General features: G+C 39.8%; 3 protein-coding genes, 2 non-coding genes and 1 pseudogene across 6 annotated transcripts; 2 read left to right on the top strand and 4 right to left on the bottom strand.

Annotated features, from left to right (window-relative positions):
- Positions 1 to 4,645: 4,645 nt before the first annotated feature.
- Positions 4,646 to 8,054, bottom strand: LOC141610941 (sirohydrochlorin ferrochelatase, chloroplastic-like). Of its 2 annotated transcripts, none has more exons than XM_074429257.1 (7): positions 7,784 to 8,054; positions 6,555 to 6,647; positions 6,245 to 6,462; positions 6,060 to 6,121; positions 5,632 to 5,742; positions 5,434 to 5,526; positions 4,646 to 4,977 (listed from the first exon to the last, which is right to left on the bottom strand). In XM_074429257.1, the coding sequence occupies exons 2-7, from the start codon at positions 6,599 to 6,601 to the stop codon at positions 4,858 to 4,860; spliced, it is 651 nt and encodes a 216-aa protein (XP_074285358.1). In that variant the 5' UTR covers positions 6,602 to 6,647; positions 7,784 to 8,054; the 3' UTR covers positions 4,646 to 4,857. The 2 variants fall into 2 exon arrangements, with proteins under 2 accessions (XP_074285358.1, XP_074285357.1); XM_074429256.1 differs by having other exon boundaries at positions 6,245 to 6,477; positions 7,784 to 8,052.
- Positions 8,055 to 8,877: 823 nt separating this feature from the next.
- On the bottom strand, positions 8,878 to 8,951 carry TRNAV-AAC (transfer RNA valine (anticodon AAC)). The gene has a single exon. It is a non-coding gene; the product is annotated as a tRNA-Val (tRNA).
- A 35,815-nt stretch (positions 8,952 to 44,766) lies between these two features.
- On the top strand, positions 44,767 to 45,870 carry LOC141612865 (F-box/kelch-repeat protein At3g23880-like). Its single transcript, XM_074431615.1, has one exon. The coding sequence runs from the start codon at positions 44,767 to 44,769 to the stop codon at positions 45,868 to 45,870; it is 1,104 nt and encodes a 367-aa protein (XP_074287716.1).
- Positions 45,871 to 46,625: 755 nt separating this feature from the next.
- Positions 46,626 to 47,831, bottom strand: LOC141612683 (1-aminocyclopropane-1-carboxylate oxidase homolog 1-like; annotated as a pseudogene).
- Positions 47,832 to 47,885: 54 nt separating this feature from the next.
- On the bottom strand, positions 47,886 to 47,959 carry TRNAV-AAC (transfer RNA valine (anticodon AAC)). The gene has a single exon. It is a non-coding gene; the product is annotated as a tRNA-Val (tRNA).
- Positions 47,960 to 55,798: 7,839 nt separating this feature from the next.
- Positions 55,799 to 57,046, top strand: LOC141612864 (F-box/FBD/LRR-repeat protein At5g22660-like). Its single transcript, XM_074431614.1, has one exon. It carries the CDS (start codon positions 55,799 to 55,801, stop codon positions 57,044 to 57,046), a length of 1,248 nt encoding a protein of 415 aa, XP_074287715.1.
- The last annotated feature ends 15,043 nt before the right edge of the window (positions 57,047 to 72,089 follow it).

The following is a 72,089-nucleotide window of genomic DNA, read 5'->3' as shown; positions in this document are numbered from 1 at the left end:
GAGAATCAAATACGCCTTCGAGATTGTCAACTATGTGAGAAATGAAGTTAAATCAAAGCATGTTTTTTGGTCGAGGAGCTAGTTCAAAAAGTCTCCAAGTGATTTATTATACGAATTTTTCTTATAGACCGTAACTATGTATGTTATTTTTTAAGATAATAACTATTTCATGTTCGAGGTACAAGATTGGAATAACATGACTGTATTTTTTGGGCATATTCTAAAATTTCAAGTTTTGTATGATACAATTTGAGCTTTCTTTTCGAGCTCCGTAACAAAGGTTTCGAGCTTCGTAAGAAATGTTTTGAGCTCTGTAATTTTATACGCTAAAATTGCAATAAACAATAACTATATACAAATTTCCTAAAGAAAGGTTTCGAGCTTCGTAAGTAAGGTTTCGAACTCTGTAATTTTATACGTTAAAAATTGCAATAAACCATGACCATGTACAAATTTTTGCAAGAAAGGTTTCGAGCTCCATATGTAACTATTAGAGCTACAAAAAAAAGGTTTCGAGCTCTGTAATTTTATACGCTAAATTGAAATTAACATGACTACGTACAAATTTTTGTAATAAAGGTTTCGAGCTACGTATGTAACTATTCGAACTACTTAAGAAAGATGTCGAGCTCTGTAATTTTATACACTAGATTGCATAAACCATGTCTACTTTTCGAGCTCCGCAAGACCGCAAGAAAGAATTTGAGCTGCGTAAGAAAGATTTCGAGCTCGGTAATTTAATATGCTAGATTGCAATAAACCATGACTATGACGCATCTTTTAAATCTCATCATAAATACAACCATAAACTAATAGAATTTGTGTCCATATGAAACAAACACACTGAATTAAACGACTACAACTACTACTAAATAAGTTTCAACAAAGCTAAATTACAAGTTTAAAAAAACTATAAATGATAAATCCTACGACGACATCAGAATATCGTGAAGATCGACGTGGCTATTACCATGATTATTAGTAGGAGGCACAACTCCAGCTCTATCCCCCCTTTCTCTGCACGAGTCTTAGCGGCTTTGAATAAGCTTCATAAGCATCAGCGTTTGAATCAAATATACGCCCAATCAATTCCGATTGCTCAGCTTCAACACAAGAAAAAGAACTTTTGGCACCTGAAAAAATATATCAATGACGTATTACATTTAGATTAAATTACCGTTCAACGTCTAACGATATTAACAAATTATGATTTAATGAGCTATCATATAAATTTTCCGAGCTAAGTTAATAATGTATTATACGCAAAACATCTCGAGCAATACAAGTAACTTACTAAGCTATTCAATAAAAGTATTGAGTAAACAAACAATTATTGACTATTACCTTTACGAGGATATATAGCTTCATGTTGTTTCTCCGAATCCTTTGATATTAACTTCAATAATACTATTTCCATTGAAGTATCAATTTCCTTAAAAGTCTCACTGGCCATTGGTGATGATAAATTTATTGTTTCATCTACCAAAATACATTCGTCCACAACTGATTCTTGAGGATACAAGATGCAAAAAAAAAAATGAGAATTACTAGTATCTTATACAACGTATAATGCCAAAACTATGAAACCAATTGCAAAAACTACCGACCCACTGAGTTATCATGTAAATTTGCCGAGCAAATGTAAAATCATCATGTATATCAAACAGTCATGAGCAATACTAGTAACCTATTGACCTATCATGTAATTTTCCCGAACAAAATTAAAATTTTAATATATATCAAACAAACAGAGCAAAACTCACAACTTATACGAGCTATTCAACTAACTTATCGAGCCGAACATATATTCAAAGTCGAAAAATTAACGAGCTATTCAACAGACTTATCGAGCTAGTTTAGCCTTGTAAAATTGACGCAAATCGTATCTTCTATTAGATACCATTGCAAAAATTCATGGATTTAATAACGAAAATTCTAAGTTTCAGTACAAATATATTGACGTAACACATAAAACTAACGATTATTACCTTGATAAGGAGATTTCTCATCTAGTTGTCTTTCCAAATTCATTGATACTTGATTAAAAGCAACAATTTCCATTGACATTCCAAATTCCTTAGAAACTCCGTTCTCTATTGTTGGCGATAAATTTGAATCATCCACCGTAAAAGCCTCATCATCTATAGATTGTAACTCTTGTATAGATCTTTGATTTGATTAAAGATTGTGAATTACTATAGATGAAAAAATAATATTGATGGAATAGATAATTGAGTAATTGCATACTTGAAATTAATTAGAAAAATATGGAGAGAAAGAGAGAGGAGAAAATTTTGGACTGCGTTGAATATTCAGTAGCAAAAATTTTGATTTAGTTTTACATAAATTAGGAAAATAAAAGGGATATTCTACATGGTACCCCTACAGTATTTAAAACATACATGGTACCCCTAATTGTTGCATGGTACCCCTACAGTATTTAAAACATACATGGTACCCCTAATTGTTGTTATTATCACTAAGTGTATCCCTAAACTTTATTTTCCGTCAATTAAACTTAGTTTTAGGCGTTAAGTGATTACTTGGACGCGTAAGCAAGCCTGGCATTTATCATCCCATGACATAAGGACTCTATTAGGCTCAATATCCATCTTTGGACATGATAATTTGGCAAGGATTCAATAAATTTTCCGTCAAAAACTTTTTAGCCCATATATATCAATAAATATTAGGATCGAGATGGATATTGAGCCCGATAGAGTCCTTATGTCATGGGATAATAAATGACAAGTTTGGTTACGCGCCCAAGTCATTACCTAACGCATAAAACTGAGTTTAATTGAGGGAAGATAAAATTTAGGGGTACACTTAGGGATAATGACAACAATTAGGGGTACCATGTATGTTTTAAAAAGTGTAGGGGTACTATGTAGAAAGTCGGAAAATTGAGGGATACCATGTAGAATATCCCAAAATAAAAATTAGGGATGGAAAAGACTAAACTAGCCTTGGTTGTATATTAACACTATACCACAGGAGGTATAGTCTATTAACTATTTATTTAAGTGTGCAGAGGATACTTCACGTTGTCAAATCGAACTCTTAGAAGGATATAAGCTAGACGGAGACCCGGGACACCTAAAAATTTTTCACAAAAAATAAGTAATTTTGTGAACTAACTTTTAAGTTTTATTTTTTAAAGATTTATATTTTCGACCTTTAAAAAGCAAATTGGGAGTTTGATGTGCATTGGAGGGAGTATATTACCCGGATAATTATTATGTCAAAATTATTCACCAAAACTATTTATTTGTCTGTTTTCTTGCTATTTGACTGCACTGTTTTCAATAAGCTACTTTGACCACGTTTTTGGTGCATCTCCCCTACTACTAAGAGAATAAAAATTCTCTTAGTTTTCCCGCCTAAATAAAATAAGAGCTCTTTTAGTAGATCCTCGTGCTACAGCACGATATTTTTTAGTTTTGTTTTATAAAGAGACATTCTTATTAAATTAATTGCATAAATTAACTGTACCTTTAATGTTATAATGTATTAATATAATCTTAGTAAGAAGTAGAAAATGAAATTTTATTACCATTAAAAGACACTTTAAGTTAACTTATTTTTGTCTTAAACCATTTTTACTTTGTATATCATTGCATGAAACTAATTTATGACATTAAATTACAATTAAGTGATGTAAAAATGTAAAATCTAATTAAAATGCGTATAAACCTTATAACAAAAACAGGTAAATACAGTATACCACGCACTTAAAAAGACGATTTACAAATAATTATACTAATATTTTTTTATTTTTAATTAAAAAAAATACAAAAAAAATTGTTACGTCTTTTAAAATATACACCATATTTAGAGTGTAACTGATGATAGATAATATAAGAAATAGATTTACGCAACTTTAGGGTGTAAGTGATGACAATAATTATGTTAAAGATTACATAAGAAGCAGGTTTGCGTAATTTTAGAGGTAACTGATGAACAATAATATCTATGGAAATAGAAATGATTGCATAGTAAATTATGAATTTTAATGAAAAAGTTATAAATATGAATTTTAATTAAAAGATTAGAGTTTAATTATAAGAATGTATTAATTGAAAAGATAATAATGTAATAATTTTTTTTTACTTGTTACCTTATTTAGTTAGATGTCTTTTGGAGGGAAACTAAGAGAATTTTTAGTAGATAGGGGAGATTATCTCTACAATAGTGATTCCCAACCTAAGTTAATTACCCGTTGCAACGCACGGGCGTTCAACCTAGTTCTTTTAGTAGATAGGGAATTGGTAGTGGTCCCATAATATAAACTCAAAAAGGTTTGTATTTGTAATTTTGTTTACTACTCCGTGCTATGTAGGGGTTTGTTATTAGAGAGGTTTGTAAATTGGGTAATGTTTCATTTGACAAATCTCTAAAGAGGTTCATCTATTACTAGTTTCCTAAGTCTTTCTGGGATGAATAAACTCTTACTAATGATTCCAAACTCAAATCAATGCATTGATCAACAAAGTTTGTCCCTCAGTCCCCCTCTTCTGCAAGTTCCAGAAACAAGCTGGTGCTTATAAAGAGTGTTTAGAAATGTGCACAAGAGCACATTATAAGGATTAAGGAAGACAAAATTCCAAAACCTTAGGAAGTTCTGGAAATCATGGAGATCTTGGTCATAAAAACACTGCAAAACTAATGGAGGTTCTGAGTCTGATAGCCAGAATTATAGTAACTTTGTTTTACTCTAGTGATTAGATATAATCACAATTCACAAGTACAATCAAAAACAGTAGTGAAGCCGTGACCACGTGTTGTCCCGACTTTAAAATAAAAACTAGGCTGATCACAATTGGCAGCTATGAAATTGAATGCAAAACTCTAGGTTTAGGTTTTGGAGTCCTGGACTTTGATTTTACATTTGCCTGTTCCTGCACATACTGCACACTCGTCCACTTTCCCGTCAACATGGCTTAAGCAGTAATCAATTCTGTCCTTCATAACATCCTGCAACATCAGAAAACAAACCCGAGTAAAAACAACATTCCTTCTTATAATCCATCTTATCATTCTGTTAGTGTTTGCATCATATGTTACTATGTTAGGTAACATTCCTTCTTATAATCCATCTTATCATTCTGTTAGTGTTTCCATCTCATCATTCTGTTAGTGTTTGCATCGAGGATGAATACAAATACCTTGCTCGTACTAGAAAATTAAAATTGAACATATACCTACATCACTTGCTTTGAAGCATCCTTTCGTTTTCAAAATTTTAAGTTCAAGGAACGTGAATGTGTGAAGCTAAAAGAAATATATGTTGATAAATCCAGCTGCCAAATTAATTTTGTTCCCTTCCTATTTTCCAAGAAAAAAAAACAGGCTACGTAGGCGGTAGGGAGACAGAATGTAAGCATCAAATACAATGCAGTTGCAAAAAATGAAAGAAGATGAAGGACATACAACAAGTAACTCGTGAAGACCCAAAGGTGCTGTGACAAGATAAGGAATACCAGGATACTCGGAGGCAGCGGCTTCTGCTAGTAGAGGAATATCCTATTCACACCCATGAAAGAATTAGGACAAGCATTCATTTGGAACCTCCCTAACTCCTACAACCCCAGCTGTAGTGCAGTCTAGAGGGAACACTGATCGTCTTACCTGATTCCAATGACGTCCAGGAAAGAGAAAGAATGGGCTTATAATCACACGACTTGCCCCTTGTTGGACACATGAACCAAAGGCATCTCTGATAGACGGTTCTGCCAATTCCTAGAAAACAGTAAGGATAAAATGACATTAGAATTGGAATAAAGAATCAGTGAAGAATTGGTGTTCTACAAAAGTAACTTCATGTCTAGATATTAACTGACAACTACTCCAATTCTATTTCAAGCCATTCACCATATAATATGGTGTATTAACCCGCAGTACCCATAGACCATAATGCCTATTCTTTGGGCGAGAGGGCCAAAGTGCCAAACCACAAATCAGGGGATGGAACACCATAGTCAGTAATACAATGCATGAAGATACATCTTGCTGTGAAAAACTTGTACCAAATTTGTTCCAAGTAACGAAGCGATTACCATATGAGCAGGCTCAACAATTGGGTATCCGGTTTTATTTTTGAACATCATCACGAACTCATCTGCAATACACTACCACGATCACACTAACATACAGAAACACAAAAACAATCAACATTTACAACTAGACTGGTCAAGAAATCATTTGTGAAGGAAAGTAAAAAGGTGGTCCTAAAAGAAATTACTCAACAAGACATTAGACTCTTGGCGGCGAGATCCATGATCTACGATGACTACACCATCTTTATAAGCCACACCAACAGCCCCCTCATGAAGGCTAGTATCACTCATTACACAGCGTACACTTTTTGACGAGCAACTGTGCTGGATATCTTTTCTTAATCTGACAAATCCAGGTGCAGCTTCTATTGGTCTGCCTCTGGCTGATTTTGTCGATGTCAAGCTAACCGCCACACCACTTAAAAAATAAATACGAATGATCAACCACCATTTAAGAAAAATAAAACAAAGTGAAAGAGTTTGAGGCTCAGGTACCTCTTAGGGTTAGTAAGTTGATAACTGTATAATAACTTTATTGACATCTGAGCTCTTTGAAGCCTTGATACTCCCACTCATCAATTGAGAAGCCTAGCAAGATAAAAATGAAGGATCAATAGAGGCGAAATATAATAAAATGACTAAAAGGCAACCAAAGTCAATAACTAATTGTGAAAATAAGAAAAAGAAAGTAATGTTTGTCACATTTTCATTATAATGGAGGACCATATGTGATACTAAACCTTGATACTATTCTTTTTACATGTTTGATGTTGATAATTGGAAAATACAAGTTCAAATGTCAAGAAAGAGCACACAACAATACGGCAAATGCTGCAAATTCATCTCAAAATTTAGTGTCCTTCCGTAATGTCACCATATACGATTTGAACGAGGGCACTGGAGTAGCTAGGATGGTTTACTTTTGAGGTCTGAATTCAAGAAAAACCCTTCCATATGTCAAAACAACACACGTAGTCATGTTACTCATGTAAGGTAGGATGTAATTCCAGTTTCCAACTACGACGTAATCGATTAATTTAGAGTAGTGTTTTAAAACTCAGAAATGATTTTGTTTCCTTGAATCCATGTTTAGAAATTGCAATGTTGGGATTCAATTTTTCATCCAAATTCGTAAACTTGAATGGAAACCATTGGAATTCAACTAAGAATTTTAATTTCACAATAATTAGGCAGGGGGACCGGTACCCAATACCCATACCCACCAGCTGAAATTAATCACCGCCCAACGTGGATGAGAAATCTACCCCAGTGGGTACCGAATTACCCATTTCACCATTAAAACGCTTGATAAAAGCAATATACATGCTGAAAAACAAGGAATTTGAATGCCTCTAGCCAACATCTAAAATTTGGTCACTTACAAGGCCACAAAGTCGTAAAATGACAAAACAAATGACACATAATACTATAACAGCTAGCAACTAAATGTACTCAAACAAATGAAGTTACAGGCAGACAGTGAGTAGTGAGTAGTAGTAATTAGCATCAAAAATTAAAAAAATAAAGAACAAGGAATCAGGCAACAAGTAGACAACATGAACAACAATCAACAAGTTTCATGTTTGGTACTGGACACTGCCTCAAATATTGAACTTGGCAAACATCCTACTAAATTGGGGGTTATTAATTTAGGGTTTGAGAGTTGAGAAATTAAGTTGGGGGTTATTAATTTAGGGTATAAAGGTGAACCGGCGAGGTCATACCTGCGGTGAAAACGGCCGGACGATTCGACAACGGCGAGCTTATCTCCGGTAACAAACCAAAAGCAACCGTTAAAAGAGTTTGAGAAAGCTGCGGTAATGGCTTACGGCGGTGGACGTCGCGGCAAGGAGGGTGGTGGTGCCGTGGTGGTGACTGGTGAGCAGGTGAGGCTGGTGAGTTTGACGGACGATTTTAAGGAGGAAACGTCGTTCTAATTTTTGACGATTGAGAAATTTGAGATATGAATGGAAACAGGAAACCCGGGACCCCCGGGTCCCCCTCCATAGTAGCTACTCCAACTCTAATTCGCATGTTTGCTTTTTGCACGGGTATTAAGGAGCGGATTTCAGACAAGCCCTAAAAAGTACATAGGAAAAGAGAATGATGGCTTAAAAATGTTAAAAAAATACTCCCTCCAATTCACAATAAACCTCCCTATTTCCTTTTTCGGTTATTCACAATAACCTCCCTAATTCCTATTTTGGTAAGTGGTTGTGTGGTCCAATTTAATTGTATGGTGGGGTAGTGTATTTGTGTGGTCCAAATTTAATTATATGGTGGGGTAGTGTTTCTTTAATTTTTGTGCCAAAATGAAATGGGAGGTTTATTGTGAATTGGAGGGAGTATAAAGGTGGGGTTTTATGCTGGATTAATGTGGGGTATAGATGACATTTTTTGTAAATATGGAGTGTGAATAAGGATAGAATGGTCATTTTCTTGGTCTAAAAAGGAAACATGTAAAGTGGAGTTAAATGGACGAAAAAGAAATACATATAAAGTGGAGTTAAATGGAGGGAGTAGCAACTAAATGTGAAATTAAGTGTCAAATGAAGGTGGTATTTTTCACAAATAAGACAAATTGATCATCTCACAATTAAGACCCTAACAATTCATCATCTAGCAATCAACATTAAACACCTTAACAAATAATTGAACCAAAACTAGTTTTTTTAATATGTAAGGGTTTTGTATAGCTTAATTCTCAATATTAAGACTTTCAAGAGTGAAGTTCTCGCTATGGACTATAGACAATCGTTCTTGGGCGGATTGAGGAATGTGAAGCAAGGTAAAATAAAAAAAGCAAAATTGGAAAATATGGCTTCGCCTGGGCTCGAACCGGGGACCTTCAGTGTGTTAGACTAACCTGATAACCAACTACACCACGAAACCTTTTTGTTAATTAATGGCGCCTTAGATTATATTATCTCATCTAGGTAACTGTAGTTCCTGCTTCAGTTTAAGCATTTTTCTTGGGCTTTTCGATTCTTAGGTTCCTAATGTTCTTCCAACTTTTGTTTCCCCTTGCATGGCCTAAACATAGCCAGGAATTGATCCTAACGGGAAAAACGGATAACGATGTAAAAGAAACTTTAAAAAAGTTAAAATATCTTCACTAAAAACTTTGAAATTCTAACGACGACATGTCATATATTCGTCGCATTTTATTTTGCTTTGGTCGGTCTACTCCGAATTTAAAGAATGTCAAATTTAATTTCATTTGTTCGAGTATTGCCAATTTGGTTAGGGTTGCTCCACTTGCCTATTCTACTCCTTCAATCAAGGAGTCTGCTTGTATATTTTCCATAATTGCTTTAGTGTTCATGCACAATTGTACACTATATAAATACCGCACATTCATAGGTGAATTAGTGGCGTTTTCCCCTAACTAAATTACCTCTTGATGACTAATTGACGGAATTAAAGTGATTATGAATGTTGGTAGTTTAATCGTGCCCTAGGCTTTCCTTAATTGTTTAAGCCATTATTCGATTACTTATTACTTAGTTTAGTAGTCTTAGTTAATTTAGTTTAGTGGTTTAGCTTAATATTTCTTGATTCACGTAGCTAACTTTTAATTTAGGACAAAACTAATATTCAATCTTTGATCTTCTTGTGGTTCGGCCTCGACTACCCTTACTAGTTGAGAATTATTTTGATTGGGTACGACGACCTCTACCCATTATCAGCGTTCAATCAAATATGTTCGATAATTTGATCGGTCAAAGGCTCCATGCCACACTTAGATCCATGGTATTAAATATTGGTTAGTGATGGGGCATATTCTGCACCCGCTGACCGAGTCAACATATTGAGCAAGGTCAAAACCAAAAGACAGCAAGTCAACGTATTAGACAGCCTAACCGACGCAGCCTGTCGGCCTGTCACTTGGGTCTCGGCTAGGCAACTAGCCAGCCGGAAGGCATATCCGCGCACTCACATCCAGTCCCCTCGGCATGGAGTCAACCAGGCCAGCCGGCTTGCCATGGGTCCCTCGGCCGAGGGTAGAACAGTCTTTCCACCTGCTCTGCCACTTGGCCACTACGTGACAAAAGGTGAAAGTCTATAAATACTCCTCAATCCTCAATGAGAAAGATCCGAAATCAATCGAATAATCCGCAATTCATCTCACAATTCACTAATCTGGTATAAACTCCCTCATCTCTCTACAATATATTTCGCCAAGTAACACACAACTTAATCTCTTTAAGTTTACTGACTTGAGCGTCGGAGTGAGTACGCTCGGTACCAAGCCGAGCCCTCAGTTTGTTCATCTTTACAGGAGAGAGCGAAAGGAAGAGACAAGCAAACAACATCATTCTACAAGCTTACGTGGTCACAAAACACTGCTCCGAAATTACACCCGGAACAATTGGCGCCGTCTGTGGGGATCCAGAAACTAAAAGCTAGTCACCTCCCCTTAAAAAAAAAAAAACCAAAAAAACCACTCAAAGAGCTAAGAGGATGTCAAAACAACAAGAAGTAATTGTGAGTGACGAAACCGCATTCTACCAGGATGAAACGTTCCCTAATTATGAGATCGGGCAGTCCCCCACCGGCCGAGTGATTGAGTCGGTGAAGTACGGGATGCCAAGAGAGCCAGAAACACCGCTGCCCGCACGGCCAAAGTCATCACATGGGACATGTGGTCGATGCAGCCAAACTGAAGCTATTCCTGGACCTGATGGGTGGTACGCCGGTTACCCCTGTCACGGCGACAGGGGCGGCAGCGCCTCCACCGGCAACCAGGGCCCACAAAGTGACTCCGAACAACTTGACCGGAGTATTACAAGGAGCTGGGCATGCAAGGACGCCGGCGGTGCCCGTGGTGCTAGTGGCAGACCAAAGTCCTTCCCCCACTCGCGGGAGGACAGCGTCGCCGCGGCACCAACGAGGCCACCCCCGAAGAAATGAAGAAAGAAGTCCGACTCTCCAAAGTCGGACAACAAGAAGCCCTTCCCGCCACGGGGAGAGAAGCCGGACTAGGAATGCGAGGAGCCGATCGCCACGTGTCATTCGGCACGTGGTCAGACAGCCCCTCAATGCCTATGTCCTCGAAGTCCCGGTGCCAACCAAACTGAAGTTGCCGCCCATATCATACAAAGGGGATAGCGACCCGACCGACCATGCCGAGGCTTTCGAGTCGTACATGTAGGTGTGGGAGCAACCCGATGAGGTGTGGTGCCGAGTCTTCCCAACGACCCTGCTTGGGATGGCTCAGAGTTGGTACAAGGGGCTACCTAATGGTTCGGTATACTGTTATGCCGAACTAAGGGACAATTTCATAGCCCAGTACGCTTGCAACAAGCGAAGGGCCGTGGAGACATCGGATCTCCTGTCTATCCGACAGGGGGAGGACGAGTCCCTCCGGAGCTACGTTAAGAGATTCGACGCTAAGGTTCAGCAGATTCGTGAGCTGAACACCGAGCTGGCGGCCTTCGCACTGATGAAAGGCCTGCCGAAAGGCGAGTTCAAAAATGAGCTCATCAAGTGCGAGGACCTCAACCTAGACTCCGCCAGGAAGATGGCCGACCGAGCCATAAAGGTGGAGGACTATCACAAGACCTGGGTAGGCCACAACGAAGCTGGGCACCCAGAAAGGAGGAGCCACCGGGACAACGTAGATGAAGGACGCCGTGACATGAATAGGTCACGGCCTGAAAGATTCAACAGGAAACAGAACTCGGCGGGCGCCGGGGGGAGTTCGGGACCATACACCCCGAAGCGGTACAGCGGTCTCACCCCCCTGGTCAAATCACCGGCCGAGGTCTTCGCCCTAAGTAAGAACGAGGGGCAGAAATGGGCAAGGCCCCCCAAGGCGAGGGGGGACGGCGACCTTAGCCAGTTCTGCGACTACCACGGCCAACCCGACCATAAGACCGACAACTGTCGGCATCTGAAAAACGCCATCGAGGAGCTGATCCGAAAGGGGGCCCTCAGTAAGTATGTGGCTAGAGCCCCAGAAACAAGCTCCGACGGGGCGAACAGAAAATCAGTATTCCAGAGGATGGGAGTGATCCAGGTTGTCATCGGAGGAAACGAGAACGGTGGGTCAGCTAATGGGCACAAACGGCACCTGAATGAGCTTTACCAAGCCATCAACTTTGTGCCCACCACAGCGATCCCCGCTTCCACCGTCCCCGATATAACCATCGGAAGGAAGGACTACGAAGGAGTCGTTGCCCCGCACAGCGACCCACTGGTAGTCCACTTAGACATAGCCAACCACTTGGTCAAGAGGTGCCTAATTGATACAGGCGCCTACACGAACATCATGTTCAGAGAGTGCTTTCTCAATCTCGGTCTGAAGATTGAAGACCTGAGCCCCTGCACTAACCCACTGTACAACTTCTCTGGGGCCGGCCTGGTACCCCTGGGGTCAATCAGACTGCCGGTGATGTTCGGCCAAGCCGATGCGGCCAAAAATGTTCTATCTGAGTTTGTGGTGATCGACGGTTCGTCTGCCTACAATGTTCTTATAGGCCGTGTCACTTTGAGCGAGGCCGATGCTGTGATGTCCATCCGGGCCCTGACATTGATGTACGTCTCGGACCGGGGGGAGGCACACAAGCTCGTCTCAAAGGAAGAGAGAGACGAAGTCGTCAACATCCAGGTATCTGTCAGAGGGTGCAACATGCAATCCCTCAAAGTGGCAAAGAAGTCAGAGAAGGGGAAGAGCCCATCCTTACAACAGGAGGGTGATCCGATGCACACCAACGTCGGCATGGTCGAAGGAGCCCAGACCGAAGAAGTGGAAATTGACCCAGGGCGCACCGTAACTATCGGTGTCGGCCTGGAGCCAAAATTCAGAGCCGATCTCCTAGACCTGCTGAGGAAGAACAAAGATGTCTTCGCATACTCGGCAGCCGAGATGCCAGGCGTGAGCCGGGAGGTGATCGTTCACAAGCTGAACGTACTCTCCACCGCTCGCCCTGTCAAGCAGAAGATGAGGAACTCCTCAGCCGAGACAGACGAGGCCATCAAGGCTGAGGTAGATAAACTATTAGAGGCGGGCTTTATCATGCCTTGTACTTACCCTGAGTGGCTAGCAAATGTTGTAATGGTAAAGAAGTCATCAGGGGCGTGGAGGATGTGTGTTGATTTTACAGATCTTAATAAAGCATGCCCTAAAGATTGTTATCCCTTGCCTCGAATAGATAGTTTAATTGATGCAACGGAAGGCTACACTATGCTGAGCCTGCTAGACGCCTTTTCAGGGTACCATCAGGTATTCATGGCCGAGGAAGACATGCCTAAGTGCGCATTCATCACCATACACGGCACATACATGTATAAAATGATGCCGTTCGGTTTGAAAAACGCTGGCGCAACTTACACTAGGCTGGTGGACAAAGTGTTTCAAGATAAAAAAGGGCGAAACATCGAGGCTTACGTCGACGATGCTATTGTAAAAAGCAAGTCTGACAGCGAGCACTTGGCCGATTTGAGCGAAACATTTTGTTCACTAAGGAAATATAGAATGAAGCTCAACCCAAAGAAATGCAACTTCGGTGTCCGGGCCTGCAAGTTCCTCGGCGTACTTGTCAGTACCAGTGGAATTAATGCCAATCCGGAGAAAGTCCAAGTCATACTGGACCTACCGGAGCCGAGGAACCGAAAAGAGGTTATGACGCTGACCGGGAGAATGGCGGCTCTTGCCCGCTTCATCTCTCGGTCGACGGACAAGAGCACACCGTTCTTTCAAGTGCTGAAAGGGAATAAAAACTTCAGCTGGGGGGAGCAACAGAGCACAGCTTTCGGCAACGAAAGCTCACCTTCGACACTGCGACCCCGTCCGGCCGATCTTTGGGGAGACGCTATATCTATACTTAGCGGTTACCTCGGCCACGGTCAGTGCCGTAATTGTCAGGGAAGAGGATAAGCAGCAGCACCCAATTTACTTTATCAGCCATACACTGCTGGACGCCGAAAGGAATTACCCACTGATCGAGAAAGCAGCCCTCGCCGTCGTCGTTGCCGCAAGGAAGTTAAAACCCTACTTCGACGCACATCCCGTGACGGTCTTAACCGACCAGCCATTGGAGAAAGCCTTAGAAAAATTCGAAAAATCAGGCAGGCTTATCAAATGGGCAGTGAAGCTCTCCGGCTTCGGCATTCAGTACAAACCAAAGCCTTCGATAAAGGGGCAAGCACTTGCAGACTTCCTGGCCGAGTGCACTTATCAAGAAAAATTAAATCCCGGTGTGTGGGAAGTATATACCGACGGGTCCTCCACGGCGAATGCGGCTCGAAGCGGCATCCTTATCATCAACCCTAACGGGGACGAGTTTGAGTACGCCATGAAGTTTACCTTCTCGGCCTCAAATAACGAATCCGAATATGAGGTGGTGATAACTGGAGTCGAGTTAGCTAGAGCTGCCGGGGCGGAACATGTTGTGTTGAAGACAGATTCACTCTTAGTGGCTAATCAAATCAGAGGAGAGTATGAGACTCGAGACGATGGGATAATAAGATATCTGGAGAGGGTAAAAGCTGACACCTCAAAATTGAAATCTTTCCAGATACAGTGCATTCCCAGGTCTGAGAACAACCGAGCCGACGCTCTCTCAAAACTTGCCAGTTCAAGCATCAAGAATGTCAGTCGAACCGTGCTGGTGGATATCAGGAATGCTAAAAGCATCACTGAGACCGTTGGCATGGTGGGCGACATCGAAGCCGAGACGACGTGGATGACTCCGATAATGAAATTCAAACTTACAAATGAGTTGCCGGAGGACCGCAGTTTCTCGCAGAAGATAAGAAGGATCGCCGCAAGGTACTCAGTGTTCGAAGGAGAGTTGTACAGAAGGTCCGTAATAAGACCACTCTTGAAATGTGTCGGCCCAGCCGACGCGGAGCTCATACTGACAGAGATTCACGAAGGCATCTGTGGACACCACATGGGGGCAAGAACGCTAGCCCACAAAGCTCTCCGAGCCGGCTACTTCTGGCCTACCATGCTTGAGGATTCCAGAGCAAAGACCAAGAAGTGCAAGAATTGTCAGATGCATGCTCCGGTGATACACGCTCCTTCCCGAGACCTGCAACCGGTGCTTAGTCCCCTTCCTTTTGCACAGTGGGGGATGGATTTACTAGGACCATTTCCGACGGCCTCCGGAGGAAGAAAGTACCTAATTGTCGCCGTTGACTACTTCACCAAATGGGTCGAGGCTGTCGCGGTACCTGCTAAGACCACGGCGGCCGTAAGAAAGGTGATTTGGGAGAACGTTATAACTCGTTTTGGGCTACCCCAAGTCATTGTATTTGACCACGGCCGAGAGTTTTGGAGCGACGTGGTAATGAATTGGTTGGAGGAACTTGGTATCAAGTTTGCATACTCCTCCGTCTGCCACCCTCAGAGCAACAGGCAGGCGGAAGCAGCTAATAAAACAATCCTGAACGGACTAAAAAAGAAGGTTGAAGATCTAAAGGGAAGATGGGCTGATGAACTACCCGGCGTCCTGTGGTCACTTCGAACCACGGAGAAAGAAGCAACGGGGTACAGTCCATTCCACCTAGTCTATGGGTCTGAGGCCGTCCTGCCAATTGAAGCAACGGTGCCGACAATCAGAACGCAAACTTTTGACCCAGTCGAAAATGAGGAAGGCCTAAGAGCCTCCCTAGACCTGGTCGAAGAAAGTCGAGACACGGCACGGCTCAACTTGGCAGTTTATCAAAGCCGGATGAGAAGAACATACAACCGTAGGGTCCACAAAAGGGACTTAAGAGTATGAGATCTAGTCCTAAGAAAGTCGGCCGCCACAAACAAGGGAAACATCCATGGTAAAATGACGGCCAACTGGGAAGGACCCTACAAGGTGGTTGAAGAAATGAGGCCGGGGACATACCGGCTGACAGACATGGAGGGTGTTCCTTTGATGAGCCACTGGAACACAGACAACTTAAGGAAATATTTTGTATAGCGGCGGAGGTGTCCGAGACCGTTGTGGGCACCCCAACGCGTAATTATACCTTATGAAGAATAATCCAAGTTTTCCATCAAAATACTTGTCCATAGCCATGCCAAAGAAGACGCCACGGCCAAAGCCGGGCAGTCACTACAAGTGCAGTTGATACTCGCGAAAGCGACCAACATGCTTAGGAACGTATAAGTACAGTTGAGACGCAAATCTAGCCGCCTCGGCCAACCGAAGGCCCGACAGAGGAAGCGATCAATATGTCTACAGATACGAACGCTGTCGCGCCGTAACCTCGATTGCCTCGGCCAAAGCCGGGAGTGACGGGGACACAACGACCGATACGCTAATAGGAACGTATAAGTACAGTTGAGACGCAAATATAGCCGCCTCGGCCAACCGAAGGCCCGGCAGAGGAAGCGATCAATATGTCTACAGATACGAACGCTGTCGAGCCGTAACCTTGTTTTACCTCGGTCAAAGCCGGGGGCGACGGGGACACAACGACCGATACGCTAAACATGTTCACAACGACGGTTGGGAAGCGCAAATCTGACCGCCTCGGGTGGTGGAGCAAGCGACCGACATGCCAACATGTTAATAAACGTTTAAGTACAGTTGAGACGCGCCTTCTAACTGCCTCGGCTAAGCCGGAAGTAAAAACGAAATAAGCGCTCAATATGTTGAAACGAAAGAAGACAACTTTATTAAGGCAAGATAAACAAACTTTATTGAAAAATGTTTACAGGATGAGGCAAAACAAAGTCGACGGCCGTCCCCATAGGGATAGCCTTAACACAACCTACCAAAGTTTTACAAAAAACAAAAAAGTACAACAAAAGGTTACAGACATAAGATTTGAAGCGCCAAAAGGATGGCAGGGAGGAAAGGCTCAATAGTTGGCCCCCGAACAGCTGAAGCTATCTGAAGGGCCGGGTGAATCTGGTGACGACCGCCCGTCTCCCTATGCCTGTTTTTGCTCGCCACCGGCAGCAGTAGCAGCATCACCATCAGTGGGCGGCCCAGAAGCCGACTTGGCAGCTTCACCTGCCTTCGCCCTCTCAGCTTCCTCCCTGGCCGCCTTCACCTTTTCGGCATGGGCCGCCTTGGCCGCAGCCTCCTCAGCGGCCTTCTTCGCCTCTGCCTCCTCCGCAGCCTTTGCCTCCGCAGCAGCCGCCTTCTCATCAAGAAGCCGGTCAAATTTTTCCCACGGGAAGGAGCCTTCAGGAAAGAGCTCTTTAATTACATCCCTGGTAGCATCCTCAGCCTGGTCCCGGTACTGAGCACACATGTTAGGGATGATGACAGTTTGGAGCGTCTCAATGTCCTTCTCCCTCGGAGCAAAGACAGCCTTTGTGTTCTTATGCTCCTTCACCTCGGTGCCGTGCAGGTCCTTCCATCTCCCCCTCTGCTCAACCATGAGCTTGTAGCCGCCATCAAGGTTGTCCTTCTCCTCCCGCAGCTTAGCGGCCTCAGCCAACGCAGCCTCAACCTTGGCTCTCTCGGCTAGGACCGCCTTTTCAGCGTCCTCCCTAAGCTTTCGCTCAGCGAGGAGGTCCTTCTTGGCGGCCTGGGAATCCTCCCTCGACCTCTCGGCCTCCTTCTTAGCAGCGGCAAGATCGAGCCTAAGCCGTTCGAGCGCAGGAGCTGCCTCGGCCATGAGCTTTTCTTGCTCCATAATGTGAGCGCCGGCTATTTCAGTCCACTTGGCCAGCTTCCTGGACAACCTTCCACCCTCCGCCACAATCTGAGCAGGGGAAACCTTCAGGGATGAGGAGTCGACGGTGACATTTTGATTGCCCGTCTGCACAGGCCGCTTCCCCATTTGCCGATCAGTAAGAACGACAGCCGGCGACGGTTGATCTACAAAAAATTCAGACAAAGCATCCATGTCAACATTCATTGACATGTCAGAGAGCCTGTCATCAGGAATGCCTAAAGAACCGGCTAAATCCGAGCCGTGGGTTAGATCCGTACCAGTCTTGACCTTCTTGGATAGAGGGCCGGCTGAGTCCTTCTTTTCCCCGGCCTCGGTAACAGCGGCAGCAGGCACTGTTTCTTTTCTCTTCTTTGAAGGAGGAGGACCCTCCACAACGGTCACCTCCTCTTCAACATCGACGACGACCACCTGCTCCTTTTGGACCACGGGGATCGAAGACTGGGCCGGAGTTGACGCCGTCGCCGCCGTAGACGTTGTCTTTGATCTCCGGCGCGGCACGTTACCGGCAATCTGCGCCTGAGCCGCCGTCACATCCAGTGCCTTCAACTGCTGATCCATAAGTTCGTTTGGGGCCGGTCTGCGATCACGTGGCAAGGCCTTAGGATGCAGCTCGACAACTTTCCCGTCCTCGTCAAGTCCCAACCTCTTGAGGATCTCCACAGACAGATCCGGGCCAAATCGGTCTGCAAAAGAAGCGAAGCAGGAGTTAGGCAAAAGGAAATAAACAAAGTTCAAATACAGAAACATAAAAAGCAAAGATGGGCCTCATACCGACCCCACTCACCCTGGCTGAGGGCCGGTATGAGGCCGACGTGGCAGAGCAGCTCATCCTGAAGAATGATCTGCGTCGGGGGCATCCATCCCTTCGGCGTGCCATCCTTCTCAGCCTCAAACAGCTGCATTGCCCGCTTCTCATCCTCATTAAGATAGACCTTCGAGGCGTCCATCTTAAGCTTACTCCGGGAGACGTATCTATCATGCTCCCCCTTACTCTCGAACCGCAAATTGACGCGACTTTGGAAGGACCGGGGCAGTGGATAATCCTCCGGCACCTCGACGTATACCCACCGCCCCTTCCAGTCCTTGCAAGATGTCAACTTCGAAACGGTAACATAACCCGCCTCGGTCTGTATGCTGTACCACCCCGTGCCACCGAGGGTAGACGGCCGAAGATGATGAAGCCGGCGGAACAAGTTAACCGTTGGGGCCTCCCCCTTAAAAAGACAGAGCCACACAAAGCCAATTATAGTCCTAATGGCCAACGGATGCAGTTGAGCCACGGCGACATTCATGGCTTTAATGATGGCCGCAACGTATGCATTCAGAGGAAACCGGAGCCCATACTCCAGGTGTCTGATGTACACGCCGATACAGCCCTTAGGAGAGCAACAGACCGCCTGACCCTCCTCAGGGATAACAATTTTATACCCCCTGCCGAAGGAGTAATGGTCTTCAAAAGATCAGGACCGGAACAACTAGCGAACTTATTCGTCCAAGCACGATCAGGACTGATCGAGCAGGCGTCGCCGTGATCCAAGAGCTGCGGCCTCTCTACGGCAGAAGGGGTCGCCTCCTCGTCATCATCATCATCAATACCCTCCAAAAATTGTTCATCAATTTCAGGAGAAGGCGACTTAGGACCCCCAAACCCTATCGGGGTGACGACCAGTGGCTCCTCTTCGTAAGGATGCGACGGTTCGCCCCCCGGCGCAGAGGTACTGGGTCCAGCATCAACAGAAGACATGACAACAATTACTTAACAAATAAAAGTTGAAAAATTTGTTTGATTACCTTGGAAGGAAATGTTACACCGAGTAACGCTTCGAGAAATTAGAGAGAGAAAGAAACTCTTCGAAAAAACTAGAGAGAAGAAATTTTTTGAGAAAATGAAGTTTTGCGGTCAAAATGAGGGGCACACTGCTCTATTTATAGAGCAAAGCCCATGAAACGTCCACCAATCAATGCCAAGCCACGTGTCAAGCATGCAGCCATGGAATGTCAATCGACAAACAGTTACAAATCTTCTTAGACACGCTCCTTGGTATTACTTGCTAACGGCCAGCTGATCAACCAAGCTTGGCAGCATCGGCCGGGGGCAATCAAAAGCACGCGGCCCTCAACCTTGGTCTCGGCCAGCGCCTTTTTCTTTTCCACATTTGATGTCCATTACACATCCATGTGGAGGGGGGATATGGTACGGCCTGAACAGAACCAAGCCGGAGAAGAAGTTCAACTTGCGCAGAATACGCTCAACACTCATCGAAGGTCCATACCACGGCATAGACTACGCTGGGGGCAAATTGATGGGGCATATTCTGCACCCGCTGACCGAGTCAACATATTGAGCAAGGTCAAAACCAAAAGACAGCAAGTCAACGTATTAGACAGCCTAACCGACGCAGCCTGTCGGCCTGTCACTTGGGTCTCGGCTAGGCAACTAGCCAGCCGGGAGGCATATCCTGTGGGGTAATATCCGTATAAGACCCTCTAAATTTAGGACTATAACGTAAATTTAACATGTGAAATATGGTCATAAACGAAATACAATATAGAAACGACAAAGATAAAGAATCAACCTCGGGTCCTTCGTAGTGCGGCGTAAAGAACAGAAATCAACAGAGATTTCCTCCTAATCGTTGCACCCAAGACCGTCTGAGACTATGCCCTTGTGCTAGAAATGCTCTCTAATTGACTTGCAATATCGAGAGAGCTATTGTGAGGTTTTACCGATGTGAGATCTAGGTTTCAGAGAGAAATGATCTCCAAAACCCTAGTTTTCTGTAAAATGAAATTGTCTCGGTCAAAAGGAGAGGGAGCCTCTCCTTTTGTTGTCTCGGTCCGCGGGTCATGAGAGGAGGGAGTGGGCTTTCCACTTTCTCCTCATTTAACTCGTGATCCGACTGATCCGACTCGTCTCGCTAAAATGTATATGACGCGGTTTTTATTATGAATCGTCATCGGTTATCGGCTATTAAAACATCAACTAATAATACGGGTTAGTTGAATTATTAATACATGTCCGACAAAGACGATATTGTATAATTTATTCAATATACATTAATTAAATATAATCGTTTATATTTAATTTACGAATTAACTGTTTAATTCGCCTTAGCCCATTTTATTTAATCCGTATTAAATATAATATCTCAACATCACATTTTGACTAATTACTAGTCAAATAACTCGGACTAACTGGTTAGTCAAAATTGGCATCTACATGACTGTATTTTCATACTGTCACATCTCTCAAACGTATCCTATAGGTGTGACTTTTAGGGACCAGTTGATCACCGCCATCTGTATGACAATAACGTCAAACTTATCTAGCAAGCCAACCGTTATTGATAAACGTGGATCAACTGATAATAATACCAAAAGTATGCCCTTTGATCCTTTTAGAGATTTATAAGTCCTTGCACTAACTGTTAAGGACACCAACCCCAACAAGCTCCCACTTGTCCGTACAAGTGTATGTGCAATGACGTTATCCGCACTAACTGGAGGACACAGCTCCAACAAACTCCCACTTGTCCGTACAAGTGTATGTGCGATAACCGATTCTCATATTCATTTAAAATTTCTCCCACTCAATGTAAAACAATTTGCAGATCCGGATCCGCAAAGGTCGTATTTTACAATCGATCTGTATCAAGAGTGGTTTCCCCGACTAGAGAGTAACTTAACTGATAAAACGAATCCGTATCCGAGCATGGCCATGCATTTCGATTCTGACTCCTCGAGTGGCCCTGAGAAATATCGAGTACCTGATAAAGGCTGAATATTTCCTTCAACTCGACTCCGTCCGATCTAAGCACAACATGAAATGACCCAGAAAAAATCTACTTGGCCCCCTGTTACGGATGACCGTGAGAAAGAAACCAAAGTCACCCAAAATCTGCCTTAGTCTCAAGAGACAGTCGATAGTCAAAAAAATCGACTCTTAGGATCACCATGGAGGTCCTATCCACGACCGGGCACCGAATGTTGTAAAACATTTAGGACTCCACGTCGATGTCACAATTGTGTCCTACGAAATATCCGTATAAATCGCCTCTGTGATTGGTCAGTCAACCGGTTGACTTATGGCTCGTTGAACCCACCATCAACCAACGTCACAAAATAATTGCCAGAGTTATCAGCTCATGTGGGCAATTAAGGACTGAAAAAATATAATGTTCGTTCAGTTCACTTTGTGGTGTTCAAAAATTGTCGCACAATACCACATGAAAAACAAAATATATAAATATCAAAACGATGATGTCGTATAGAGTACAAAAGGGAATGAATCTAATCCATAAAAGAGTACTACAACTTAGGAACACGTTTAATTCCCATGGAATTAACGTGCCCTTCATGCTTATCTTGTCGTAATGGTTTAGTGAGAGGATCTGCTATGTTATCATCAGTAGCAATCTTTTCTATCACTACTTCCTTTTGCTCCACGTAATCTCGGATTAGATGAGCTTTCCGTTGTACATGTCTAGACTTGTTGCTAGACTTTGGCTCCTTAGCTTGGAAGATGGCACCACTATTGTCACAATAGATGGTTATCGGGTCATTCGAACTAGGCACTACGGATAGTCCATGTAAGAATTGACGCATCCATATCGCTTCCTTTGTAGCTTCGCACGCGGCATAGTACTCGGACTCGGTCGTAGAATCTGCTTTGTAACATTTGTTTGGAACTCTTCCAAATGATCGCAGCGCCATTAAGAGTAAAAACGAATCCAGACTGAGATTTCGAGTCATCTCGATCCGTTTGGAAGCTAGCATCTGCGTAACCGGTTGCGCATAGCTTTTGAGGGCCTCCATAAGTCAATGCCCAATCTTTAGTCCTCCGTAGGTACTTAAGAATGTTCTTGACACCACCAATGTGATTCACCCGGATGTTTGTTGGAATCGACTTGTCATACTCAATGCATATGCCACGTCGGGACGTGTGCATATCATGGCATACATGATTGATCCTATAGCCGAAGCATAAGGAATCCGTGCCATGCGCTCTTTCTCTTCCGGTGTCTCTGGTGCCTGAGACTTGCTCAAATGCACCCCTGGAGCCATAGGAAGAAACCCCTTCTTGGAGTTAGTCATGCTGAATCTCTCTAGGACTTTGTCTATGTAAGACTCCTGACTGAGAGATAACATCCGACGTGACCTATCTCGATAGATACGGATGCCCAGAATTCTTTGTGCCTCACCCAGATCTTTCATCTGGAAATGGTTTTTCAACCATACTTTCACCGAAGTTAAGAGAGGTATGTCATTCCCAATCAGGAGTATGTCGTCAACATACAATATCAGGAAAACAATCTTGCTCCCACTCGACTTGATATATAGACATGGTTCCTCGACCGATCGAGTGAATCCATTTTCTTTTATCACTTGGTCGAAGCGGTGATTCCAACTCCTTGATGCTTGCTTAAGTCCATAAATGGAACGCTTAAGCTTGCACACTTTCTTAGGATGTTCTGGATCGATGAAACCTTCAGGTTGTACCATGTACAACTCTTCCTCCAAAAAGCCGTTTAAGAAGGCGGTTTTCACGTCCATTTGCCAAATTTCATAGTCATGAAAAGCGGCAATCGCTAAGATAATCCGAATGGAACGCAGCATGACTACGGGTGCAAAAATCTCATCGTAGTGCAAACCTGGCACTTGGGTGAAACCTTTAGCAACTAGTCGTGCTTTGTAGATATCTTGTTGACCTTCCACAGAATGCTTTATCTTGTAAAGCCATTTGCATTGAAGGGGACGAACCTTAGCAGGTAAGTCAACAAGATCCCACACGTTGTTCTCATACATGGAGTCCATCTCGGATTGCATGGCCTCAAGCCATAGCTTTGAGTCAGAACTAGTCATGGCACCTTTATAGGTTGCGGGTTCACTACTCGTTAAGAGTAGAATGTCATCTATGTCATGTTCCTCGACCATACCAATGTATCTGTCCGGAGGAATAGAGACTCTACCCGACCTCCTAGGTTCCTCAGGAAGGTTAACCGCAGCCGGGATTGAAGGAATAGGTTCCTCCAATAGTTGCTCGGTACTTGGTTCTGGAATCTCCGACAGTTCGAAGGTTCTATCACTCTTTGCATTCTCGAGAAATTCCTTCTCTAAGAATGTCGCACTAGCCGCAACAAAAACACGTTGTTCGGTTGGCGAATAGAAGTAATGACCAAGGGTTCCTTTAGGATAACCTATAAAGTATGTCTTGACCGATCGCGGGCCGAGCTTATCCTCGTGTCTCCACTTGACATAAGCCTCGCAGCCCCAAACCCGTATAAAGGACAAGTTAGGGACCGTTCCCTTCCATAGTTCATATGGAGTCTTGTCAACAGCTTTAGACGGACTTCGGTTAAGTATTAGAGCAGCTGACAGAAGAGCATAACCCCATAATGAATCAGGTAATATCGTGTGACTCATCATGGATCGAACCATATCAAGTAGTGTTCGATTTCTCCGTTCGGACACACCATTCAGCTGAGATGTTCCAGGTGGAGTTAACTGTAGGGCAATCCCACAGTCCTTTAGGTGTTGATCAAACTCGTGAGAAAGATACTCGCCACCACGATCTGAACGTAGTGTTTTAATCTTTCTACCTAATAGGTTCTGTACCCTATTCTGGTATTATTTGAATTTCTCAAAGGATTCACTTTTATGTTTCATTAAGTAGACATAGCCATATCTACTTAAATCATCCGTGAAAGTGATGAAATACCTATAGCCTTCTCGTGCGGTGATTGACATAGGACCACATACATCCATGTGTATGAGTCCTAATAGGTCAGCAGCGCGCATTCCAACACCTTTGAAGGAAATCCGAGTCATCTTACCGATGAGACATGATTCACACGTGCCATATGATTGAAAATCAAAGGCCGAGATAGCTCCATTCTTGATGAGCTGTTTTACGCGTTTCTCATTAATGTGTCCCATACGGCAGTGCCATAGATACGTTTGATCTTTGTCACCAACCTTTAGCCTTTTATTCATTACGTGTAATATTTCGGTGGTCTGATCTAAAACATAAATTCCATTCATGGAGACTGCCTTGCCGTAAATCATATCGTGTAATGAGAAAATGCAAGTATTATTCTCTATTACAAATGAAAAACCAAGTTTATCAAGTGCGTAAACCGAAATAATGTTTTTAGAAAGACTGGGTACATAATAGCCGTTATATAAAAATAACTCAAATCCGCTAGGAAGCTGGATCACATATGTTCCCCTTGAGACGGCAGCCACTCGTGCTCCATTCCCGACACGCAGGTCCACCTCACCCTTTACGAGGGGTTCGATGTTTCGGAGCCCCTGCACATGATTACACAGATGAGAACCACAACCAGTATCAAGTACCCAAGTTCCGTAACTTGCGTGGTTAATCTCAATCATATGAATAAAAGTAGAAGAAGAAGAAGACATACCAACAAAGTTTAACACGACCTGCCTTTAAGTCCTCATGATAAACAGGACATGTACGCCTCCAATGCCCAGTCTTGTGGCAATGATGGCATTCCATGTTTTCATTCTTGCTCTTTGTCGCGCCTGATGAGTTGCTCGACTCACCAGGACCACTCTTACCTGAACCCGACTTCTTGAACTTCGGTTTACCTACTGCTAGGTTTGCCTGAGCTTTGCCCTTACCTTTCCCCTTGTTTGTCACAACGAGAACATCCTGTTTCATGCTCCCACTGAACTTCATGTCCTTCTCGGTCTGTACGAGAAGGGAGTGCAGTTCATGTGGGGTTTTCTTCAAATCATTCATATAGTAATTCGCTCTAAATTGCGAAAAACCATCGTGGAGTGAATGAAGCATGCGGTCGATAACAATGTTCTCGCTGATCTTACAATCAAAGGTCTCCAGCTTCTCGACATTCTCAATCATGCTGAGAATGTGTGGGCTAACTGGTTGGCCCTATTGGAGTCTCGCATCAAAGAAGCGAGTGGTATGCTCATAGGTCACGATTCTCGGTGCTTTCGAGAATTCCTTGGTGAGCGTGGTGAAAATCTTGTTCGCACCATGGGCTATGAAGCGTTTCTGCAAATTGGGTTCCATTGCAAAAATGAGTACGTTTTTAATCGCACCCGCTTCCATACGAAAATCATTAAACTTGGTGATTTCAAAGACTCTAGCCGTGGGACCTGGGTTTGCCGGGATGGGCTCTAATAGATATTTGAGCTTCCCGTCGGCGCCGGCACATTCCGTAATGCCGCCTCCCAGTCCGCGAAGTTTGATCCATCATTCTTCAGTCGAGTAGACTGATTCATCTGATTCATGAAGATCCGAAGCCAGGACTCACGGTCCAATGTGGCACTTGGCATTGGGTTATCAGTAGAACCAGCCATTTGTTATTAGCGATTAAAAAGTTCGTGATCTACATCAAAAGAAAGAAAAACAAGAACGAAATAAGCAACTCATCGAGGTGATTTAAGTCTATTTTAAAATTCATTTTAACGTGTAGACTCTCGCACTTGCATAATTGATCTCCCTCAAGAATGATACAAGTGATCCCAAGACTCAATTTCTGTAAATTGATAAGCCAACTGTTTAGCTAATTCTTTCGTAAGAACTCTTGGTCGATAGATTTCCGTAAATCCTATCTATAGTCCACCATGATCACAGGATCGTACAAGTGACCATAGTGTTGAGATAAAATAGGTCAATCGGTTCCAACTTACCCGACGTAGAAGGGGTCATATTATGCCTACCGACGAAGAAGGGACTCATTGGAGTTTGACCTATAAAGACCGTTCTCAATTTTGGTTTATACGAGGGAGATCCCATCAACTTAATTAGAATTCATATTAAGTGAACGAATAACTAGCGTCTGCGTGAATGAATTAATTTAGGTGATGGCTTAGCATAGATCGTGTGACATGAGAATGTCAATGAAAACTAACTCGTGACCTCTATATGTGTCAGTTTTCATGCAATAAATAGGTGGTTTGGTTTTTAGGCGGAATATGATGCATATTATCGTTACGAAAAATAAATAAAAGAATGCAATACGTAAATAAAATTCCTAGTGTGGCCTATCCTAATAAAAAGAACATAAAACAACTTTGGAATCCACCTTTGGACCCGAGAAGCTTGTCTTGATGTTCCATCTTGATCCATGTAGCGGGAGTGAGCATCCGGTTCTCCATCTTTGGTCTTCTCAAAAATTACAATTTAAAAATTACAAAATATAAACCTATTTACATTCTAATTAAAACTGTAATTACAAGTGAAAAATCCAAAACGGAGATACGAGATCTCAAAATACAACCAAGACCGTGTTCCATCATTACGGTAACACGTTCTACTAAGGCCACACTAAGTTACAACAGATTGTAAAAATAAATACGTAATAAAAGGCATTCAAAAGCATTCAAAATTAACGATAAATAAAAATGCATCAACTAAAAACAAATTCATTCGTGACATAATTCCGTAATTATGTTAAATTTATCCAAACCACCTTTTAATGATTAAAACTAGGTTTGCGACCCGTGAAATTCACGGGCTTATCTGCTTTAATTTTGTTATTTTTATCGTATTGTTTATATTTGTCCGGGCAATTAGTTGAACCATTTAAAAAATATAGTCTTGAAATATATAAAATTCAGTTAGTTAACGACTCATTTATTTGACAACTAAACTATATATTGTACTTTAGTTGTTGTTTTGATTAATATACTAATAACATGTGGTTTAAAAAAAATCAAAAAATACCTTCAAATTATCAATGAGTTAAGTAATTCATGGCACCCATGTAAAACAAAATTAAATGGTTAAGGTTGCCTTTTAATTAGGTTGTATAAATTTTGTACTAAAATTTCTATGTGAAAGTTTGAAAGTCCTTTGTCATTTAGGATAAATAAAGTTAGTAAGTGAAGATGAAAGGGCAAATTAATGCATAATGTTGAATTACTTTCTCTTTTTTTTTTATTTCTTTTTTTGAGAATGATAAATCCCACAATGTAAGGAGCTTAAAACATAGTTATGAAGTTTAATAAATGCTAGTCTTAGTATATCATCTATATCGATTTGTCAAAAATCCTAAATTTAAATTTTTTGCATAAATGATAAAATGACTTAAATTTATAGTAGCCTACTACAAATTTCATTCCAATCTCATTATATGTTTTTTATATATACATTAGATAGATAATATTACATGTACGCATAAATATTAGATAATAATTTACATTTAGCCATTATCCATATCAATAGGATTTTTTTTTTTGTCTAACTTGTTAATAAGATTGAGATCTTTGCAACACATAACATAATAATTTTCATTCTATGAGAGCTATTATTCAAAGGAAAAATGATGAATAAAAATGCAACACATACCCAAATAAAACATACTTTTGAAAGTTTCTGAAATCCTAAAAAAAATTTATGAACCTAAAAACAATTAGTCATTCATATTCAATTCGTGTTCTCAATCTTGTAGTTAGTTTATAATATAGTATTGAGTGGAATGGATAGAGTATTTATTTATGCAATTTTAGTATTTTCTTCTTCATACAGTCCTTTTTCTCCAATGAAATATTCCTACAAAAAATAAAACAAAAAACCACTAAGTGATTAATAACAAACAAAATGGTGGAATTTGATTTATGTAATATTAATCTTATCGTTATTAATTTAAGTTTTCCCATAAATAATGAAAAAAAAGAGCATTGAATCATAAAGATGTAAGTGTATTTACCTTTGAATAACACAACTCCACAAATCTTGATAACCCCTAAATGGAACAAAACAACATATATGAGAAGGTTAAAAATGTGAATAATACTTCAGAACCAATAAAACTTAAAAATAAATAAATAAATTATTAATTTAAAACCTTAATACACTTACTTTGATGCTAATAAAATGATAAGAAAGATTATTGACACATATTTACAATTCTTTTGGCGATGGAGGCAAAAAGTTATTGGCTTATCTTGGCTCACAAATGTTTTCTTCCATCAAACATTTATAGCCAAATGAGAATGCATTTTATGACTTTTGGCGTCTTTTTTTATTATTATCAATTTAATATATATATATATAAATGTGTAGCAAAGTTTTATGACTTTTGAGTATTCTTTTTCATTATTAGCAAATTTAATATAGACGTAAATATAGAGTAAGGAGAAATGAAATGTAAAAGCTTTGCTTTAATCCACATTGCATGAGAATTATTTAGGGAGTTATCTTACAAAACTAAAAGATGGTAGATATTCTGCCTTGTTTTTTATTTATAAAATTATATTTATAGATTTATATATGTATCCAATTAATGAAATTGAGCAAGTTTATTGCAATAAGATTTAAGAGAGAATTGCATATATAAACAGTTTAAAATTAGAAAGATGTAAATTTTTATTTGTCATTTAACCTATTCTAATTTGAAAAATTAAAAGGTCAATGTTTAATGTTAAGTATTTTATTATTTGCCCTTAATCTTTACAAATTCTTTATTATTTATCTGTTGCTTAGAATATTCTAACAATAAAATAGAAATTTAAAATTTAGTGTGAATTATTTGATTTTTAATTGTTGTTTAATTTATCTAAAAATTAAAAAGGCCAAATTTTAATATTTGTTATGCTATTTGCATTTAATATTTTAGATTTTTTTTTATTTCACAAATTTTGTCATCCATCAACAATATATAAAAAATTGAGGATATTTTTTATGACTTTTGAACATCCTTTTTCATTATTATCATCTTTAATATAGGCATAAATATGGAGCAAAGTTCATGACTTTTGAGCATCATTTTTTTCATTATTATGACATAAATATTATAATAAATATTTGTGTTGATTAGGTTCTAAATTCTACATAAAGATAATCTTTTTTGTGAGACCGTTCTTTTGTATGACCGCAATATTTTCTCAATTTTTAAGTCACAAATGCTTCAACTATTTTTAAGTTGATCCCAAAAATTTGTAAATATTAATTTGTAGGGTAATTTAGTTACTTGTAATGGTCTCACTCAAAATAAACAGTGTTATATTAGAAATAGTAAAAGTTTCGATGTTCATGTGGTATTTTTTTTATTATAGAAAATTATTTATAATTGATATACACCTCCCCAAATAGGCTTTTACTTTTTTTTGGTAGGGCACTAACTCAATTATCATTTAATGTGTGTTTTTTAGTAAGAATTATCCGTCAAGACGTCAATATTGTATTGTAATTTGTCACTAAAAATATATTATATAATCAAATACAAAATATAAATTAATTGTAAACATGGGTCATGGAATAAAATTTAATGTTTTATATAGTCTTTTAAACTATATTGTATAGATTGATAATATGTGTATTATGATATTGCCACGTCATATTTAATTTGCCATGTCACATTTAAATTGCCATGTCACATTTAATTTTGCCTTGTCACATTTGCCATGTCACATTTAATTTGCCATGTCACATTAGCCTTTTAATAGTATTGTATAGATTCATGTGATAAAACCGCTTCTATCAATTTAATTTTAATCCAATACAATCCGTTACTTTAAATACGCTTTAAAATAACTTAATGGTACGTGTGTGAACCGTTTCACAATCATAGCGAGTGTACAATATCCGTATAAAGTACATATTAAGGCCAAAAGAAAATTTAAAACAAAAGAATAAATTTTCAAAGCTTCCAAACCTAAAATCACTCGATCCAGGGACATAAGTGCTCGACCGAGGAATAAAAGAACTCGATCGACTGAACTGCTAGTCGATCGAGAGGATTGCCAAACAGAAAGTGCTCGATCGACTATACTGGTGGTCGATCGAGTACTTTTATTAGCAAATCTGCTCGATCGAGTACGAGGACATCTCGATCGAGCAGTCTGGGTTTGAAAAGTGGTCGATCAAGTGCAGCAAGGACTCGATCGAGTGAAAACAAGACAGAAAAACCACTCGATCGATTAAAAACTTGCTCGATCGAGTACAAAAGTTTCTGAAAACTTCAAACCCTCGTGAAACAGTTTGTCAAAACAAAACATATTGCAATTTTGATCAAAACCTTGTAAAATTAAATCAACAAATTGCAAAACTTTAACATATTGCTATAATGATCGTGTAAAATAACAATATGCAACGGACAATAACCGTATCAGCCGTGTAAACACAAGACACGGTTAACAAAACACAAAAACGCAACAGCCCAAAAAAAAATTTCTGCCGTGAGAAATAGGCTGATGCCGCACGTTTTTTTAAGACAAAAACAAGATCGTTTCAAATCGATTTATGAAAAATCACAATGAAAATTTACGTGGCCTCGCTCTGATACCACTTGTGGGGTAATATCCGTATAAGACCCTCTAAATTTAGGACTATAACGTAAATTTAACATGTGAAATATGGTCATAAACGAAATACAATATAGAAACGACAAAGATAAAGAATCAACCTCGGGTCCTTCGTAGTGCGGCGTAAAGAACAGAAATCAACAGAGATTTCCTCCTAATCGTTGCACCCAAGACCGTCTGAGACTATGCCCTTGTGCTAGAAATGCTCTCTAATTGACTTGCAATATCGAGAGAGCTATTGTGAGGTTTTACCGATGTGAGATCTAGGTTTCAGAGAGAAATGATCTCCAAAACCCTAGTTTTCTGTAAAATGAAATTGTCTCGGTCAAAAGGAGAGGGAGCCTCTCCTTTTGTTGTCTCGGTCCGCGGGTCATGAGAGGAGGGAGTGGGCTTTCCACTTTCTCCTCATTTAACTCGTGATCCGACTCGTCTCGCTAAAATGTATATGACGCGGTTTTTATTATGAATCGTCATCGGTTATCGGCTATTAAAACATCAACTAATAATACGGGTTAGTTGAATTATTAATACATGTCCGACAAAGACGATATTGTATAATTTATTCAATATACATTAATTAAATATAATCGTTTATATTTAATTTACGAATTAACTGTTTAATTCGCCTTAGCCCATTTTATTTAATCCGTATTAAATATAATATCTCAACATCACATTTTGACTAATTACTAGTCAAATAACTCGGACTAACTGGTTAGTCAAAATTGGCATCTACATGACTGTATTTTCATACTGTCACATCTCTCAAACGTATCCTATAGGTGTGACTTTTAGGGACCAGTTGATCACCGCCATCTGTATGACAATAACGTCAAACTTATCTAGCAAGCCAACCGTTATTGATAAACGTGGATCAACTGATAATAATACCAAAAGTATGCCCTTTGATCCTTTTAGAGATTTATAAGTCCTTGCACTAACTGTTAAGGACACCAACCCCAACATATCCGCGTACTCACATCCAGTCCCCTCGGCATGGAGTCAACCAGGCCAGCCGGCCTGCCATGGGTCCCTCGGTCGAGGGTAGAACAGTCTTTCCACCTGCTCTGCCACTTGGCCACTTGGCCACTACGTGACAAAAGGTGAAAGTCTATAAATACTCCTCAATCCTCATTGAGAAAACGATCCGAAATCAATCGAATAATCCGCAATTCATCTCACAATTCACTAATCTGGTATAAACTCCCTCATCTCTCTACAATATATTTCGCCAAGTAACACACAACTTAATCTCTTTAAGTTTACTGACTTGAGCGTCGGAGTGAGTACGCTCGGTACCAAGCCGAGCCCTCAGTTTGTTCATCTTTACAGGAGAGAGCGAAAGGAAGAGACAAGCAAACAACATCATTCTACAAGCTTACGTGGTCACAAAACACTGCTCCGAAATTACACCCGGAACAGTTAGAGACTTGATTTGGATTATGTCATTGAGGCCTAATCTCGGGTGTTCTCTATAAATGTGGTTGATACCGCCTCAAAATAAGGAAATTTTTTCACTCCAAGCTTTATTTACTTAAACAAGAAAACAAATAAACATTAAAAAACTAATTTTTCATTAAAAAATAACTTCTCATCAAATTAGAACAATTTTTAATCAAAATGAAATACAAGTCTAAATATGAATTGCTAAACTTTGTTAGAGAATGATTTGACGCATATTACTTGCTATCTATAAAACAAAAATATAAACTGAGATTATTAGATTTGTGGAAAGAAAAAATCATTAAAACAAGTTGAGAAGTTTATAAAATTAAATTATTAGTTTTGTGACTGAGAAAATAATTAATATATAAATTTCACGATATTACTCAATTTTCTTGATTAATTTTACAGTTCAATTTTTTTCTCATATCAAAATATAATGACCTGAAATATAAAAAATTATTGAATTGTTAATTCAACATGAATAAGTAATACGAAAACAACTATATAAATACCGCGCATTCATTGCGCATGATCTATACTAGTTTTGTACTCCATATTATTTATGTTAATTTAATTTGATAGTCAACCCTACTACCAAAGTCTGATAACCATATTCTAGTAACGTTATCCACCATTATAAATTTGCTTCTATCGTTAACAAAAGTCAAAATAAAATATTTCTCCGTCCTATCCATTGTTCACATACAAAAAAAAAAGTAGAACATAATAGAGTTGGATATCGGTGTCGGCTGGCTCAGCCCACAATAGTCGAGCCCTATAACGGGCTCACTCATCTCCTAGCCCATCAACCTACCCTAGGCCCATACCACCTACTCGGGCTGGGCTCAAGCTCACTCATTCCCAGCTCACAGTGAACAGCCCGCCAGGCCCACATAGCCGAATAGCGCAACTAGACCGTTCTAGGCCCACCTCATCCCAGCCCAACCGCCTAAGCCCGCACAAGCGCCCACCATCAACCCGCAATGTGGGCTCAGGCTTTCTTCCATAACCCGGCCCACTGCCCATCATCTAGAAGGGAGTAGTTTAGAATGGGCCTAACTCTAATCATACCAAAAGTTTAGGCGAAAAACTAGAACCATACTTTGCTCGTTACTTCTAAATCTCCAAATATAAGCATAGCCGCCGATTAACAATGGAACAAAACCCTAGCCGATTAACAGTGGAACAACACCATAGATCGAGCTCCAATTTGAAGGTTCTTAAGTTACATCTTTCTGGCCCTACGAACATGATTTTGAATGACGATGTGAAATTTGAGCTAGTTGAACAAGTGAAGCGCTTAGAGGTGTATATGACTGACGGCGAATTTAGCAAACAACTGTTGAATCTATTGACATGGTTGATAAAAAGTGCCAAGGTTTTGGAGAAGTTTCTTCTTAGTTCACATCACCTTCGTCCGGATTATAAAGAGTTTAAGAACTTGGCAAAATCCCAAGTTTATGAAACTTTATTCGAGTGTGTAGAGAGTACATCGCGTTGTCAAATCGAATTTTTAGGAGACTATAAGCTAGACTGATTCTTTGTTATGTTATTTTTTGGTATGAATAATTTTTCTGATTGCTTTTAGTCTTGTAAGTTTCTTAACTCAGTTTAAAAGTGAGAGAAAATGGTTTGGAATGGAATGTGTACACAAGTATGAGTTTATCTATGGCTACGTTAGACCCTCTTTGCATAAGTAAGTTCCAGTATCCATCACAAATTCCTCAATCAATAGGCCTTTGCAGTTTTGCCCCATTCCCCTCAACAACTCGACTTCTTTCTTTCTTAGTTCATTAACTTTAGAAATAAATATGCTCCACTCAAATTCATAAAAATAATTAGTGAGTATATCATTCTCAATGCTACATTATAAGAGATCTGATACGAAGGAAAAACATAAACAAGAACACAAACATATATCATTAAGACATGGACTTTATCTAAATCTATATATCTATATCTATATCTATCTATATTATTAAAGGAAGCTTTTTTCGAGTGATTATAGAGTCTCCAACTTTTGCAAACTACCGCAAATAAATCTATATCTTAATAACTTTTAAAATAAAGTATTTATGCAATAGAGTTTGAGAGATGTTCAAACTGGTAAAATAGTACCAAAATATATCTCAATATATAAAGCCGTATGATGATATCCTACCAAGCATACTTTTTCTGTCTAATTCTATTCTTTCTTACTTTCCTCTTTGTTTCATTGCAATTTATTTATTTGTCTGCAATCGTGTTGTTTTGTTTGTTGCAATTATTACGTTTGTGAATCTAATTGTTCTTACTTAATGTCAGATCCATGAAGAATATCAAGCAATCTCACAATACTCCGATCTGCATATTAGACATGAAAGTAATCTCAATTCGGTATCAATTCTTCATCCATGCCTTATGCAGATTTTTTTTTTGTTGGTAATTTTTAGCATTTAAAATCTCAAACATGAGATCTTTTGTCGTTTTCCTCTGCTCTAATGATTTTTATTTTGAGAAAGCAATTTTACAAATTTGAAGTAATCTATTTTATTGCTATATTTACTTACTAACATATGATATCAAACTTATGTCCTATAGTTTGGCCGCATATTGGTGGTACGGTATGCATGAAGATTTATCATGATAAACCAACACCTAAGTTTTACGTTGCCTATCTGCAACCTTCTTGAATCTTATTGTATACATACTTATATGGGCTCAACTAACCATAATAGATTTCTTTATGTATTATTTTAAATAAGTTGACGGTCTTTATAAATAACTAAAGCATTATTTTGTTTCCGTATTACTTTTATGAGTGGCACTATATTATAAGAAAAAATGAGCGGCACTTTAACTTTTAGTTTTCGTTTCTTCATGTTTATTTCATGATTCTTCATGTTTATTTCATGATTCTTGATTATCAGGTTTTGTGTGACTATTTACAATATCCTAACAAAAAGAATTTAATGTTGGGTTTTCGTGCAGAAATTAGCCGATGATTTAGGGGTTCAAGAGGACTTTAGTAAAACGATTTTACTTCGATCATCTAAGACACTATCCTCCATTAAAATAGAAGTTCTATTATACTTTAAAGCTTTGTAGTGCTATATAAAAAAAAAAAAAAAAAAAAAAAGGTAGATACGGTATACCTGGATGTTTACAACTCGGGATCATCCCTTTTATCATCAACAAGATCAATTATAATTATAAATACAATCATACTCCTATTTAAAGCTACTTTATACTTGCGTTGCGAAGGCATAATTATGATTGATCTTTGCAATTGTAGGTCAATAAGGAGTTTAGTGTATTACTTTCAATAATATTGTTAATTTTTTTGCATTATAGTCATCCGTATATGTTACTCAGACACATGTTATGGAGTGTAAACTCTACTTCAGCTATTTGTATTCCCTCATCATAAACTGGTGACATAGTTTAATATTTATATCCTAATGTTTTCCAAGAAAAGAAATCATTACGTATATGTTTTTCTAAAAAACGACTAAAGTCACATCCGTCCTGAAGGAAATCAAATAATTTTACTTTTAATCGATTATAAAGAGTCCAATACGTATCCTAATAAATAAGAATGAATATATAAGAGAGAATGAACATATTATCATATTTTAGCCATCATCTTTATGTATAAGTTGGGTCCAGTTAGGATTTAAGAGTGAGTATTTATTAGTGATTTAGTGTGATTGTCAATTTGAGAATGGGTTACGTAAGAATTAGAGTACATACAACTGATACAAGCAATGTCAAAAGTTTTGCAATGAGATAATTAAGACACCAAATCATGCATAAACAACAATAGCCATACATTGTTATATTGGAGTATATCACCATTCGAAGAATATTAGACATAGTGTTTATAACAAGTAGTCCTATAATGGAATGATTTTATGTGAAAATGAGCGTGATATTATTCAATGATTTAAGAGAAAAGATAATGTCAAGGACTAAACATAAAAATATTTTAATTGATAATAGAAGTCCTACTTTAAAATACTATTTTTACAATTAAAGTTGGCTGATGTGAGTGGTGAGGATTCTCATCTCTTATTCGATTTCAGACTCTTACGAATGAAAAAGCCAAATTTCGGAGGGGTCAACCCATTAAATTGCCTTCAATACCCCAAATGAGATTGTCCCAAATGTCGGATCCAACTGTCGGTAGGGGATACTCTTGGTAAACAAACACTAAAGAAAAAAAAATACTATTTTTGCACAAGTTTTATACAAGTTTGATTTTATGGAAGATAATCTACAAGTTTTATGTGTCTTTGTAATGGTTGAATGTAAACATATAATTTCCGTGTTTTTTCTTATCAAGGCATTCACAAAGTAGGAAAATAATAAGATAAGAATTTAATCAATTTACTCAAAATATTATGAAAGATACCATTGGAGTTCTTTTAAAATTAGAGGCAATTACTTGGTTTTTCTTAGTTGTTTTTAATCTTTAGTCATTCAATGTGTATCTTAGGCCTTATTCTTTTGGACTAAATTTCAGCATATTTCAGTTTAGTTCAGTTCAGCTCTATTTAGTTCAGCTCAGTTCAACTCTATTCAATTCCATTCAGTTCAATTATTTTCAGCCGAAAAGAACTGGGCCTTAAGTTAGGCACTTTATTAAGATGAAAGATCTGAAACATCATACGATGAAAGCAAAAGCAATTGACTCATAGGATATTACAAATAGGCCCGTGCATCGCACGGGCATTAAATCTAGTCTATATATAAAAGAGAGTTTTTTCGAGCGATCTGAGAGCGTCCACATCATCAAAAATCAATTTAGGAAAGTATAATTTTTGATTTAAAAAATAAAGTGGAAAATCTTTTAATTATTATAATATGTATATTTCCTAAATTATATTCAAGTGATATTTCCAATTTTTATATCAAACTTTTACATTTCATTTGGCAAAAACATATCGTTAAAAAAATTATGAAAATAATATAATTAGCTTTGTGGTAAAAAAATGCTATTATTAGAGTATAAATTTCATATTATTTGTACATATTAAAGATGGTGTACTTCTTAATATGTAAAATTGTGTAATTTTTAATATGTTTTGTCCCACATTGGAAAATAACGTATGTGTGGTGAATATACTACATATAAATAGTAGAATTGTCCCACATCGAAAGATTAGTATAAGGTGATGTGATCCTATGATTATAAATAGGAGGCATATTTCGAACTTATGTATCCACCCAAAATTTGTTGAGTCTCATAAATATTGTTTTAAAGAGCTCTTAAGATTTTCTATCATTATCTACGATATGATATAAAAAATAAAGTGGAAATCGTTGGGAGCTACCCGGAAAAGAGTTAAGAACATGAACAAGAAAATCAAAAAATAAAAAACTAAAGGTTTTACTAATGGTAGTCTCGTGACAGAGTACAAAACTAAAGATTTTACTAATGGTTGGCTTCTGAATGCAGTAATAAAGCGTTAATGAGTCGTTATATGTACGACGTAGAGATCTCTATCTAATTAATGATCGAGACTAAGTGGTTTACCTTTAAAGAAAAATAATATGTATACAGTAGTGTTTTTTTAAAGAAGAGACATGTAATTCTTGGTATATTATATTTTTCACATTGAAAAATAATGTACGCATGATGATCATACTACGTCTAAATAATTAAATTATGTATCTCACATCGAAAGAATAGTATACGGTAGAGTGATTCTATAAATATAAATATGAGGAATCCTTGAAACTTAGGTATTAACCCAAATTTTTTTGATATAAAAAATATGTAATTTTTAGTATGTTATATGTCCCACATTGAAAAATAATGTAGGTGTGGTGAATATATTATGTATAAATAATAGAATTGTCTCATATATATACATTTTCTATATTATATTAAAGTGATGTTTATAATTTTGATATAAAAATTTTATATTTCATTTGACAAAAAAATATCGTATGAAAATTATATAATTAGATTGTGACAAAAAAATGTTATCATTAGAGTGTAGATTTTATTGTAATTTCTCATTATTAAATCGGGTTGATGTCAAAGTAGGTGCAAAAAAAATGGTGTATTTAGTATGTTATTTGACCTACATTGAAAAGTAATGTAAGTGTGGTAAATATACTATGTATAAATATTAGAATTGTCCCACATCGGAAGATTACCATAAGGCAGAATGATCTTATGATTATAAATAGAAGTCATAACCCAAAATCTTTTGATTCTCTTAAGTATCGTCAGAGAGAGCTCTTAAAAGAATTTGTATTATTGTCTCTAGAATAATGATCTCTAACCTAAGTTAATCTTTGGAAAATCTTTTAGTTATTATAATATATACTCTGTATTTCTTATTTTATATTCAAGTGGTATTCTGGGAAAGAAAAAGGTGAACACACGGGTACCATTTGTAGAAACTTAAAATTAGGGGTACCATGTGTAATCTATCAAAGTTAAAGGTTACCATGAGAAATTTCTAATATTATAATGATATGGTTAATTAAATTTTCATTTAAAAGAAAGAGAAATATGTACCAATAAAATAATAAAGGGAGTATTATTTTTTAATTTTTATTTTATTGTCACGCTATCAAACTTAACGTCCATTTAACAGCCTTTACATTAGGGGGTACCATGGGCAAAAAAAATGGAACCTCAAGGGTACCATAGGCAGATTCTTAAAAGTAGGGGTAACATGAAAAATCTGACAAAATTAAGGGGTACCACGGAAAATTTCCGTATCTCAATTATGATAAAAAAAAATTGAAGAAAAACAAAATACAAATATTAATTGAGAGTACTTGATCATATTATTAAATTTAAATATAACTATTAGATATAATGAGTAGCAATTGTCCGTATTCAGTATTCGGGATATGTTGGATGTCGAACTAAGTGCCAAAAAAATGGTGTAATTCTGAGTATGATATTTGTCCCACATTGAAAAACAATGCAGATTTGATGAATATATACTATGTATAAATAGTAGAATTGTCTCACATCAGAAAAATAATCCAAGTTTGGTGAATATATTACTTATAAATAGTAGAATTGTACCACACCAAAAGATTAGTATAAGGTGGAGTGATTATATGATTATAAATAAGTTAACCCACGTATATATTAATCCTTTATTTTTTTTAAAGAAATATTTTAATAATATGTAAACAAATCAGTAGACATAGTCTCACATAGAATATAAATATTAAACCCTTATAACGTTTTTTTTTTGCATTATAAATAAGTTAATTACCCCGTTGCAACGCACGGGCATTCAAACTAAGTTAATGTCGAACAATATTAATGGAGAGTACTTGATCATATTATTAAATTTAAATATAAATATTAGATATAATGAGTAACAATTGTTCGTATTCGGTATTCGGGATCTGGTTGGATGTCGAACTAAGTGCAAAAAAAAATGGTGTAATTCTGAGTATGATATTTGTCCCACATTGTAAAACAATGCAGATTTGATGAATATATACTATGTATAAATAGTAGAATTGTCCCACATCAGAAAAATAATCCAAGTTTGGTGAATATATTACTTATAAATAGTAGAATTGTACAACACCAAAAGATTAGTATAAGGCGGAGTGATTATATGATTATAAATAAGTTAACCCACGTATATATTAATCCTTTATTTTTTTTGAATGAAATATTTTAATAATATGTAAACAAATCATTAGACATAGAATGTAAATATTAAACCCTTATAACGTTTTTTTTTTGTATTATAAATAAGTTAATTACCCCGTTGTAACTCACGGACATTCAAACTAAGTTAATGTCGGAACATTATTAATGAAGAGTACTTGATCATATTATTAAATTTAAATATAACTATTAGATATAATGAGTAGCAATTGTCCGTATTCGGTATTCGGGATCTGGTTGGATGTCGAACTAAATGCAAAAAAGATGGTGTAATTATGAGTATGTTATTTGTCCCACGTTGAAAAACAATGCAGGTTTGATAAATATATACTACGTATAAATAGTAGAATTGTCCTACATCAGAAAAATAATCTAAGTTTGGTGAATATTACTTATAAATAGTATAATTGTCCCAAATCGAAAGATTAATATAAGGTGGGGTGATTATAAATAAGAGTTAACCCACGTATATATTAATCTTTTATTTTTTTTGAAAGAATATTTTAATAATATGTAAGCAAATCATTAGACATAGAATGTAAACATTAAACCCTTATAACGTTTTTTTTGCATTATAAATAAGTTAATTATCCCGTTGCAACGCACGGGCATTCAAACTAGTGATAATAATAAACTTTAAAACATGAATGAGTCAAGTAATCTCCCACACATAATTAACATGGCAGAATTTTACCGTCTTGCGTTCAATAAACGCCATTGATGGACAGCTCCCTTCCTGACGACGTAGTTATTGAACGTGATTTCTAATGTTCATTATGCGGATGATTGTGGGTGAGAATCGAACTTTCAACTTCATAACTGGGGTAAGAGAACTATTATTACTTGAGCTAACTCTTATTCTCTTAACTGATTAATTATAAAGATCTTGTTATCTAAGTTTTTACGCTGAACTCATAGCAATTTTTATTTACTCAATTTTTGTTTCGCTATTTTCGTTTAATTATTATTATTATTATTATTATTATTATTATATTATTATTATTATTATTATTATTATTATGCAACAAGCTCAATACTATTGAAATTTTTAATTCATAATTTTTTTTTATTTTAATCTTTTTGCGATATTTTGTCTTGCCACTTGTGCACCAAATTTGATAACCGGGTCAATAAATACAACAATTCTGTCGAGTCTAGGTCTGTTGGCCAATGGGTCAGGATATATCGGGTCAATATGTTTGATTAGATCGAGTATAGTTCGGTTTCGGGTCATTTATAGGTCGAGTCATTTGTATTGTAGAGTTTTATGAAACATTGTTTTGATACTAAATGTAAATATATTCATTTTATTTGATAAAAAATTTATAGGGATATTCTACGATGTACCCTCGAGTTTTTCGGTTTTCTATGTTGTACCCCTATATTTTTGAAATTCTATGGTGTACCCCTGAACTCTATACATTAGTCTACAGTATGACCTTATTTATTGTCTTTGATATGTTATTTTCTTAATTGATCTATTAGATCGTTTATTTACCGTTCCAATTACTCGATAACCTACTCATTTACTTATTAACTAAAGATTCCGCACATGTGCGGTATATTTAGAGATTTTATTTTTAGTTATTATTTATATTTTGAATTGACTCTTCATTATTTGTCATACATGCACCTCACTTTTCGATATGAGAAAAAAAAAATTGAGCTATGAACTAATCAAGAAAATTAAAGTTATAAAATGTATATTTACTGGGAAAAAAATCTATTTTTTCTTTACAATAAAACTAATGATTACAATTTATAATTTTTTACAATTTATTTAAATGATCTTTATTTTTGGTGAAACCAATAATATCCATGTTAGGTCATTCTCTAATATATAACAATAAAAAAAAATAGAAACTTAGAAATTTATAGTTTATCAAATTATAGCAAATTTATCTTAGTTTAGTTAAATGATTATAATTAAGATTTTAATAAAAATATTATTATTTGATTAAAAGATTATATTTTGATGAAATGATAATAATTGTAATGAATAAGTCTTTTCGTTTTCTTATTTAACTTGATGATTTTGGAGGGAAAATCTTAGAGAATTTTATTTTCTTATTATATAGGGGATGAGATAAATTAATTATAGCAATGATCCCCATTTACTAAAAATATAGGCGCAACTCCAATTTTTCTCGCCTAAAACATGTTTCCTAGAATAGTGTTTGATATTCTTAGTATATACTATAGGTATGGACATGATAGGTTATAAATGCACACAATCTTTTGTATTTAAATATTCATAAGTTATAACATTTAATATTTCGCATTCTACACAAATTTATCTTCGATCTTTTTATGATAAAGGAATTCTTTTTTTAAAGAACTTTATGATAAAAATTCATTAACTTCTTATGATAAAAGTTGCGGTTAAAAAATATGTTATTAGTAAATATTTGTAAATTGACATCATTAATTTATCGGTAAAAAAAAACAAAACAAAAAATTTCAACAAAAATACTTATTTCTGTACTTCTTACGATTAATTTTTATTGCTCTAATCAAAATACAATGAGGAAACATGAAAAATAAATGAATTGTCAATTTAAATTTTATAGATAATAAATAATACACTGAAAACTAAAACTTTATAAATACCGTGAATATATTGCACGAGGTCTATACTAGTTGATGATTATCTAGTTTACATTATTTTTTTTATTTTATTTTTTTGAGCTTGCAGATTTGGCCCATAGTGTGTCTAATAGAATGGAAATTTAAAGGCCCAAATAAAAGATAATATAATTAGGTGGGAAAAAACGTAGAATCATCTATTTATTTAGTAAATAGGGGATTCGCCAAATTACCCATTAACCCACCAAATAGTATATGAATCTAACTAAAAATTCATCAAATCTGAAGTTATCATTTCATGAATCATAACTAAGGTTTTTAATAGTAATTTAAGCTTATGAAAAGTGATTTGTGATACTTTTTACATAGGATAGTGATAGAATATTAACGAGTCAGAATAAAAATCAAAATACGGTTGTTTGATATTAATAAAGTTAATGGAGAGTTAAAGGAGGTCATGAATCTCATGATAGAGAAATAAGTAAGACGTTTAAGAGTACAATGTATTATATAAAAATATAAGGATACAACATAGAAAACCGAAAAATTGAAGGGTACGCCGTTGAATATCCCAATTTTATATCTTTGACTTATTCATGGTCAAAAGTTTCTAGGTTTGACCATAAACCCTAATACTGTAATACATACCTTGCCTGTTACTTCTAAATCTCCAATATAAGCATAGCCGATTAACAATGGAACAAAACCCTAGCCGATTAACAACAATGGAACAACACCATAGATGGAGCTCCCTTCCGGACGACATCGTCTTCATACATCCATTCAAATAACTCCCTCCCGGAAGATGAGTTCTATCGAGTTTTATACAAGTATCCAAGGATTTCCTCTCACTGCCAAATCCAACTTTCGGGAGCATATGGGTCTCCCATTTGTTCAAGGGATTGATTATATGTTCGTTTTTCTTTTTGGAGTGTAAAGAGAATTACAAGAACGATTTTGATGCCGACAAGACTGGAAACCAGGTCATGAATACTCTCTCTCATTACTTTATCAACTAAATTAGGTTACATCTACCCGCAAAACCTATAATATAGTATATGCGATTTTGATGTTGATAAGATTGGAAATCAGGTCATGAGTATCAGCTTTTATGACTTTATCAACTAAACTAGGTTACATTTGCGTGCAAAACCTATAATAGTATATGCGATACTTTGGGTCTATCATTGGTGAAGTGCTTAGTTAATTTCTTTCTTATATGACTTGTTTTTCTCTATTTTTATTTATTTCTTTTTCCATGAATGCATACTCATACAGAATGAATATTGGGCTAATGGGCTTGTTCCTTGGTATAGCCCAACAATTGCACGCTTCATGAGTGGCAAAATTGAGCCAGAAAGCCCAGAATTGTGGCCCAGCCAGAATACTCATACAGGCACACTGGCACGCTTTCGTAATTTACCCGTCAATTTATTTACGTTTACAGTTTACTAAAGTAAATTAAATTTATTGAATCGGAGTCTCGGATAGAGAAGTACTCCGTATATTTTCAGCTACTGATTCTGGATGACAATTAGACAAAATTATGGTTTATACAATTTGATCAATTTATATATCGAAGACATTTTTAAAATAAAAATAGGATAAATTAATAACTCGACTAAATAATATAGGTAAACCAAGAGTTGAAATTAAAAAACTACGATTTTCGAACTTAATATGTTCCTATAATAACTGTTTAACGTAAACATATTTCCACCTGCCCCAAGTAATTGAAAACGAAAAAAATGAGATATTCGAATTTCATACTTAACAGGGTGGCACGTCCCTACGAAAACACTTTTAACTTAAATGTGTGCCCAGTATATTTAATTAGTGGACTTGATTGCGTGACGATTTGAATAAGATACCTTGTCATTTTGCCAACAATGCCTTAGACGTTAGTTGGTTGTCAATAATGTTAACGTCTTCTCTATTATAATCAACCCCTCCCTTCTAACTAACATCTAATTAAACACCTTTAACATCTCTGTACTAATTACAAGGTCAACGACCTTCTATAATCATACTAATCATATTAATAAGTCTCTTGTAAGACGAGTTTACAGGTGATCAATCAACCATTCCAAATCCGTTCTAATGACGCGTCTTCCTGATCACCTGATACTAGAAAATATATTACCAAGACTTCCGGTAAGATCTCTATTTCGCTTCAAGTCCGTTTGTAAGGATTGGTTATACGCCATTTCGAGGCATGATTTTGCAAAATCGCACCTTAGATATTCATCCGGGCGCCCTCATAACTTTCTTTTACTTGCAAATGATTCAGAAAGATGTAATTATGTGTTCAACTTGTTATCCTACGATGAAATTCAACACGATTTAAAACATGTAATACTTCCCCTAGACATTGATAATAATGGTGTAGGTGGGGTTATAGATATAGTTGGTTCTTGTGACGGGCTTGTATGCTTGTACCGCGAATTAAACCAACATCGTACCTTCTATCTTTGGAACCCTGCTATTCGACAAAGTCAAGAAATTGACCAAATTGTTGAACTTGAAGAAATCGAACCCTTTATGTTCACGGCAGCTTATGGGTTCGGTCATGGATCATACACTGACGACTACAAGATTGTTGCCATTTTTACGAGTTATACTAATGATTTAAATACTCATTTATACGTATATTCTTTGGTCATTGGAAAATGGCGAAGAATAGCTTGTGTTTTAGATAATAATCGTGTGTCTACAATAGGAATTCATAAGGGTGTTTTGATCGATAACACTGTGTACTGGCCTCTTAGAATTCGCGATCAAGGAGATCAAGAAAATCGCGTTGTTGGATTTAATTTAGATGACGAACAATTGGAGGTACACCCATGGATGAGCTGGTTGCTTCAAGAGAGCGAAGCTAACCTGCCTTTGTTTGGGATACAAGGTTGCTTGTCATTGTGTCGTTACGTAGATAATACTTGTTTCGATGTTTGGATGTTGAAAGATCGAAATGATTGGAATTCATGGGAGAAATTGTTCTATGTTAATGTCGGGTATGTCGATTTCATTCACTTCTCAAAGAATGGAAAGTGTTTGGTACACCATTTGAAGGAGCTCAAGGTGATCGATCAAGGTCAGGACGTTACACAATGTCACCAAGGGGATGACACTAATTTGGGTGGACATTACGACGGTCATTTATGGGATGTGGAAGATTATATTGAGAGTTTCGTCTGGCCTTTTTGAAGAGGAATAATCGAGCAAGTCAAAACGTGTAAAGCTGTTTTAAAAAGTGTTGGAATTTTTTTATTATAGTTGCTAATATAATATACTCCCTCCTACTGAAAGGGGAATATTAGGCTGAATAAGACGAAGTGATAGAAGAGATGGCAAAATTGCGTTATAAGGTTGAGACAGGCCGGGCATGATGTCCATGATGGGCCTCGCTTTTGGGCTCATAACTTTGCCGTCTGGCGTGCCCATAAGGATTCATTTTCAATGGCATAACAAGGCAGCATATTGGTTGTCAGTCCATTTGAAAGCACTTCCCACTGCTCATGGAGATATCGCCTGTAAATGTCCTGCTATGATGACATGATTTTTTTATTTTATTTTTCTGAGTGGAACGTATAAAGAATAATTTGCAAAAGGATGCAGTTTAAGTACTCTCAACATTGGTGAAAACTTTCTTCAAGGACAAATTCCAAGATCACTGGCCAACTGCAAGCAGTTAGAGGTGTTAGACATCAGAAAAAAATCGTTTTAATGGCACTTTCCCTGACTCGTTAAGGAACTTGTCTAGTTTACGGGTACTTGTTCTAAGAGACAACAACTTTTATGGGTCAATATCATGTCCAGATAACAACATAACCTGGCCATTCCCAAAGGAAATGCTGGCTCCAAAGCTCTCACTCAATTTCGGCTGTAGCTTACAACTGTAAACTGTTCTTTTGCTTACTTAAATCTATGTAACATACTCTTTTAAGTTTTAAGAGTGTATCGCGTAATGGGTGAGGCGTATTCATAATGAATTGATCTGAACTATAATCGTAAACCATGAAGAGCTTTGGAAGCACAACTTCCATATAAACTGTGATGCTTGAGGTATTCAGAATGTGTGCTCTCTTTGTATAATGCAGGACTGTCATCAGAGAGTACGCCATTTAGAGGCCGAAAAGTTAGCTCTTGATTCATCACGGTTGGATAAAAGAAGCATGCTGCAGACAATCGAGGTCCTCGTTTCGTGGCCACCACTCTGTGTTCAGCACTTCTAAACTTGTCATTGTTTATCAGCTACAAGAAACAAAACCGGTTATTCAGCATTGCCGGTTGAAAATATACAAAAATGAGAAACAGTCGAGAATTGCATTGACCGACTGTTACTGAATCAAAAACATTATCATTTACCTGAAACATATCACCAATTATCGCAATAAGTGCTCCGTCAATAGGCTGAACATTTATCCATTGATTTGATGCGAAACTTGAAGACCGTCAACATCGTCTTGCAGTAAAATGGTAAAGAAATAAGGCTCTGAATGGTTAGCTGTTCCCAAGGTTAGCTCTGGCTCAGGGCAGCTTGGATAGTAATGACCTACTAGTTTCCGAGCTTCCATGCATTCCATTTTGTCTAGGTGATCACTGTCAAGCCCTAGTGCCTCAGATAGCAGTTTGCTTAATTCCGTCTTCAGCGTAATAATGTCTGATACATAATCCGACATAGGTTTTCTGCAGAAGTTGTGACGGAATGTGATGAAAATTTATAACAAGAAAACAGTATACACAATTACACACATTTGGAATACAGGACTGAACTCGACTTTTAAATTTACGACAAGGTCCCTGTGCCAAAGAAACTGAAACACACCGAGTCTGATACTGATATGCAAAGTCAAAGAAACTTAAGATACAGCGACCGAGATCAGGCCGCAAAATACGTAATGCTATGATTTACAGCCTGAAATATACCTGCAGATGAGAGGCAAGGCCTGAAACTCGGTTTCAAAATCGTGAAACTGCCAAGCAATAGTATCCTTCCAAAATGCAGTATTATACACAGATTGTACAGTCATATAATACCACACCTTCCTCTTAGAATCATGAGAATAAAACTCCTGCTTCAATTCTGTCGGCTGCTCGTGAAACTCCGACACACTCTTAAGCATGTTCTTCATAACATCACAGGAAACTCCATGACCAACAACTTGAAAAATTAAAAAAGCAAAATTGGAAAAAAATTAAAAAAGCAAAATTGGGAAAAATGGCTTCGCCCGGGCTCGAACCGGGGACCTTCAGTGTGTTAGACTGACGTGATAACCAACTACACCACGAAACCTTGTTGTTAGTTAATGGCGCCTTAGAGTATATTATCTCATCTAGTAACTGTAGTTTCTGCTTTAGTTTAAGCATTTTTCTTGGGCTTTTCGATTCTTAGGTTCCTTATGTCTTCCAACTTTTGTTTCCCCTTGCATGGCCTAAATCATAGCCAGGAATTGATCCTAAAGGAGAAAACGGGTAACAATGTAAAAAAAACTTTAAAAAAGTTAAAATATCTTAACTAAAAACTTTGAAATTCTAATCACGACATGTCATATATTCGTCGCATTTTATTTTGCTTTGGTCGGTCTACTTCGAATTTAAAGAATGTCAAATTTAATTCCATTTGTTCGAGTATTGCCAATTTGGTTCGGGTTGCTCCACTAGCCTATTCTACTCCTACAATCAAGGAGTTTGCTTGTATATTTTCCATAATTGCTTTAGTGTTCATGCACAATTGTACACTATATCAAAACCGCACATTCATAGGCCAATTAGTGGCGTTTTCCCCTAGCTAAATACCTCTTGAATTGATGACTAATTGATGGAATTAAAGTGATTTTGAATGTTGGTAGTTTAATCGTGCCCTAGGCTTTCCTTAATTATTTAAGCCATTATTCGATTACTTATTACTTAGTTTAGTAGTCTTAGTTAATTTAGTTTAGTGGTTTAGCCTAATATTTCTTGATTCACGAAGCTAACTTTTAATTTAAGACAAAACTAGTATTCAATCTTTGATCTCCCTGTGGTTCGACCTCGACTACCTTTACTAGTTGAGAATTTGTTTGATTGGGTACGACGACATCTACCCATTATCAGCGGTCAATCAAATATGTTCGATAATTTGATCGGTCAGAGGCTCCATGCCACACTTAGATCCATGGTATTAAATCTTGGTTAGAGACTTGATTTGGATTATGTCATTGAGGCCTAATCTCGGTTGTTCTCTATAAATATGGTTGATACCGCCTCAAAATAAGGAAATTTTTTCACTCCAAGCTTTATTTACTTAAACAAGAAAACAAATAAACATTAAAAAACTAATTTTTCATTAAAAAATAACTTCTCATCAAATTAGAACAATTTAATCAAAATGAAATACAAGTCTAAATATAAATTGCTAAACTTTATTAGAGAATGATTTGACGCATATTACTTGCTATCTATAAAACAAAAATATAAAGTGAGATTATTAGATTTGTGGAAAGAAAAAATTATTAAAACAAGTTGAGAAGTTTATAAAATTAAATTACTAGTTTGAATGCCCGTGCGTTGCAACGGGGGTAATTAACTTATTTATAATGCAAAAAAAATTGTTATAAGGGTTTAATGTTTACATTCTATGTCTAATGATTTTTTTACATATTATTAAAATATCTCTTTAAAAAAAATAAAAGATTAATATATACGTGGGTTAACTCTTATTTATAATCATATAATCACCCCACCTTATACTAATCTTTCGATGTGGGACAATTCTACTATTTATAAGTAATATATTCACCAAACTTGGATTTTTTTTCTGATGTGGGACAATTCTACTATTTATACGTAATATATATTCATCAAACCTGCATTGTTTTTCAATGTGGGACAAATAACATACTCAGAATTACACCATCTTTTTTGCACTTAGTTCGACATCCAACCATATCTCGAATACCGAATACAGACAATTGCTACTCATTATATCTAATAGTTATATTTAAATTTAATAATATGATAAAGTACTCTCCATTAATATTTGTACGTTGTTTTTCTTCAAAAAAAATTTAACATAATTTAGATACGGAAATTTCCCGTGGTACCCCTTAATTTTGTCAGATTTTCTATGTTACCCCTACTTTTAAGAATCTGCCTATGGTACCCTTGAGGTTCCATTTTTTTGCCCATGGTACCCCCTAATGTAAAGGTTGTTAAATGGACTTATAAAATAACAATTAAAAAATAATACCCCCTTTATTGTTTTATTGGTACGGATATATCTCTGTTTTAAATAAAAAATTTAATTAACTCTATCATTATAATATTGAAAATTTCTCATGGTAACCTCTTTGATAGATTACACATGCTACCATGGACGTTTATTTTCTATTTTTTTTTAATCATAATTAAAATATGTGCAAATGATAGGAACCTATACTCTAATGATAGAATATTTTTTAACACAATTCTAATTATATTATTTAAACGTAGTATATTTACCACACCTAAATTATTTTTCAATATGAGACATATAAAATCTATAGGTAGAAAATATAATGATATGAACTTTTAAGAGTTCTCCAAGACAATACTTAAGAGACTCAAAAGATTTTGGGTTGTTGCCTAAGTTCCAAGGATGCCTTCTATTTATAATCTTAGAATCACCCACCTTATGCTATATTTCGATGTGGAAAAATTCTATTTTTTATATGTAGTATATTTATCACACCTATATTATTTTTCAATGTGGGACATATAACATATTATGAAATACACCATCTTTAATATGTGCAAATTATATGAAATCTATATATATATATATACTCTGATGATAGCATTTCTTACCATGAATCTAATAATATTATTTTCATAATATTTTTACCGATATTATTTTGCCAAATTAAATGTAAAAGTTTTTATATAAAAATTAGAAACTTCACTTGAATATAAAATAAGAAATACAGAGTATATATTATAATAACTAAAAGATTTTCCAAAGATTAACTTAAGTTAGAAATCATTATTGTAGAGACAGTAATACAAACTCTTTTAAGAGCTCTCTCTGACAATACTTAAGAGAATAAAAAGATTTTGGGTTATGACTTCTATTTATAATCATAAGATCACTCTGCCTTATGTAATCTTCCGATGTGGGACAATTCTAATATTTATACATAATATATTCACCAGACTTACATTACTTTTCAATGTAGGGCAAATAACATACTAAGTACACCATTTTTTTTTTGCACCTACTTTGACATCAACCCGATTTAATAATGAGAAAATACAATACAATACAATCTACACTCTAATGATAGCATTTTTTTGTCACAATCTAATTATATAATTTTCATACGATACTTTTTTGTCAAATGAAATATAAAGTTTTTATATCAAAATTATAAACATCACTTTAATATAATATAGAAAATGTATATATATGGGACAGTTCTATTATTTATACATAATATATTCATCACACCTACATTATTTTTCAATGTGGGATATATAACATACTAAAAAGTACATATCTTTTATATCAAAAAATTTTGGGTTAATACCTAAGTTTGAAGGATGCCTCCTATTTATATTTATAGAATCACCCTGCCGTATACTATTATTTCAATGTGAGATACATAATTTAATTATTTAGACGTAGTATGTTCATCATGCCTACATTATTTTTCAATGTGAAAGATATAACATACCAAGAAATACATGTCTCTTCTTAAAAAAGCTACTATTGTATACATATTATTTTTCTTTGAAGGTAAAACCACTTAGTCTCGATCATTAGAGACTACCATTAGTAAAACCTTTATTTTTTTATTTTCTTGTTCATGTTCTTAACTCTTTCCCGGGTAGTTCCCTGCAACGATTTCCACTTTATTTTTTATATCATATCGTATATAATGATAGAAAATCTTAAAAGCTCTTTAAAACAATATTTATGAGACTCAAATTTTTTTGGGTGGATACATAAGTTTCAAATATGCCTCTTATTTATAATCATAGGATCACATCACCTTATACTAATCTTTCGATGTGGGACAAATTCTAACTATTTATATGTAGTATATTCACCACTCCTACTTATTTTCCAATGTGGGACAAAACATACTAAAAAGTACACAATTTTACGTATTAAGAAGTACATCATCTTTAATATGTGCAAACAATATGAAATCTATACTCTAATGATAGCATTTTTTTCCACAAAGCTAATTATATTATTTTCATAATTTTTTTAACGATATTTTTTTGCCAAATGAAATGTAAAAGTTTGATATAAAAATTGGAAATATCACTTGAATATAATTTAGGAAATATACATATTATAATAATTAAAAGATTTTCCACTTTATTTTTTACATCAAAAATTATACTTTCCTAAATTAATTTTTGATGATGTGGACGCTCTCAGATCGCTCGAAAAAACTCTCTTTTATATATATACTAGATTTAATGCCCGTGCGATACACGGGCCTATTTGTAGTGTTCTATCATGTATAACGCAGTAAATAAAAATATTGAGGTAACTAATCTTAACTATATGCTACTTCATACCAATAATAATTTTAATCATATGATAACTTTTGAAAATTGTATCTCTCATTTAATAAATTATTTTATTATATGCAACTCATCAAGCCCGATTAGTTTCATTTATCATTTGTTTTGGATAAATCGACCTAAGAATATACTCCCACCGTCCCATTATTTCTTTACCTATTCTATTTTAAAACGTCTAAAGAATTTGTTTACCTTTTGATATTAAGAACATGGTTCCCTCCTATTTTCTTATCTTTGTATCAAAATCAAAGATAAATAAATGCTTAATATTGAAGGAGTAACAATATTGTATAAATAACCTAAGTACCTTACTATACACCGAAATATAACGATTCTTACACAAATATTGGAGAATTATTAGTATTGTTTAAATTGAAGAAATAATTTTATATTGTATCTTGGATTAAAGCATTTTTTTTTTCTCACAAGACACGATAAGATTCCCAAATCCCAAGTTAAGTAGAATTTGAATGTGACTTTGGGTTTATTTTACGCGTTCTACGATGGAATTTGGCGCATGATAATATTTTTAAAACCTAATCGGTAGAGCTTTTGTTAATCATTTATAAGTGTGTACAAACTTACATTAATGATTTTTTTTAGGTAAACTCATAAACAAAAGAGGTTAATTAGTTTGATGCAATTTAGGGGTTGTTTGGTTGCCACTTAGAAAACATAGGCATTGGAAAATCCCATGATTTTGAAAAACCTGGGTTGTTTGGTTGCCATAAATTTTGGAAAATGTAGGAATTAGAACTTCTCAGGAACTTCCAATGCCTACATGATGTAGGAAGTTGCTTACCTACTCCCCCCTTGGTCATTGGAAGTTCCTGTGGAATTTAATTCCTACATGAGCAACCAAACACTTTTCTGAAATTCACCCGAATTGGATGAGGGAACTTAATTCCCATGAATTGTATTTTTCTAGGAAAATTAAGTTCCTTGATCAACCAAACAACCCCTTACTCTTTATTTCATTTTATTGTACCTTGTAAGTGTAAAAATACACTTCCATCCATGATCCATACCAAATTTATTCTACAGTAGAAATAAGAATTCAAAAATCAATATTTTATATTAGTGTTTTATTCCGCATCTTTAATTCAAGGCCATTACATTGCTTGAGCACTTATTGAGTCATTGTCGTAAACTTGAATCTTGAGCACTCATTGTAGTGCTTGAATATCTTACAGGGATTGAGTAGTTTAACAAACGTTGGAGACTCTAAACTATTATGGTTTAGAAGTTTTGTCCACATTAATTAAACATATAAGGACTTGTTTGGTTGCCCAAATTCACATGAATTGTAACTTTCTAGAAACTCTAATTCCTCCATAGTGGAGGAAGTTGCTTACCTAGGCCCCCTAGGTAAGTGGAAGTTCCTATGGAATTGGAGTTCCCACATCCAATCAAACAACTTTTCCAAATTCACATGAAATAGAATAGCATAGTAATTGGATCTTCCTAGGCATTGCAATTTCCCATTGTGAACCAAACGACCCCTAAGAATCTCCTCTATACAACATAAATTATTCTTTCTAATTCCAATACAATACAAATTCCATAATTAAGGTTATAATGTACTTTCATTATTACTCCGAACCTCTTTTAGCAAGATTTTTATAGTAAAAGGCACTAATTCATATGACATATATGTCCCATCGTTCGTTAATTTGAGTCCCATGGCTGTGCTATGATTAACATTAGAGTTAGGGTAACTCTTAAGCTCTCAGCAATTTAAGAAGGATATTTTTTTTTTAGAAATTTAGATAATGGGATGTTGTAGAAAATCATAGTCCATCATTAATATAATAGCCACGGTTAAAATATAAACACATAAGTAAAAGGCGTACAAATTTCCTGCGATAAGAATACCAATGACGACAGATTAAACTTTGAATTAAAGCTTAAACAATATAATCTCAATGAAAAAAGCATACTTATATAAAAACACCAAAGAAATTGTAGTTTGGAGACGAAACTTCCCTTCGGTTGAAGCTCCTAAAACTGAACCTCGTATTTGAATATTCATATTATGTCCTGTAATACCGTCGTCGATTATTTAATATGCATACATCTCATAATCAAATAAAATAAAAGAGTATATTGAAGTAGTATAGTGTTTGAAGCTAAATAAACATAATTCATATCATATCACAAGACCATGACAATACTCATACGTAATGTTCGCACCAAAAAAATACTCATACATAATGTAATTAGTATTATTGTATGAACTCGTAATCGTGCTGCAAAAAAACAAAAACAAAGAAAGAAATCATTAATCATCAATCAATATAATATTATGAACAAATAAAAAAAATAGCATAGAAGAACAATAGAAAGAAATCATCAAATGGTTTGCGGTGAAGCAAGAGCATTGAGTATATATATAACTGGATTCATGTGTTATATAGTTGAGTCATATTAGACTTCTTGTTGTTTCGTAATTGGTACAAATATGATACTTCTTGAGCGCAATAATTCGAGTCCCCTATTGTTTTGATGATTGTGTTACAAATTTTATCTTTTAATAATCTTTGAGTTCTATCGTTGTGACGATTGTATTACAAACTTTATCTTTTAGTTTGATTTGAATTTGTTTAAATTTAAATAATTTGTTATTGTATATCCTTTGTTATAGGTATTTTGTAAAACTTGGACTCTCTGTAATCGCTCGAAAAAACCTTCCTTTAATAATATAGATAGATATAGATTAGTTTTGTGACTGAGAAAATAATTAATATATAAATTTCACGATATTACTCAATTTTCTTGATTAATTTTACAGTTCAATTTTTTTCTCATATCAAAATATAATAACGTGAAATATAAAAAATTATATAATTGTTAATTCAACATGAATAAGTAATACAAAAACAACTATATAAATACAGCGCATTCATTGCGCATGATCTATACTAGTTTTGTACTCCGTATTATTTATGTTAATTTAATTTGATAGTTAACCCTACTACCAAAGTCAAGCATATTCTAGTAATGTTATCCACCATTATAAATTTGCTTCTATCGTTAATAAAAGGTCAAAATAAAATATTTCTCCGTCCTATCATTTGTTCACATAAAAAAAAGTAGAACATAATAGAGTTGGATATCGGTGTCAGCTGGCTCAGCCCAAAATAGTCGGGCCCGGTAATGGGCTCACTCATCTACCAGCCCATCGACCCACCCTAGGCCCGTACCACCTACTCGGGCTGGGCTCGAGCTCACTCATTCCCAACTCACACTCAACAGCCCGCCAGGCCCGCATAGCCGAATAACGCAACTAGAGCGTTCTAGGCCCACCTCATCCCAGCCCAACCGCCTAAGCCCGCACAAGCGCCCACCATCAACCCGCAATGTGGGCTCAGGCTTTCTTCCATAACCCGGCCCACCCAACCCGGCCCACTGCCCATTATCTAGAAGGGAGTAGGTTAGAATGGGCCTAACTAATCATACCAAAAGTTAAAAGTTTAGGCGAAAAACTAGAGCCATACTTTGCTCGTTACTTCTAAATCTCCAAATATAAGCATAGCCGCCGTTAACAAATTCACAAAACCCTAGCCGATTAACAACAATGGAACAACACCATAGATGGAGCTCCCTTCCGGACGACATCGTCTCGGAAATTATTTCCCACCTTAACCTTCCTGATTTCGTCATAACCATTTCATCAACTATTTTCAGCATCAAACAGATTTACACAAGTAGCAGAATTGCATACAATGTTTACGAGCCTCGTTACTGGACCATTTTCGATAATCTCTTCGATTATTTCACCACACCCGTAATCGACACTTTCTATCTTAATCTTCACGTTAGCTTCTATAAAGACCCGCTTTGCTGGCCTATCATCGATACGTGGGCTCATCGACTTCGTTCTAGTAACATCCGACACTTCACGATTAATACGTTCGATAGTTTTGAATTTAGCATACGAGTGTGGCCACCGAGCATTTTCCGAATGCATTCTTTGTTATCACTTACATTGTATATCTCTTTTAAAGAGATTGCTCGTAGCGATGATCAACTTTCAATGATTCTTCCTCCGAACCTCAAGAAACTTCATCTAGTTTCGCCGAATTATGGACTTTTGGAAGAATTAATAAGTGGTTGCCCGTCTCTTGAAGACTTGTCCTTGACCCTTGATATTGATCAGAAAAGGAAAAGTTCGATATCAATTACAAGCGAGAAATTAAAGCGATTATATATAAATCTATATAAGGTTTCCAATGCTTATTGTAAGGTTATTATTATTATTGATGCTCCAATATTAGAGCATTTTAGGTATTTTACTAGGGACATATTATCAATGCAGATGTTGGATTCGATTTTGAATGTCAAGTCGCTTGCACTCCATGTTGAAGATTATTGGGACCGGAAGTTTTACACTAGTCCTAAAAAGACCGTCTTCCCTAATTTGAGACATCTTACGTTATCTTTGCCTTGGAAATTATATCAAAAAATGTTTGACGAACAATTGCTTTGTTGTCCGAATTTGAAGGTTCTTAAGCTACATTTTAGTAATTATTATGATGAGTACAAGGCGATGATTTTGAATGTAGATGCCAAATTCGCGCTAGTTGAACAAGTGAAGCGCTTAGAGGTGTATATGATTGACGGCAAATTTAGCAAACAAAGATTGAATCTATTGACATGGTTGCTAAGAAGTGCCAAGGTTTTGGAGAAGCTTGTTCTTAGTTCAGTTAACCTTTGGGATTATAATAAGTTGGCAAAATCTCAATTTCTCGAAACTTTATTCGAGTGTGCTGAGAGTACATCGCGTTGTCAAATCGAACTTCTAGGAGGTTGTAAGCTAGACTGATTCTTTGTTATCTTTTTTTTTTTTGCCATGAAATTAATTTTCCGTATTTGCTTTTAGTCGAGTTCATTTGTATTCAAAATGATGGGGCATATTCTGCACCGCTGACCAAGTCAACATGATTGAGCAAGGTCAAAGATATCCACAGCAAGTCAATGACTTAGACATACCAGCCGATGCAGCCTTTCGGCCTGCCAGCCTGGGTCTCGGCATGGCAACCTACCAGCCGGGGCACATACCCGCGTACTCATATCCAAGAACCCTCGGCATGGAGTCAACCAGGCTCGCCGGCCTGCCATGGGTCCCTCGGCCGAGGGTAGATCAGTCTTTCCACCTGCTACGCCACTTGGCCCACTTGGCCACTACGTGACAAAAGGTGAAAGTCTATAAATACTCCTCAATCCTCATTGAGGAAGGGATCCAGAATCTAACCTAAGAACCACTTAAATTGGTATTATCTCTCTCATCTCTCTACAATACACGTCCGCGAGCTACATACTACTTAATCACAATAAGTTCACTGACTTGAGCGTCGGAGTGAGTACGCTTGGCACAAAGCCAAGCCCTCAATTTGCTCATTGTTGCAGGAGAGGCCGAGGAGAGCAGTCAAGGCTAGAAGAGGCATTATTCGACAAAGCTAGTGTGGTAAACAAACCTGCTTCGGAATTCATACCCGGAACAATTGGCGCCGTCTGTGGGGACAGATACTAGAAGCTAGTCATTCCCAAACAAAAAAAAAAAGAAAGAAAACCCACCCAAAAAAGCTACGAAGATGTCAAAAGAACAAGAGGTGTTCGTAACCGAAGAGCCCCTCCACCCAGGTGATACCGTCCACAATTCTGGAGTTGTGCAGCCCTCCACCAGCCGGGTAATTCAACCGGAGTTCGGGATGCCAATAATGCCAGATACGCCGCTGCCCGCCGACCAGGTCACCGTCATGGGGCGTGTGGTCGATGCAAAGAAAGCCGAAGCGCTTTCGGACTGATTGTCGGCCGCGCCGGCTCACACCGTCACACCGATAAGAGCGGCGGAAACCGTCCAGAAGCTAGGGCCCAAAAGGTGACTCAGAAACCTAAACGAAGCACTAAGAGAGGCTGAACTCGCCAAGACGCCGGAGAGCCCAGTGTCGGTGGTAGAACTAAGCCCTTCCCGCACTCGCGGAAGGACGATGTCGCCGCGACACCCACGAGGCATGCCCCACGAGCGAAAGGAGTTCGACTCACCGAGTCGAAGAAGGAGTCCGACTCACCGTAGTCGGAGAAGAAGCCCTTCCCGCCACGGGGAGAGGGGTCGGACTAGGGATGCGAGGAGCCGATCGCCGCGTGTCATTAGACACGTGGTCAGACAGCCCCTCAGTGCCTACGTCCTAGAGACCCCGGTGCCGCCAAAGCTAAAGCTACCGTCCATATCATACAAAGGAGAGGGCGACCCAACCGATCATGCCGAGGCTTTCGAGTCTCACATGTCGGTGTGGGAGCAACCTGACGAGGTCTGGTGCCGAGTTTTCCCAACGACCTTGGTTGGAATGGCACAAAGTCGGTACAAGGGATCGCCGATGGGTCGGTATACTCCTATTCCGACCTAAGAGACGCGTTTTTTGCCCAAAAGATTTCTACCAATAAAAGGAGAGCCGTTGAGACATCGGATCTCCTGACCATCAGGCAGGAGGGAGGCGAGTCACTCCGAAGCTATGTGAAGAGGTTCGATGCCAGGGTCCAGCAGATTAGGGAGCTGAACAGCGAACTAGCGGCCTTCGCACTGATGAAAGGCCTCCCCAGAGGGGACTTGAAAAACGAGCTCATCAAGTGCGGTGGCCTGAGCCTTGAGTCCGCCAGGAAATTGGCCGACCAGGCCATTAAGGTCGAAGACTATCACAAAATATGGGTAGGCCACGGCGAGGCCGGCACTCGAAAGAAAGAGCCACCGGGAAGACAAGCCGAATGAAGGGCGCCGTGACAATAATAGGTCGCGGACCGACAGGACCCGCCAGAAGCGAACCCGCGGACGCCGGGGAGTTCAGTCCGTACTACCATAAGAAGTACAAAGATCACACCCCCCGGTCGTATCGGCCGCCGAGGTCTTCTCCCGAGCGGAAACGAGGGGCGAGAAGTGGGAAAGGCCCCCAAACCTAGGGGGACGGTGACACGAGCCTGTCTTTGAGTACCACGGCCACACCGGTCACTTAACCAACGATCGCCGGCATTTGAAGAATGCCATAGAGGAGCCGATCCGAAAGGGAGCCTCGGCAAATATATTGCCGGAGGCCAAAAGACTAACACCGGTGGCTCAGATAAAAAATCCGTCTTTCAACGGATAGGAACAATTCATGTTGTCATCGGGGGAAACGAGAACGGCGGATCCGCTCACGGGCACAAAAGGCACTGAACGAATCGATCGGGCCGTCAACTTCGTGCCCACTACAAATGCCCGCGCTTCCAACATCCCGAACATAACTATTGGGAAGAAGGACTACGAAGGAGTCATCGCCCACATAGCGACCCACTCGTAGTCCACTTAGACATAGCTAACCACCCGGTCATGAGATGCCCGATTGACACGGGTGCTTACACGAACATCATGTTCGGGAGTGCTTTCGGGGCTCGGCCAAAATTGCGGACCTTAGCCCATGCACCAACCCATTATACACTTCTCCGGCAGGCTTGGTCCCCCTGGGGTCTATCAAGTTACCAGTGATGTTCGGCCAGTCCGACACGGCCAAGAATGTGATGTCCGAGTTCGTGGTCATCGACGGCTCATCCGCATACAACGTTCTCATTGGTCGTGTCACCCTGAGTGAGGTCGATGCCGTAATGTCCATCCGGGCCCTGACACTGATGTATGTCTCGGACCGCGGGGAAGTTCATAAACTCGTCTCAAAGAACGAAAAAGACGAGGTGGTCAACGTCCAAATATCGGCCAGAGGATGCAATATGCAATCCTTCAAAGTGGCAAAGAAAGAGGAAAAAGGGAAGAACCCATCCTTAAGACAGGAGGACGAACCGATGAGCACCAATCACGTCGCCATGGTCGAAGGGGCTGAGACCGAACAGATAGAGATTGATCCGGGACGCACCGTGATCGTCGGTGTCGGCTGGAACCAAAATTCGTGGCCGGTCTCCTGACCTGCCGAGAAAGAACAAGGACGTCTTTGCGTACTCAGCCGCCGAGATGCCAGGTGTAAGCCGAGAAGTCATCGTTCACAAGCCGAACGTACTACCCAGCCGCCGCCGTGAAGCGGAGGGTGAGAAACTCCTCGGCCGAAAAGGAAGATGCCATCAAGGCCGAGGTTGATAAGTTGTTAGATGCAGGCTTTATCATCCCTTGTACGTACCCTGAATGGCTAGCTAATGTTGTAATGGTTAAAAAGTCATCAGGGGGGTGGAGGATGTGTGTTGATTTTACGCAACTTAATAAAGCATGCCCGAAAGATTGCTACCCCTTGCCTCGGATAGATAGCTTAATAGACGCAACGGCAGGCTACACAATGCTGAGCCTGCTCGACGCCTTTTCAGGATACCATCAGGTATTCATGGCAGAGGAAGACATGCCTAAATGTGCATTCATCACCATACACGGCACCTACATGTACAAGATGATGCCGTTTGGTTTGAAAAACGCCGGCGCGACCTACACAAGACTGGTGGACAAAGTATTCCAAAATCAAAAAGGGCGAAACATTGAGGCTTACGTCGACGATGCTATTGTCAAGAGCAAGTCCGACGGCGAGCACCTAGCCGATTTACACGAGACATTTTGTTCACTAAGGAAATACAAGATGAAGCTTAACCCTACAAAGTGCAACTTCGGTGTCCGGCCGGAAATTCCTCGGCGTGCTTGTCGGCGCCGGGGAATTGATGCCAATCCGGAGAAAGTGCGAGCAATTCTAGACTGCCGAGCCGAGGAATCGCAAAGAGGTCATGATATCGACCGGGAGGATGGCGGCCCTTGCCCGATTTATCTCTCGGTCAGCCGACAAGAGCACCCCATTCTTCAAAGTGCTAAAGGGGAATAAGGACTTCTGGCTGGGGGAGAGAACAGAGCACGGCTTTCAAACAACTCAAGGCCCATCTCGCAAACTCTCCCGACCCCCGTCCGCACCGACGGGGGAAACACTATATCTATATCTAGCAAGAACCTCGCCACGGTCGTGCCGTAATCGTCAGAGAAGAAAACAAGCAGCAGCACCCAATCTACTTTATCAGCCATACACTGTTGCCTGCCGAGAGAAACTACCCGCTGATTGAAAAAGCAGCCTTTGCCGTGGTTGTTGCCGCAAGGAAGTTGAAACCCTACTTTGACGCGCATCCCATGACGGTCTTAACCGACCAGCCGTTGGAAAAAGCATTGGAAAAATTCGAACAGTCAGGCAGACTTATCAAATGGGCGAGAGAGCTATCTCGGCTTCGGCATTCAATACAAACCGAGGCCTTCGATAAAGGGGCAGGCGCTGGCAGACTTCTTGGCCGAATGCACGTATCAGGAAGAATCGTGTCCCGGCATGTGGGAGGTATATACCGATGGATCCTCCACAACGAACGGCTCGGGAGCCGGCATCCTTATCATCAGCCCAAACGGGGACGAATTCGAGTACGCTTTGAAGTTTACCTTCTCGACCTCAAACAACGAATCCGAATATGAGGCAGTGATAACCGGAGTTGAGTTAGCCAGAGCCGCCGGCGTAACACATCATTTTGAAAATGTACTCTCTCTTGGTGACTAACCAATACGAAGGAGAGTACGAAGCTCGGGACGATGGGATGGTAAGATACCTGGAAAAGGTAAAAGCCGAGACCTCAAAATTGAAGTCATTCAAAATGCGACACATCCCCAGGTCTGAGAACAACCGGGCCGACGCTCTCTCAAAACGCCGATTCGACCATAAAGAATATCACCCGTCTGTCTTTGGTGGACATCAGGAACGCTAAAAGCATTGACGAAACCATCGGCATGGTGTGCGACGTGGAAGCTGAGACGACATGGATGAGTCCGATAAAGAGGTTTAAACTGACAAATGAGTTACCGGAGGACCGCAATCTCTCACAAAAGATAAAGAGGATCGCAAAGAAGGTACTTGGTATTTGAAGGAGAGTTATACAGAGGTCCGTGACAAGGCCACTCCCGAAGTGTGTCGGTCCAACCGATGCAGAGCTAATCTTGTAAATACACGAAGGCATCTGTGGACATCACATGGGGCAAGAACGCTAGCCCACAAAGCTCTCCGAGCCGGCTACTTCCGCCCACCATGCTTGAGGATTCCGTAAACAAAACCGTAAAATGCAAATGCAAATTGCCGATGCACGCTCCGTGATACACGCACCTTCCCGAGACCTGCAACCGAACTGCTTAATCCCCTTCCCTTTGCACAGTGGGGAATGGATCTACTAGGGCCATTCCCAACGGCATCCGGAGGAAGAAAGTTCCTAATAGTCGCCGTCGACTACTTCACCAAATGGGTGGAGGCCGTGGCAGTACCTGCGAAAACTGCGGCGGCCGTAAGAAAGGTGATCTGGGAAAATGTCATAACTCGTTTTGGGTTACCCCAAGTCATGGTGTTCGACCATGGCCGAGAATTTTGGAGTGACACAATAATGAGCTGGTTGGAAGAACTCGGCATCAAATTTGCGTATTCCTCCGTCCGCCACCCCGAGCAACGCAACGGACAAAGGAGGCGACCAATAAAACGATCCTCAACGGCTTGAAGAAGACAGTTGAAGACCTCAAGGGAAGATGGGCCGATGAGCTACCCGGCGTACTATGGTCCCTCCGGACCACGGAGAAAGAAGCAACGGGTGCATCCTTTTCACCTAGTCTACGGGTCCGGCGCGATCCCGCCGATTGAAGCAACGGTGCCAACATTCAGAACGGCCACTTTTAACCCGGATGAAAACGAGGAAGGCCTAAGAACCTCCCTGGACCTGGTCGAAGAAAGCCGAGATACGGCACGCCTCAACTTAGCAAAGATATCGAGCCGAATGAAAAGGGCCTACAAACCGAAGAGTCCACAAAAGGGACTTAAAAGTAGGAGATCCGGTCCTAAGGAAGTCACCACCACCAACAAAGGAAACCTCCATGGCAAGTTGACGGCCAACTGGGAGGGTCCCTACAAGGTAGTTGAAGAAATGAGGCCGGTACATACCGGTGACGGACATGGGAGATATACCTTTGATGAGCCATTGGAACACCGACAATCTCGAAAATACTTTGTATAACAAAGAGTTACCCAAAACAATTGTTGGCACCCCAATGCATATTCATATCTAATGAGGAATCATCCAAGTTTTTCATCAAAGTGTTAATCCACCCCAATCAGAAGGCATACTAACATATGTACACAGCAGACAGAGCCAAAACCTCGGTCATCCCGGCCTTTAACGGGGGTGACGGGGGGACGAGCCGATATGCTAACATATGTTCAACGGCGGTCAAAACGTAAACTCCGTTGCCCCGGTAATTGGCCGGGAAGAGACGAGTGAAACGCGACTGCCCTCGGCAAATTAAGACCGAGTTTAAAGACGTTAAACACAGTTGAGATACGCATTCTAACTGCCTCGGCCAAGCCGAAGGTAAAAACGAAAAAGCGCTCAATTAATTAACGCAACTGCCCTCGGCAAATTAAGACCGAGTTTAAAGACGTTAAACACAGTTGAGATACGCATTCTAAAACTGCCTCGGCTGAAGCCAAAGGTAACAACGAAAAGCGCTCAATTAATTAACGCAAGAAGACAAGTGAAGGAATAAATCAAAAGGCCTCGGCCAAGCCAGAGGCAAAGCAAGCAAAATCTCATTAAGGAAAAGGTAACGAGTTACAAGAAGGAGAAACACAGACGACGGCCGTCCCCTTTGGGATAAGCCAAGACTCTACCTACCAAGGTCTTACAAAAGTACAGGGAAAAGTAAAGCAAAAGGTTACGGACTGGTTCTTTGAAGCGCCAAAAGGATGGCAGGGAGAAAAGGCTTAATAGTTGGCCCCCGAATAGCTGAAGCTATCCGAGACGCCGGGTGAGCCTGGTGACGACCGCCCGTCTCCCTATGCCTGTTGCTGCTTGCCCTTACCGCCATCAGCAGCGTTACCCTCGGTGAGCGACTTAGATGCGCTCTGGGCAGCCTTAGCATCCTCAGCTTTCTTGGCAGCCTTAGCATCCTCAGCTGCCTTATCCGCCGCATCTTTCTTAGCAGCCTCAACATCCTCAGCTGCTTTCAGTCTGGCGGACTCCTCCCTCATCTTCTCTGCAAGGGCCGCCTTTGCAGCGGTCGCCTCCTCCTCCTTCTTGGCCCTGGCATCCTCGGCAGCCTTATCCGCCGCAGCCTTCTCCTTAGCTTCGAGCCTATCATCGAACAGCTCGTCAAATTTTGTCCACCGAAAGGAGCCATCCGGATAGACCTCATCTACCACCTCCCTGAAAGCTTCTTCGGTCAGGTCCCTATACTGAGCACACATACGTGGGAGAAGCTTGTTTTGAAGTGTCTCAATATCCTTCTCCCTTTGGGCAAGGATAGCACTAGTCTCCCTATGCGACTCTGCTTGGAGCCGATACGCCCTTTTCGACTCCTCCCTTTGGGCGACAACAACGTCGTAGCCGCCCTTGTACTGTCCCGTTCCTCCTTCCTTCACTTGGCGGCGCGAATCGCAGCCTCTACCTTGGCCTTCTCGGCCGACAAAGAGCTTCTCAATTTCCTCGACCCGCGCTTGTGCGGCAAGGAGGTCATGCTTAGCCTTTCCGCCACCCCTTTGCGGCAACAACATCGAGCCTCACGCTTCTATCAACGGTCCCGTATCGGCCAAGGCCTTTTCTTGCTCCCTAATACGAGAGCCGACCAGATCGGACCAAATCCCAACCTTCTTGCTCAGCTTTGTACCCTCCGCTATGAGCCGGTCGTTGGATATCGACGCAAGTACGGAGTCGGCATTTTTCCCGCCGTCTGCATAGGCCTCTTCTCAACTCGCCGCTCGATGGTGGGACAGATCGCGCCGGTTGATCTACAAAAAATTCAACCAAAGACTCCACGTCAACGTTCATGGACATACCGAGAGCCGGTCATCGGTATATCTAATGAGCCGGCTAAATCCGAGCCGCAAGTTAGACCTGCACGAGGGCTTGCTCTTCTTGGCCGCTTGATCCGTTTCCTCGGCGCGGCATTAACATGAGCGACGGAAGCCGAAGCATCGGTGGCATGGGTAGATCTTTTCCTCTTACGCCTAAGCGGAGATCCCTCAGCATCGGAATCCTCTCCATCGACAATGTCAACGACCTCCACCTCTGGTGGAGGCGGAATAGAGGTTGACACCGTCGCCGCCGTAGACTTGGCTTTTCGGACCCGGCGAGGAATGGCAGCAGCTACCTTGGCCTGGGCCGCCGTATCGTCCAAGCCCTTCAGGAGGTCAGTAGGCGACGGACGGCGGTCATGCACATCGACCTTCGGATTCTTCTCCTTAACGTTTCCGTCTTTGTCCAGCCCCATCTTCTCGAGGAGTTGCTCAGACAGTTCGGGACCAAAGTGCTCTGTAAAAGAAACAAAGCAAAACTTAGACAAAGGGACATGTCAAGAAACAAACAACGAAAAACATTAAAGCAGAAATGGGCCTCACACCGACCCCACTCACCCTGTGCTAGGGCCGGTATGAGGCCGACGTGGCAAAGCGGCTCATCCATCTGGATGACTTGCGTCGGGGGCAACCAAACCTTCGGCGCCCCATCATCATCGACCTCGAAAAGCTTCGATGCTCGCTTCGTCCTCATTAAGATAGACATTCCCGGCGTCCATCTTATTCTTGCCCTTGGGGATCATCTTCTCACGCTCCCCTTTGCTCTCGCACCGCAAGTTAACATGGTGCTCAAAAGACCGAGGCAACGGATAATCATCTGGGACCTCGACATACACCCACCGTTCCTTCCAGCCCTTGCAAGAGGTGAGCTTAGGCACGGTGAGATAGCCCGGCTCAGTCTGGACGCTATACCACCCCCGGCCACCTTGAACATTCATTCGAAGAAAATGAATTCGGCGGAATAAGTTTACCGTTGGGATCACCCCCCTGAAGCGACACAGCCACACGAAGCCGACTATAGTCCTAACGGCCAAAGGGTGAAGCTGCGCCGCTGCAACGTTCATCGCCTGAATTATGGAAGAGACGTACATATTGAGAGGAAACCGGAGACCATACTCCAGGTGCCTCATATATACGCCGATGTGACCCGGGGGAGGGCAACAGACGGCCTGACCCTCCCCAGGGATGACAATGTTGTACCCCTTGCCAAAAAAGAAGTGCTCTTCGAAAAATTCGAGCCGTAGCAAATGACCAACTTATCAATAAAACCACGATCGGCGCCGTAGTACAGGGCATCGTAATGATGCAAGATCCGCTCTCTCCGTCCCGGAAGGATTCCTTTCCTCATCATCATCACCGTCATCCACATCGTCATCATCCTCCCACTCCTCCGAACTCGCGGTCAACTTCCGGGGAAGGAGACCTAGGGCCCCTCGACCTTAACGGAATTGCGGCTACCACCTCCTCCTCATCAAGACGCGACGGGGAACCCCCCGGCGCACGAGTACTGGGACCGGCATCAGTAGAAGACATGGTTCACAACAATTACTTAAACAAAACAAAAAGTTGAAAAGGTTTTTCGGTTTACCTTGAAGAAAAGTGCTACGCCGACGTAAAAATTCTGAAGATCGGAAGAGAGGGAAAGACTTGGAATTTTGGAAAGAAGAAAATTTTTAGAATGAATGAAATTGCTAACCAATTTCACTTCAAAAGTCTGGTATTTATAGGCAAAAGCCCATAAAGGAGGACCAATCAAAACGCAGCCCATAAAGCGTCAGCCAATCAACAAAGAGACACATGTCAGGCATGCATACACGGAATGTCAATCGACGCAACAGTTGAATGTCAATCAATGCAACAGTAACCAAGCGTCTTCAACACGCCCCTTTATATCCCTTTGACTATTCATCTTCCTCAGCAAAATCCTAAAGTATCTGTTCTCCGCCGGCAGTATGACTAACCAAGCTAGGTAGCACCGGCCGGGGGCAATCAAAAGTACACCGGCACTCTCAACCTTGAGTCCGCCGGCCAGTAACATCTTTTCTTCCACATTTGATGTCCATTACCCATCCATGTGGAGGGGGGATATGGTACGGCCCGCACAGAAGTAAGCCGAGGGAGAAGAAGCCGGGGCAGAAAATTTTCACTTGCGCAGAATATACGCTCAGCATACATCGGAGCCCATACCACGGCATAGACTACGCTGGGGGCAAATTGATGGGGCATATTCTGCACCGCTGACCAAGTCAACATGATTGAGCAAGGTCAAAGATATCCACAGCAAGTCAATGACTTAGACATACCAGCCGATGCAGCCTTTCGGCCTGCCAGCCTGGGTCTCGGCATGGCAACCTACCAGCCGGGGCACATACCCGCGTACTCATATCCAAGAACCCTCGGCATGGAGTCAACCAGGCTCGCCGGCCTGCCATGGGTCCCTCGGCCGAGGGTAGATCAGTCTTTCCACCTGCTACGCCACTTGGCCCACTTGGCCACTACGTGACAAAAGGTGAAAGTCTATAAATACTCCTCAATCCTCATTGAGGAAGGGATCCAGAATCTAACCTAAGAACCACTTAAATTGGTATTATCTCTCTCATCTCTCTACAATACACGTCCGCGAGCTACATACTACTTAATCACAATAAGTTCACTGACTTGAGCGTCGGAGTGAGTACGCTTGGCACAAAGCCAAGCCCTCAATTTGCTCATTGTTGCAGGAGAGGCCGAGGAGAGCAGTCAAGGCTAGAAGAGGCATTATTCGACAAAGCTAGTGTGGTAAACAAACCTGCTTCGGAATTCATACCCGGAACACAAAACATTATGTTTATTGCACAATGTGGATTTAATTCCGGATGCTAAATTTAAGTTATATGAAGCGGCTAGAGATGAATAGAACCACGGTTCATTTCGACGAACAATTGATGAAGCTAATGAAATATTTCCTAACGAGTTTCGTATCCTGACGATAATGATCGATCACTTAGCAGAAGCAGCTCGATTTTGACTGAGTAGTATATATCATTTGTCCAATCTAATTACGCCCTACTCTAAATCATTTGTTTACCTTTATCAATTTAAATATAGTACACAAATGAGAATAAAATACAGTACACAAATGAGAATTGGTTCGGAGGCCACAGAACAAATGAGAATAAAATACGATACTCGACTCGCATGAGTGACGGACCAAGTTGTCTTCCTCGTCTACGCTTTGATTCTTCTTTGATGCTTCGTCTTGTCTTAGCATAATCCGTCTTCGACACAAATTCAAGGCACAAATTCCTAACACAAATAAATGCAATAAGCACGGTTAAAAAAAATCGTACGAACCATGGAGAGACTATGAAATTCACCGTCCGTTCCATGGTCGGATAATGAAATTCATCGTTTATCCATGAAGTTCAACATTTCATCCATATGTATGGATGATGAACTTCATCGTTTCTCCATGATTTTGACGATGAACTTCGTTGTCCTCCCACGGCCACCACGGCAACAACATCACGAAATCAACATGGAAACACGAATAGAGGGAGTAATTAACACGAAAATAACAAAATACGAAATCAGCACAAAATAGCAAATTACAATTAAAATCAAGCCATCAAACATAGAATCAAAACCTTGTTTGTTAAATGTTAGAAGCAGATTTGATTTATAATTAAAGATGACATTTGTAGATTACGGTTAGTATAGGGAGGTGGCAATCGGATCACTCAGTCTGATTACGGGTTGATGGGGCATATTCTGCACCCGCTGACCAGTCAACATATTGAGCAAGGTCAAAGATATCCACAGCAAGTCAACGGCTTGGGCAGCCTAACCGACGAGGCCTGTCGGCCTGTCAGATGGGTCCCGGCCGGGGCAATCAGCCGGGGCACACATCCGCGAACTCATATCCAAGACCCCTCGGCGGTGAGTCAACAGGGCACGCCGGCCTGCCATAGGTCCCTCGGCCGAGGGGTAGATCAGTCTTTCCACCTGCTAGCCACTTGGCCACTTGGCCACTACGTGACAAAAGGTGAAAGTCTATAAATACTCCTCTACTCTCATTGAGTAAGGGATCCACAATTTAACCTAAGAATCACTATTCATCTGGTAATATCTTCCTTATCTCTCTACAATATATACTTCACCAAGTAACCACAACTTATCTTTCTAAGTTTACTGACTTGAGCGTCGGAGTGAGTTCGCTCGGCCCAAAGCCGAGCCCTCAGTTTGCTCATTGTTTCAGGAGACCGCAAGGAGGAGTGAACAAAAGACGTCATTCTACAAGCACGAGTGGTGACAAATAACTGCTCTGGAATTACACCCGTAACAATTGGCGCCGTCTGTGGGGAAAGATACTAGAAGCTAGTCACATTCATTCCCAAACAAAAAAAAAACAAAACAAAAACCCACCCACAAAGCTAAGAAGATGTCGAAACAACCAGAGAAGGTGTTGGTGGAAAACAAATTCTACCAAGACGACACATTCCACAACTCAGAAATCGGGCAGTCCCCCACCGGCCATATCACTGGTACGACGAACGGGACGCCAAAGGAACAAGATATACCGCTGCCCGCCGACCAGATCACCGTCATGGGACACGTGGTTGATGCAGCAAAGCTGAAGCTACTCCTGGACATAATTGCTAGTACGCCGGCTCACACTGTCACACCGACAAGAGCGGCGGAACCCGTCCAGGAGACCAGGGCCTTAATGTGACTCCAAGAGACTTGAATGGAGCACTCGGAAGAAGCCGGCCCTATCAAGACGCCGGGGAGCCCGGAGCGCTAGTGGTAGACCTTAGTCCTTCCCGCACTCGCGGGAGGATGGCGCGCCGCCAGCCGCGACGAGGCACCCCCCAGAGGAGTGAAAGAAGCCCGACTCACCAGAGTCGGAGAAGAAGCCCGACTCACCAGAGTCGGAGAAGAAGCCCTTCCCGCCACGGGGAGAGGAGCCGGACTAGGGATGCGAGGAGCCGATCGCCGCGTGTCATTCGACACGTGGTCGACAGCCCCCTCGGCGCCTACGTCCTAGATACCCCGGTCGACTAAGTCGAAGTTGCCACCTATAGCATACAAAGGAGAAGGCGACCCAACCGACCACGTCGAGGCTTACGAGTCTCACATGTCAGTATGGGAGCAACCCGATGAGGTTTGGTGCCGAATCTTCCCAACGACACTGCATGGGATGGCACAAAGTTGGTACAAGGGGCTACCCGACGGGTCGGTATCTATTCGTTACGCCGACCTAAAGGACACGTTCCTAGCCCAATATTCCTGCAACAAGAGGAGGGCCGTGGAGACCTCGGACCTCCCGACTATCGACAGAAGGAGGCGAATCTCTCCGGTTATGTGAAGAGGTTCGACGCCAAGGTTCAAGCAGATTCGTGAGCCGAACAATGAACCCGGCGACCTTTCGCGCGATGAAAGGCCTCCCGAGAGGAGACCTAAAGAATGAGCTCATCAAGTGCGGCGGCCAGAGATTAGACTCCGCCAGGAAAATGGCCGATCAAGCCATTAAGGTGGAGGACTACCACAAAACCTGGGCAGGCCCCAGCGAGGCCGAGCACTCAGAAAGAAAAAGCCGCCGGGAGGACAACCCGGATGAAAGACGCCGTGACGATAATAGGTCACGGTCGACGTGTCGACCAGAAACGAGAACTCGGTGGACGCCGGGGGGTCGAGAACGAACCGCCGAGGCGGTACAATGATCACACCCCGGCCGTGTCTCGGTCGCCGAGGTTTTCGCCCGAGCAAGAGCGAGGGTCGAGTGGGAGAGGCCTCCCGGTAGCCGAGGAGTGACGTGACACGAGCCAAGATCTTGTGAATACCACGGCCACACCGGTCACCTTACTGACAACTGCCGGCATCTGAAGAATGCCATTGAAGAACTGATCCGGAAGGGGAGCCTCGGCAAGTATGTTGCCAAAGGCCAAAAGACTGATGCCGACGGTTCGGATAAGAAATCCGTCTTCGAACGGATGGGAGTAATCCATGTTGTCATCGGGGGCAACGAGAACGGTGGGTCCGCTCATGGGCACAAACGGCACCTGAACGAGCTGTATCACGCCATCAACTTTGTGCCCAACACAGCGACTCCCGCTTCCAACATCCCCGATATAACTATTGGGAAGAAGGATTACGAGGGAATCATCACCCCTCACAAAATGACCCACTCGTAGTCCACTTGGACATAGCCAACCACCTGGTGAAGAGGTGCCGATTGACACGGCGCCTACACAAACATTATGTACAAATAATGCTTTCTCAACCTCGGTCTCGAAAGTTGAAGACTTGAGCCCCGCACCAACCCGTTGTACGACTTTTTCGGAGCTTCTACCTGTACCCCTTGGGTCAATCAGGCTGTCGGTGAGGTTCGGCGAGGGAAGTGCGGCCAAAAACGTTATGTCTGAGTTCGTGGTCATTGACGGCTCGTCCGCCTACAACGTTCTGATAGGCCGAGCCACCCCGAGCGAGGCCGATGCGGAATGTCCATCCGGCTCGACATTGATGTATGTCTCGGACCGGGGGGAAGCGCATAAGCTCGTTTCAAAGAACGAAAAGGACGAAGTGGTCAATATCCAAGTGTCCGCCAGAGGGTGCAACATGCAATCCTTCAAAGTGGCGAAAAAGTCAGAGAAGGGGAAGAGCCCGTCCTTGCAACAGGAGGGCGAGCACATGGATGCCACCGTCGGCATGGTTGAAGGAACGGAGACCGAAGAGGTAGAGATTGATCCAGGCCGCACCGTAACTATCGGTGTTAACCTGGAGCCAAGATTCAGAGCCGCACTCCTAGATCTGCTGAGAAAGAACAAAGACGTCTTCGCCTACTCAGCGGCCGAGATGCCAGGCGTGAGCCGGGAAGTAATTGTTCACAAACTAAACGTACTCCCCACCGCTCGCCCTGTCAAGCAAAGGATGAGGAACTCCTCAGCCGAGAAGGATGAGGCCATCAAAGCCGAGGTAGATAAATTGCTGGCGGCAGGCTTCATCATGCCTTGTACCTATCCT

The sequence above is a fragment of the Silene latifolia genome, chromosome 11 (assembly GCF_048544455.1).
Source record: "Silene latifolia isolate original U9 population chromosome 11, ASM4854445v1, whole genome shotgun sequence".
NCBI classification, from domain to species: Eukaryota; Viridiplantae; Streptophyta; class Magnoliopsida; order Caryophyllales; family Caryophyllaceae; genus Silene; species Silene latifolia.
Note: the sequence above shows the minus strand (reverse complement) of the source record. Positions and strands in the feature narration are given on the sequence as shown.

What these genes read in the sequence shown, in the direction of transcription:
- LOC141612865 (XM_074431615.1), top strand. Translation starts at nt 44,767, where the DNA reads ATGACGCGTCTTCCTGATCACCTGATACTAGAAAATATATTACCAAGA.
- LOC141612864 (XM_074431614.1), top strand. Translation starts at nt 55,799, where the DNA reads ATGGAACAACACCATAGATGGAGCTCCCTTCCGGACGACATCGTCTCG.
- LOC141610941 (XM_074429256.1), bottom strand. Translation starts at nt 6,601, where the DNA reads ATGTCAATAAAGTTATTATACAGTTATCAACTTACTAACCCTAAGAG. An exon ending in AGAGTCTAATGTCTTGTTGA is followed by an intron (nt 6,122 to 6,244) that starts GTAATTTCTTTT and finishes AGTGTATTGCAG; the next exon opens with ATGAGTTCGTGATGATGTTC. An exon ending in CTGGACGTCATTGGAATCAG is followed by an intron (nt 5,527 to 5,631) that starts GTAAGACGATCA and finishes GGGTGTGAATAG; the next exon opens with GATATTCCTCTACTAGCAGA.